The sequence below is a fragment of the Brassica napus genome, chromosome C5, assembly GCF_020379485.1.
Source record: "Brassica napus cultivar Da-Ae chromosome C5, Da-Ae, whole genome shotgun sequence".
Lineage (NCBI taxonomy): Eukaryota > Viridiplantae > Streptophyta > Magnoliopsida > Brassicales > Brassicaceae > Brassica > Brassica napus.
This window is the reverse complement of record NC_063448.1, coordinates 39,104,612-39,165,559: the sequence shown is the minus strand read 5'-3', so window position 1 is coordinate 39,165,559 and position 60,948 is coordinate 39,104,612. Positions and strand designations below refer to the sequence as shown.

At 32.3% G+C, this 60,948-nt stretch overlaps 4 protein-coding genes, 2 long non-coding RNA genes and 1 pseudogene across 9 annotated transcripts; 5 read left to right on the top strand and 2 right to left on the bottom strand.

Moving 5' to 3' along the window:
• Positions 1–14,054: 14,054 nt before the first annotated feature.
• On the bottom strand, positions 14,055–16,297 carry LOC106388248. 3 transcript variants are annotated; one of them, XR_002655039.2, is made up of 4 exons: positions 16,057–16,297; positions 15,545–15,928; positions 15,236–15,340; positions 14,055–14,923 (listed from the first exon to the last, which is right to left on the bottom strand). It is a non-coding gene; the product is annotated as an uncharacterized LOC106388248 (long non-coding RNA). The 3 variants fall into 3 exon arrangements; XR_002655038.2 differs by lacking the exon at positions 16,057–16,297 and having other exon boundaries at positions 15,545–16,045; XR_002655040.2 differs by lacking the exon at positions 16,057–16,297 and having other exon boundaries at positions 15,236–15,291; positions 15,545–16,045.
• Positions 16,298–18,114: 1,817 nt separating this feature from the next.
• LOC106388246 (linoleate 9S-lipoxygenase 5) lies at positions 18,115–23,546 on the top strand. The gene is made up of 9 exons (XM_013828273.3): positions 18,115–18,513; positions 18,630–18,928; positions 20,327–20,570; positions 20,659–20,997; positions 21,106–21,191; positions 21,303–21,410; positions 21,496–21,800; positions 21,897–22,160; positions 22,549–23,546. The coding sequence occupies exons 1-9, from the start codon at positions 18,264–18,266 to the stop codon at positions 23,315–23,317; spliced, it is 2,664 nt and encodes an 887-aa protein (XP_013683727.1). The 5' UTR covers positions 18,115–18,263; the 3' UTR covers positions 23,318–23,546.
• Positions 23,547–32,148: 8,602 nt separating this feature from the next.
• Positions 32,149–34,859, top strand: LOC125587725 (annotated as a pseudogene).
• Positions 33,674–34,492, top strand: LOC106383987 (glutathione S-transferase T3-like). The gene has a single exon (XM_013824025.2). It carries the CDS (start codon positions 33,674–33,676, stop codon positions 34,490–34,492), a length of 819 nt encoding a protein of 272 aa, XP_013679479.2.
• A 628-nt stretch (positions 34,860–35,487) lies between the features above and the next one.
• On the top strand, positions 35,488–37,976 carry LOC106383986. The gene is made up of 2 exons (XM_048757466.1): positions 35,488–36,049; positions 37,945–37,976. The coding sequence occupies exons 1-2, from the start codon at positions 35,488–35,490 to the stop codon at positions 37,974–37,976; spliced, it is 594 nt and encodes a 197-aa protein (XP_048613423.1).
• Positions 37,977–39,153: 1,177 nt separating this feature from the next.
• On the bottom strand, positions 39,154–43,785 carry LOC106388245. The gene is made up of 7 exons (XM_013828272.3): positions 43,099–43,785; positions 42,892–43,009; positions 42,717–42,805; positions 42,574–42,620; positions 41,016–41,107; positions 40,171–40,304; positions 39,154–40,020 (listed from the first exon to the last, which is right to left on the bottom strand). Exons 1-7 carry the CDS (start codon positions 43,171–43,173, stop codon positions 39,370–39,372), a joined length of 1,206 nt encoding a protein of 401 aa, XP_013683726.1. The 5' UTR covers positions 43,174–43,785; the 3' UTR covers positions 39,154–39,369.
• Positions 43,786–54,968: 11,183 nt separating this feature from the next.
• Positions 54,969–55,853, top strand: LOC106386638. Of its 2 annotated transcripts, XR_002654816.2 has the most exons (3): positions 54,969–55,146; positions 55,246–55,424; positions 55,528–55,853. It is a non-coding gene; the product is annotated as an uncharacterized LOC106386638 (long non-coding RNA). The 2 variants fall into 2 exon arrangements; XR_007324037.1 differs by having other exon boundaries at positions 54,969–55,424.
• The last annotated feature ends 5,095 nt before the right edge of the window (positions 55,854–60,948 follow it).

Genomic DNA, 60,948 nt, shown 5'->3' with positions numbered 1-60,948 from the left:
ACAATATAAAAAATGGAAAAACTAAATTAAACATATATCTAAAAAATGTATAGTTAAATAAATAATAAGCAAATATACAATATAAAAATATTACATTAAACATTAATTATAATATTACAATAAGTAAATATAAAACATACGAAAAATAAAAAATAAGTAAATATACAATATAAGAAATACAAAAAATACATTAAACATCTATCTTGCAAGTATATAATAAAATAAATAATAAGTAAATATATAATATAAGTAATAGAAGTATTACATTAAACATCTATCGTAAAATTACAATTTGTTATAAAAGCAAAACAGTTAGATAAGTAAATATACAATAAAAAAAAGTAAATATACATTATAAGAAATGAAAAAACTACATTAAATATCTATCTAAAAAATGTATAGTTTTACGTTTTTATTATTTCCAGATATTTTAAAAGTAAATATACAATATAAGTCAAACAAGCATACAATATAAGAAATATAAATATTACTTCAAGCCTCTATCATAATATTATCATTTGATATAAAAGTAAGAAAATTAAAATAAGTAAATATAAGATATAACAAAAAATAAATAATAGGTAAAATACAATTAAGAAATTAAAATCTAAATTAAAAATCTCTGTGAAAAAAATGTTTAGAAAAATAAATAATAAGTAAATATACAATTAAAAAAATAGAAATATTATATTAAACATCTATCATAATATTAAAATAAATAAAAATACAATATAAGGAAAAATACACAATAAGTAAATATACAATAATGGAAATAGATACTAATAAAAGAAACATTTTGAGGCTCCATAGAGGGTTCACATCAGTGAAAGAAAAATAATAAGTTAATATTCAATATAATAAATAGAAATATTAAATTATACATCTATCATAATATTAACGTTTGATATAAAAGTAAGAAAATTATAATAAGTAAATATACAATATATAAAATGGAAAAAATAAATTAAACATATATCTGAAAATGTATAGTTAAATAAATAATAAGTGAATATACAATATAAAAATATTACACTAAACATTTATTATAATATAACAATAAGTAAATATAAAACATAAAAAAATAATAAGTAAATATACAATATAAGAAATACAAAAAATACATTAAACATCTATCTGAAAAATATATTATAAAATGAATAATAAGTAAATATATAATATAAGAAAAAGAAATATTACATTAAACATCTATCATAATATTACAATTTGATATAAAAGAAAAACAATAAGATTAGTAAATATACAATATAAGAAATAGAAACTCTACGTTAAACATCTATTTGAAAAATTCATAGTTTTACATTTTTCTTATTTTCAAATATTTTATAAGTAAACCTACAATATAAGTAAAACAAGCATACAATATAAGAAATACAAATATCACATTAAACCTCTATCATAATACTATTATTTGGTATAAAAGGAAGAAAATTAAAATAAATAAATATACAATATAAGAAAAAATAAACAATAGGTAAAATACAATTAAGAAATTTTATAGTAAAGGTATAGAAAAATCAAAAAATATATCATAATTATACTAATGAAAAGAAAATTCTTATTAATTTTCAAACCTTTGAATCTTAATAAGAACAACAAAAAAAGTAGTGAAGATTAATATTATTTTAAGTTGAGCATAAAAAATATTTTTACAAATATATTAAAATTTAAGATAATATATAATTTATTTTTAGTTGCTTACCTGCCCGTAGGGCGGGTTTAACCCTATTCTATACTAATAAAAAAGATCTTTTGAGACTCAATGGTGTGTCCACACATCAATAAAAACAACTTCTTCCGAAAGATGACACGTGACATCATTACTAAAAATAAAAATAATAAAAAGTAAATATACATATACGAAAAAATAAAAAACAAAAAATATACAATATAAGAAATAAAAATATTATATTGAATAATAATAAGTAAATATACAATATAAGAAAAAATAAATAATAAGTAAATACACAACATAAGAAATAGAAATATTACATTAAACATCTATCATAATATTATCATTTGATATAAGATCAAGAAAATTAGAATAAGTAAATATACAATTAAGAAATGAAAAAATCTAAATTAAATATTTATCTGAAAAATGTATAATAAAATAAATAATAACTAAATACACAATATAAGAAATAAAAATATTATATTAAAACATTTATCGTAATATTAGAATAAGTAAATATAAAATAAAAAGATAAAAAATATATATAGTGTATAAGAAATAAAAATATTACATTAAATATATATTGTAATATTATCATTGATATAAATGCAAGAAATTTAGAATTGATAAATATAAAAAATAAGAAAAAATAAATAGTAAGTAAATATACAATATAATTAATGGAAAACTAAATTAAAAAATATCTGAAAATGTATAGTTAAATAAATAATAAGTAAATATGAAATATAAAAATATTACATTAAACATCTATTATAATATTAGAATAAACAAATATAAAATATAAGAAAATAAAATAATAAGTAAATATACAATATAAGAAATACAAAAAATACAATAAACATCTATCTGAAAAATATGTAATAAAATAAATAATAAGTAAATATATAATAAATAATAAATAAATATATTACGTTAAACATCTATCGTAATATTACAATTTGATATAGAAGAAAAACAATTAGATAAGTAAATATACAATAAAAAAAATATTATAGAATAAATTGGAAAATTACATTAAACATCTATCTGAAAAATATAGTTTTACATTTTTATTATTTTCAAATATTTTTATAAGTAAATATACAATATAGAAAAAACAATGATACAATATAAGAAATAAAAATATTACATTAAACATCTAACATAATATTATCATTTGATATAAAAACAAGAAAACTATAATAAGTATATATACAATATAAGAAAATATAAAAAATAGGTAAAGTTCAATTAAGAAATGAAAAAAAAAAATTAAACATCTCTATGAAAAATGTATAGTAAAATAAATAATAAGTAAATATACAATATAAAAAATAAAAAATATTATATTAAACATCGATCGTAATATTAGAATAAGTAAATATATAATATAAGGGAAAATACACAATAAGTAAATATACAATATCAGAATTGGAAAAACTAAATTAAACATTCATCTGAAAAATATATAGTAAAATAAATAATAAGTAAATATAGAGTATAAGAAATAAAAATATTACATTAAACATCTATCATAATATTAGAATAAAAATAAATAATAAGTAAATATATAATGTAAGAAATATAAAAACTACATTAAACATCTGAAAAACGTATAGTAAAATAAATAATAAGTAAATATACAATATAAGAAATATAAATATTACATTAAACATCTATAAGCAATATTACCATTTGATATAAAAAGAAAAAAAAATAGAATAATTAAATATACAATATAAGAAAAAATAAATAATAAGTAAATATACAATATAAGAAATGGAAAAACTACATTAAACATCTATTTGAAAAATGTATTGTCTTACATTTTTATTATTTACAAATAATTTTATAAGTAAATATATATATATACAATATATGAAGAAGTAAATATACAATATAAGAAATAGAATTGTTACATATTATAATAAGTAAATACAAAATATAATAAAAATAAATAATAAGTAAATATAGTATATAAGAAACAAAAATATTACATTAAATATATATCGTAATATTATCATTGATATAAAAGCAAGAAATTTAGAATCAGTAAATCTACAAAATAAGAAATGATAAACAGTAAGTAAATATACAATATAAAAGGGAAAAACTAAATTAAACATCTATCTGAAAAAATGTATAGTTAAATAAATAATAAGCATATATACAATATAAGAAATATAAATATTACTTTAAACATTTATCGTAATATTACGAATTGATATAAAAGCAAGAAAAATGGAATAAATAAATATAAAATATGGAGAAATTTCCTAAGATAGTTTTTTTAAGTTTTTGTCACAAAATAGCCCTCAATGAGAAAAATAACCAAAAGAAATTTTATTAAAGAGTAAAAATGTATAGTTAAATAAATAATAAACACATATACAATATAAGAAATATAAATATTACATTAAACATCTATCGTAATATTGCGAATTGATATAAAAGCAAGAAAATTAGAATAAATAAATATACAATATGGAGAAATTTCCTAAGATAGTTTTTTTTAAGTTTTTGTCACAAAAATAGCCATCAATGAGAAAAATAACCAAAATTTTTTTTATTAAAGAGTAAAAATATATTTATACTCCAGGGTTAACTAATCTAGACTTATGGTTTAGAGTTAAGGGGTGGGGTTTTGAGGATAGAGTTTCAAATTTTAAAAAATAAAAAATTAAAATGTTCAAAATAAAAAGGAATATTTTGGTCATTTTCTTTATTGAATGTTATTTTGACAAAAATTTAAAAATGACTATTTGAAAGAATTGTCCTACAATATAAGAAAAAATAAATAATAAGTAAATATACAATATAAAAAATATAAAATTATATCAAACATCTATTAGAAAAATGTATAGTTTTTTTTTCTAAGAAAATATGTATTCACATAAACATACAATTCAAAATTTTGTTGTTGTTCAAAATACAACGTCCAAAAGAATAGTTATATAGTTAACGTTTAAAATTCAAAATAGTCATGAGCATATCACGAATTAAGTTCTAGTAAATAAATAAAGTAATAATGCAAACAGCTATAAATCCACACCGCCAGTCCTTATCAAGGTGCATGTGATTCACATTTCACTTTAATCTTCATTTAACTGATAGGCATCAAAAAGGAATTCTCATTTGATTTCAATGCGATGAAGAACTCAAAATAGTCATGAGCATATCGCGAATTAAGTTCTAGTAAATAAATAAAGTAATAATGCAAACAGCTATAAATCCACACCGCCAGTCCTTATCAAGGTGCATGTGATTCACATTTCACTTTAATCTTCATTTAACTGGTAGGCATCAAAAAGGAATTCTCATTTGATTTCAATGCGATGAAGAGCGAGTGCATAAAATTTCCACGATAATTAAAAATCCATATTCCTTTCGTGTCTTTTCAAAGTTGTTATCCATTACTATTAGCTTTCTATGTGTGTGAGCAATGAATACCATCTCTGAAGACAAAAATAAGATCAGCTAAACCATTTTTGTGGGATTTTCTTTATTTATATATTGGAGTATTGGACTTTTCAAACGTGTTGTAGGTGTCTTGATTCCAAACACGGTTAACACGTAAAAGGATAATATTCCCACCTAATTAAGAAGATTAATATTTAATTGATATCTACTTGAAAAAGTAAAGACGATAATCGACGATATTTTAAGATCGGATGAAAATCAGGGAAATTTTCAATAATAATATCACAATATTTATATGTTCTTTTTTTAATGATATAACTAGAAACTTCAAATTCGAATCCTTTAGTAAGGTGATTTCTGTAGATCGATTTTTTTCTTGTGTTCTTATCACTACAAGAAAACACACCGAATTCCGACGGAGGTTCCGACGGACGCCAAGGTCGTCGGACATTTGTGACGGAATACTGACAAATTTCTGACCAAATCCAAAAAACTTAAGTCGTCGGAATTCCGTCGGCCATTTCCGACGGAATTCCGACGAAATATGGTTCGTCGGAACTTTCCGACGACTTTTCGACGACATTCCGATAAAAAATGTAACCGTTGTAGTCGTCGGAAGTTCGTCGGTATATTCCGACGAATTTCCGACGACATTCTGATTAACAGCAAAGTCGTCGGAAGTTCGTCGGAAAATACCGACGGAATTCCGACGAACCATGTGACCGTTGCCGACAAATATATATGACTGTTGTATAGCCGTTTGAGATTGGACAATACCAACGGAATTCCGACGGACTGCTTTACATCCGTCGGAATTCCGTCGGAAAGTCGTCGGAGGTCCGTAAGCAATTTCCTATAAATACAACCCCTCCTCATTCACACTTCATTCTCTCTTCATTCTCTTTAGTCATAACAATTCCGTGAAAATCATGTCTTCAGAAGTTTATTATCGTTCGTGGATGGATAAACCTCATTTGGATCCGAACACCAATTTGCTTACGGAAGAATACGTTCAAGGGATTGGAGAATTCATGAGGCTTGTTCAACAGCAACCGGATGCAAAAAGTGGTATGTTAAGATGTCCATTCTCTTCTTACAATAATAATAAGGTTATAAAAGAATTTGATGTTTAGACTCATTTGTATATGAAAGGGTTTTCACGTAATTATAAAGTTTGGTACCTTCATGGGGAAACTGGTTATGAATATGGTAGTACTAGCGAACCTCAGCCTGTTAGTGAACCTCAGCCTGATATTAGGTTAGAAGAATCTAGAACGGATATAGATTATGGTGTAGGTACTGAGCAGATAGTACATGATCATTATAGAGGGGAAGAACCAAACCCCGAATCTAGGAGATTTTTTGACATGTTGGATGCAGGAAAACAACCTTTGTATCAAAATTGTAGAGATGGTCATTCAGTCTTATCATCTGCAACTAGATTAATGGATATTAAGACAGACTATAATTTGGCTGAAGAATGTATGGATGCGATTACTGATTTTGTCAAAGGTATTCTACCTGAGGATAACCTTGCACCGGGTTCATACTACGAGGTTCAGAAACTTGTTGCAGGTCTTCAACTACCGTATGACGTGATAGATGTATGTATTGACAACTGCATGATCTACTGGAGAGCGGATGAGACACGGAATGTATGCAAATTTTGTGGGAAACCTCGTTATCAGGAGACGAGGGGAAGAGTTTCGATCCCATTCAAAAGAATGTGGTATTTGCCTTTGACGGAAAGATTGAAGAGGTTGTATCAGTGTGAGCGCACAGCAAAAGCAATGAGATGGCATGCAGAGCATTCCACAAATGGTGAGATTAGACATCCTTCAGATGCAAAGGCTTGGAAACATTTCCAGTCAACATATCCAGAATTCGCGGAAGAGAGAAGAAATGTTTATCTTGGATTATCTACTGATGGTTTCAGCCCATTTGGAAAGCATGGAAGGCAGTATTCTCTATGGCCAGTTATTGTGACACCGTACAACTTACGGCCGAGCTTGTGCATGCGACGAGAGTTTTTGTTTCTCTCAATTCTCGTCCCCGGGCCAGATCATCCTAAAAGATCACTAGATGTGTTTCTTCAACCACTAATATACGAGTTGCAACAACTATGGGCACATGGTTTTGAGACATACGATGTTTCGCGCAAAGAAAACTTTCAGATGCGGGCAGTACTTATGTGGACAATAAGTGACTTTCCAGCATATGGTATGTTATCTGGATGGACAACACATGGGAAGCTATCATGTCCATATTGTCAAGATGACACAGATGCTTTCCAACTAAAGAACGGAAGGAAAACGTGTTGGTTTGACTGTCACAGACGATTTCTACCACCTGATCATCCATACCGCAGGAGTAAGACTTCGTTTACGAAGAACAAGCAGGTGTTTGATGGTCCACCTGAGGAAGTTAGTGGGAAAGATTTGTTGAAGCAGTTTAGGTATTTTGATTCAGAAAGGACGCCAGATGTAGGTGGACATGAAAACATTCGAGTCAATGCGGTTGGAGAGCTACATAACTGGCACAAAAAGAGTATTTTTTGGGATCTGCCATATTGGGAGAATCATCTATTGCGGCATAATTTAGATGTCATGCATATTGAGAATAACTTCTTCGATAATCTGATGAACACAGTCCTTAACATCCAAGGTAAAACGAAGGATAATTTGAAGTCAAGGTTGGATTTAGTCGATATTTGTGATCGTTCTGAACTTCACGTTGATGAGAACGGTACGGCCCCTTTTCCCATTTATCGGCTGGATGGTGCTAGAAAAGAAGAGTTCTTTGATTGGATTACAGATAAAGTGAAATTTCCTGACGGATATGCATCAAATTTGGGGAACTGCGTTGATAGAAGCGAATGAAAGTTTACAGGCTTGAAGAGTCATGATTGTCATGTAATTATGCAGCGCCTCCTTCCGTTTGCTTTTTCAGCATTATTGCCACGTAATGTTCATGAAACAATTGCAGGTATATTATATTTTTAAAATTTAATTTATTTTTATATTTAACAATTATGCTTATAAAAACTTAATACTTACGAAAATTATGTCTTTTATCTATGTAGGGATTAGTGTTTTCTTCCGCGACTTATGCAGCAGAGTAGTGACTGAAGAGGGTATTAATAATTTGAAGACAAACGCACCAGTCAGCATGTGCAACCTTGAGAAGATATTTCCTCCATCATTCTTTGATGTAATGGAACATCTTGCTATTCATCTCGCAAGAGAATTGAAACTTGGTGGTCCTGTGCAGTACAGATGGATGTATATTTTTGAGCGTTATATGCATCATCTGAAGAAGATGGTCAAAAATCAAAGCAGGGTGGAAGGATCTATAGTGGCACAGGTGATCAATGAAGAAACTGCAATCTTTGCTGAAAATTATTTTCCACCAGAAGTGCATACAAAACACCGAAGACCTGCTCGGCATGATGATAGAGGGGAGAGAGCAACATATCATGTTACTGTCCCAAGCATGTTCAAGGAAATAGGACGACTTAGTGGAAAATTCACGAAGCGGAGACTTACGGACACTGAGCACGCTCATTTGCAAACATATTTGCTCACCGTCGGAATATACTGACGGACACATTCCGTCGGAATTTAAATTTGCCCGGGAGAACCAAACCGCTTGAAAATTTTCGCGAATTGGCATTTGGTATATTTTAATTATACCGACGGAATACCGACGAACCCGTGTCCGTCGGAATCGTCTGATATAATAACCCTCCTCCTTCTTTCTTCGTAATCTCCGCATCTCTCTCTCTCAATTCCTCTCTCCACCGGCGATTCACCGGCGATTCCTCCCCCAAAACCAGCGATTCATCCCTCTACACCGGCGATTCCTCCCCCAAACCCTAAATCATGTAAGAATCATCCCAAACCTTCTTTAATCTCAATTGTTTAGGGTTTTGGATGTTAGATCTCGGATTTTAGGTTGTTTGATTGATAGTTTAGGATATATAAGTTAGGATTGTTGTTTGGATTGTTGTTTTATTTTTTTTTGGAACATTTTTTGAGTTTTAAAAACGTTTTTTGATTTTTAAAAACGTTTTTTGATTTTTAAAAACGTTTTTTGATTTTTTTAAACGTTTTTTTTTTATTTTTAAAAACGTTTTTCAAGTTTCCAGTAATGAAATATATATAATAAAACGTTTTTAAATTTTTTTAAAAATATTTAACAACATTTTTCTATATTTATAAATTTTTTATAATTTTGTATACATATATATATGTAAATCATGTATAATAAAAATTTTAAAATTTTTTCTAATTTTTTATAAGTTTCCACTAATAAACTATGTATAATAAAACATTTTTTTTTAAAAATATAAATATTTAACAACATTTTTCTTCATTTATAAATTTTTAACAACATTTTTCTATATTTATAAATTTTTTATAATTTTGTATACATATATATATATGTAAATCATGTATAATAAAAATTTTAAAATTTTTTAAAATTTTTTATAAGTTTCCACTAATAAACTATGTATAATAAAACGTTTTTTTTTTTTAAATATAAATATTTAACAACATTTTTCTTCATTTATAAATTTTTAACAACATTTTTTTATATTTATAAATTTTTAATAATTTTGTATACATATATATATATATAAAAGGTTTAATAGTTTTTTTTAAAACGTTTATAAAACCTTTTGTAAATATATAAATGAAAACATTAAAAATAGAAATGATTTGAGAATATGTTTGATGTATTAATTTTTTTTTTTAGGGCCGAGGATGAAGCCCGCCCCGCAGCCCGTCTTCGACGTAGTTCGGTGAGCAGTTCCCATGCATCGGGATCGTCTCATGACTCGGTTCCCGCATATATTTCCGCTCCAGCTCCCTCTGCCCCTCACGCTGCCCCTCACGCTGCTGCTCAACAGGATCCGGGGGTCATGCCGGTTCATCTATTGGTTCAACAACCAGGTCGAGAGCATCTCCCGTTTCTCCAACCCAACCCACGACGAGGCCATAGCACTTGGTTAGTATTTTTTTTATTTGTACCGTTATATTTTTTCCTTTAATTAACTTGCTAACTTGTATTTTTTTTAACAGGTTCACCAAGTCGAAAAATGGCATTAGCCGGAGCATCAACCAGATGATGTACTCCATGCTCCGTTTTGGATATCCAAAGTGGAGTGTGATCCCTAACGACGAACGAGAGTTGTGGTTTCGTCAGTTTGCGGTATAGTAACTCTTCATTTTTTTAAGTTTTTACATTTTTTTAAATATATTTACTTATTAAATTGTGTTTGTTTTGTAGCAAGAGTTCAACTGGCACTCCGATCTTACGGAAACAGTCCGTAAGAAATTCAACGAGAAGGCCATGGACTCTTACACAAAGCAGATAAACGCGTGGAAGACAGTTTGGCAGAAGAACAAGAAGCCACGGTTCATCAACGGGACGGTGTGGGAGCAGTTGATAGGTCATTGGGAGAAGGAAGAAACTGCAGAGACGTCTTCTAGGAACTCCAGGAACCGGAAGAGCGATCGTGGCGGGAAAGGTATGTATGTGCACAACCTCGGCGCTTGCTCTATGTCTACTAAGGAGGATGAACTTGTAAGTTTTTTTATTATTATTTATCTTTATATTTTTTAAATAAATATTTTATATATTTCTTGGCTAATAATGGCGGTTTTTTTAGATCGAAGCAAATGACGGTAATCCCGTTGATCGTCTCCAACTCATTAAGGTGGCTCACACTAACAAGACGACGGGTCAAATTCAGGACCCCGTGATCAAAGGTGTAGTTGATTTGGTGGAAGCTGAAATAGTTGCCCAATCTCAGCCTCTCTGATGACGGCGAATCCACGGGAGCTTCAACCAACCTGTCTCTATTGCAAATAAATGAGATGGTTGAAAAGGTAATTTTTTTTATTAATATATTTTTTTTATAATGTCGATTACTTACTTGTCCCTATTTACTTACTTTAAATATTTTTGTAGGCGGTTCCTAAAAGGAAAGGAGGCCGTTTAGTTGGGTTGGCCCGTCGTGCTTCTTCGTATCCGGCATCTTCTTCGCAAGCTCCGTATGCCGATCCCATGATTCTCGAGGAGCTACATGACAAAGATGAACGGATTGGGGCATTGGAGGAGCAGAACACCACTATCCTTTCGGAGAATGCCACTATCCGTTCGGAGAATGCCACTATCCTTGCTGAGTTGGCATCCCAGAAGAAGTTCAACACCGAGATTATGCAGAAGCTAGATCGTTTGATGTCTTCGAGTTCATCTTAGTTTATTTCGGCTTTTTAAAACTTTCGGAATGTTTTTTTTTTCTATTTCGGTTTGTATGAATTTTAAACTTTATGAATGTTTTTTTCCTATTTCGGTTTTTATGAATTTAAATTTTATAATATTATTAGTTTTAAATTTCTGATTTTTTAAATTTATTAATATCGAAAAATATATAAAAATGCAAAATTATTTTTTTTTTTTAAAATGGGTATATACCGACGGACAGTGGTCGTCGGAATATACCGACGGACATATATCCGTCGGAATTTACCGACGAACCCCATTTCCGTCGGAATATACCGACGAACGAGGTTCGTCGGTATATTCCGACGACCGTTGTCCGTCGGTAAATTCTGACGCCTAAAGTTTGTCGGAATACACCGAGGAACACTCTACGTCGGAATTGTCCGAGAAACGTTCTCCGTCGGTACGTAGTTTTTCCGATGAACTCTGGTCTCGTGTATCCGCATCGTAATATCGTCGGAAGTTCGTCAGAATGACGTTTCTCGGTATTCGTCAGAAAGTCGTCGGAAATTCTGACGAAATTCCGACGAATTTTTTTTGTTCCGACGAAACGATACCGACGGACGGGTTCGTCGGAAATTCGTCGGAATCAGTCTATTCCGACGAATTTCCGACGATTTCCGCCATCAGAATCTCCCTGTTTTCTTGTAGTGTATGAGTTTAGTTTTATTTGGTCATGCTTTACAGATTACAACTGGGTTTATTGTTACATGCATCTTGATTAGTGAATTATTAGAAAAACAAAACAAACGTGAACGTATAAGCAAAAGAAACAAATAACTAATGGTCTATACCTATTTTAATTGGTTCAAAAGAATATTTCGTATACGTATATCCACACATATCAAATATACTAGATAATGTGAAAGTAATTATGGATGAGAATCCTTTGAAACTAAAGTATAAGGGTAGTTCATAGCTTGATTCACGATGGCTACAAGTAGGATAGTCAGCTATTCATGTGCCAATATATTTCCATAACTCTACTAGGGTCGGCCCGCCCTACGGGCGGGATGTACTTTAGTTGTGATCTAGGTTATTAAGTTTGTACGATTTTTTGGTTTGTGTTTCAGATTTGCATTTGCAAAAGATGTATATGATAATAATTTTTGTTTTTTGGAAATTTTTATGTGAAGAGGAATTATACGTGGTAAGATATATTTTACTTTAATACGTTTCTTTTAGTATAAGTTATTTAATTTTCTACTTTTTTTATTGTCGGGTTTTTACATACAGTAAAACCTCTATAAATTAATAATGTTAGGACTTTGAAATTTTATTGATTTATAGATATATCAATTTAAAAAAGTTTCTTTATTTAAATTTCTTATTTTAAGATATATTTATTCTAAGATAAGAAAAATATTTGATTTTAGTGAATAGACATTAATTGTTATTTTTTAAATTTTGAAATTTATATTAATTTTATTATATTATTTGGTGCATATAATATATATTGAATAGAACTTAAATGTGTTTTAGATATAATATTACTAAATCTCATCAAAAATATATTAGGTGTTAAGAAACTATAAAGATAATTCTATTGTGAATATAAAACAAACAATATAATAATAAGTTTTTACTTATATAAAATATATATACATATAAATTAATATTAATTTATAATTTTAATGGGACCATACATTTACATAGAATTTTATAAAAAAAATATTATCTTATTATTTTATCGATTTGTGTCAAATTTTAAACCGGTCCAATTTGGGACCGAAAAAATTTATTAATTTATAGAGATTATTATCGAGTATTAATTTATAGAGGTTATATTGTAGTTTCTTTCAGTGAACTATCGCAAATATATATTTTTATTTTCATTTATGGTTGAGATTTTTATTTTAGTATTTTAGTTTTCATATTTATTTGAATATAAACCTTACATTTTATGTTCACAGTATTTACAAAGCATAAACTTATTTTACCATTAAATCTAATTTAATGGATATTTTGTATATGTTTAATTTATTCTCAATTTGTGAAACATTAATTCACTATTTTTCTATAAAGAATTTCACTACTGTTTCATTATTATTGTTTTTGTGAGTACCTACTTATTTCACTTATAAATTCATGAAAATGTAATATTTTATTTTACTTTTGATATTATTTTTACTTTGATTTTGAAAGTAAGTCGAATGTAATTTTTAAAACCCTAATCGAATGGATTTAACACAAATCATTATTTATGTTATATTTATTTCTTGAATTTAGTTGTATGTTATTTTATTAATTTTTATTTAAAATGATAATTATATGATCCTAAAAAGGTATTTGCTAATTCATTATAACACATGTTATATGTATCCCTGATTCAACTCTGATTTTATAGGCGTTTCCTGAGTCAGCCGTTCAGTTTTTCTTCTTCCACCACTCACATGCTAGCTGTGAAAAAAATGTTTCACTATCTTGTTTTCGAGCAGTGTGTGTCAGAGTTTTTAAAATAATGCGACTTTTTGCAGTTGGCACTGATGTATTATAATTTGCTTTCCTGATTACAGATGCAACTAAATTGACCAGACTGGAATGTGATTGATGCTGCAAAGTGAAAATTTATATGAGCCGAGTAATATTTTAACTTTATATGAGCCTGAGTAATATTCTACATTTTCTCAGAATAATTACGTTGTTGTAATGATAGCAAATAAAAAATCGACCATAGATTGATTTTGGACACCTTCCACCAAATAAAAAAGTAAACACTACAACAATTAAAGATACATTCCGATGAAAAAAATAAAGATACATTCCACCAAAAGGCAAATCACAAAAATGATCATGAGACTTACAAACTTAGTAATAACATATATAAGATGACCGAAACAAAAAAAAAATTCCACAAAATAAACTAATACTAAAAAGCCTAAATTATAATGCCAAGACATACCTTTTATAGTCTTTCATCTTGGTGATTCACAAAGAAAATTCTTAAGTAATACACAAATGTAGATCCCATAACTTCATTATCATCATCATTGTCATAACGTATGCTTTTTTATATCAGCCTTAGCTTTGTTTCTACTTTCTTCTTATCCTGCCATTTGAAGTATCTATGTGTGTTTGATATAAGAAAGTTCACATCCATGTAAAGTAAGCTAAAGATTCCTCACTTATTCACAAACAGTTTGGCTCTGTTTTATTTGTTTCATCAGAGTGTTGATTGAAACATGAACTATTTTCCAGCGGAGACAACTTCCAACAGTAACAAAGCATTAGGAAAAATATCCAAGAACTGAAACGTAAACTAAATCAAAAAGAAAAAATAATATTCATTACCTTGACAAAGTACGTTTGAGAAGTAGACAGCCTCTTGCAAGACATTCTCTGCTAATTACCAAGAAATTATCCTAGCTACTGTGACAACTACTGGAGCTTCCATTGCTACCATTACTAATGTTGTTGCAGCCTTCAGAAGTAGTGAGTTCTTAATCCCTGTAGACACTGATGCAATGTTCCAAACTTCTTTCATAGCCCTCACTTTCAATGTCGCCACTCCTCTAAACACTGCACCAAATACCCAAACATTAACTTAGATCTTCATAAAGCTCCAATTTTGAGCTATAAACTGTTCTTACATATTCTACATCAAAATGAGAACTTTAGCAATGTCGATTACATTGTCAGTATTAAGCATGTCTCACATCAAATCAAAAGACTTGAATTTCTTCATCAAAGTTATAGCTTCTAGTGACCATAATTCTCAAGGAATGAAGCCTTCCCTTTTTTGTAGGTGTAGATACATAATATGTCACAGGAAAACTTTATTACAGACTCTGTAATTGATTGGATTCTTAATTGATTAGAAATACAAATTACCTGGAAAAATGTTCAAACAGATAGAAGTGGCTTCTCTCCAACTCAACTTTTTGTTGCTTCACCAAAAGTTTGAACACAAACAATTATCATCCTCAGAAAAGCGAGCTAGTCAAAAATAGAAAACAATTTGGAAATCAAGAAATTGTCTTTATGCACAGAACTGAGTGGGATCTTTTTCACGTTCAAAAAACAGGTTAATCACCATTAGAACTTCAATAAATGAAAACAGAAGAGCAAAGTTCCAAAAAACCTTCGAGAAAAATAACAAAAGTAATGAGCTTGGATGATTCTCAAGAAATGAGGCCTTACCTTTTTTATAGGTGTAGTAGATACACGGCTTGGAAGATGATTGTAAGGGGAATAATGGTGATCTATTTATACTCGCAGGTACGCCAACTCTGAACCAGAGCAAGCATGACAAAGAAAATGTCTACTGAAACACTCCTGTAAAGCTATTGTTATGATCGCCACCACTCTCGTAATTGACGCTGCTGCTTTCTCCCTCTGTGTCGTCACTACCGTTAGTCTTGGTCCCGCTTGCTCTACTACTCTCCATATCAGCTTCAGGGGATTTTAAGGCATCAATGTTTTCAAGATTCATATACGCCGAGAAGAGATCATCCATGGCTTCTCCCTCTCCTGATTCCTTCTTGACGAAAGGAGTAGTGGTCTTTGACCAATCAGCAGATTCCCCTTCAGGAAGATAAGCAGAATCTAATTAATAAAGGATTAAACATGAAGAAGATATAACTGGAAGCGTTTCAATGTTACAGATGAAGATCAGAAAGTCACAGGAGGAAGAAGAAAAAAGAGAGACGTACCGTAAAATCCTTTCTGCGTGTAAACACACAATTAGGGTTCAATCTGTTGGGCTATTGGGCTGTCTCGAAAACCACAGCGACCAGAGATAAACGAAAAAGCCCAAAACCACATGAGAGTTAATGAAACGGTGCGGATTCGAAAAAGGACAGGTGTCACGACGATAGAAGGCTAATTAGTGACGTGCTGTCCTTGTTGGCAGCACAGGAGTGAAGCATACATCTTTATATATATATAGATATTGTTAGCAAATGGTGCCATTGTCAACGGTATAAGAATATGAAAAAATCTAAATATATGCACACTCTCATATATAACTATTTCATTTGAATCAGATGATCCCTCATCGTGATCCCCAGATGATCTTTCATCGTGATCCCCAGATAATGATATTCAACCAAGACGTGGTTTATAAGTTTATAACTTTATAATAATATTATGCCCTTTTTCAAAAAAAAAACTTTATAATAATATTATTATTGTGTCACTTTTTTCTTCGGTCCAAGCCCGAGGCCTCCTTGGTTTAAAATAACAGTGAGCAAGGCTTGATTCATGATTTTATTGACTGAGTAACTAAGCTGAAAACCACCACAGTACAATGCTCCCATTCCTTACAACCCTTGTTCAAAGTCCTTGAAATGTATGTTATTGATTTAAAGTAGCGGGTATATTTTTTGTTTTACATTTTTTAGAAATTTAATTTTTATATTTGTGTGTATTTTAGTCATATTTATGTCTTTTGTATAATATTTCTTTTAAATAATTAATAAATTTTTTTAATAATTGTATTAAAATAGTTGGACCACACCTATATCAATAGGTCAAAAGATTTAAAAGCAATAATAATATTTTTAGCCGACAAAAGAGTCAAATGAGCTCAATATTTTTACAAATTAAACAATATCTTTTTCTTTTTCATAATATTTTTTAAGAAAATAATTCTATTTTAAAATTATAACCAAATCGTAAGAGAAGATTTGGGTGGCTATTTCATTATCTGCCAGGCTCTCTCCCAAATATAAAAGTTTTTCATCACGTCGAGTTTTGAAGAAAGTAGGTAAACAAGTCAATATGAACAAAGAAAATACTTTTGTAAAGGCCTTGACTTAGAGAAAAGGACATCCAACCTTCACAGGTAAGTCATAAGTGGTAATACTTAATAGGATTATTTTCCTCTATTATAGAAAAGGTGTGCTGATATTAAGGAGAGGAAATTGCGATGTTATTTCGCCCTAGAGGATCATGATGTTCTAAATTATGTATGATACTTATATGTGTATACATGCATTCAAAAATTGATTCCAACATCATTAGTTATATACAATATATACGCGTGTTTCTCATTTGTAATTATTGTATCTTACTATCTTGTTATCTTACTAAATTAGAGTAAAGGGAAAAGCCATGTCAATTCTAAAATATTTGGAGTTTAATATAAAACAAAATTCGCAACCGTATATACATGAAAACTAAAAATGGCTAAGACTTCAAATGTTTTTAAAATAATTATTTCTAAAAAACTAATTATTATTTATAAACTTTGTATTTTACGTACATATAATTTTTTGTTTATATTTATTCTTTACAATAATAAAAATAGACTTTAAACAAATTTGATTTCAATTAATTACTATATCCATTTTTTAAAAATTGATGTTTTTGAAATTTTATGTTATTTAAAACTAGATGAAGTTTATTTTAATACAAATTCATAAATTTTATGTTTTATAATCATGTAATCTTTTGTTTTATTATTGGTCAAAATATGTATAGATCAAGAACTAATGATATTTTTGTTTAAAATGGTAAAAATAAATGTTCTTAAGTTATGTGTTTAATTCTAAAAGTTATAATAAAAATGGAAAGAATATTAATTTAAACAAAAGTATATTCACACGAAATCTACAGTTAATTTAAAGCTATGTTTTATCTCAAAAAACGAAACACTGACGTTGCCAATATTATTGCTTGTAATTGTTTTATTCTGAAACTAATACTGCTTGTTATTTAGATCTAGTATAAATACAAATATGATATTCGCATCAGATTTGTGTTATATATATACTCTTATAAATATATGCGTAAGAGATGAAAAAGAACATTCTATAATCACACATCTCTCTCTTCATTCTCCAAGCATAGAATTTATCTCTCTCTCTCTCCCTTTTCTTCATTCTCACTCAGAGAAAATTCTGCAATATATAACGCCATGATCCACACTGACATCGCAGAGATCTTATGCGTGAAGCCCAAGACGAAAAAAAGGACAAAGACGATGGAGGAAGACGTCAAGAAGAAGAAGACCAAGAAGACGATGAAGATACAAGGAGAAGTTGTTGTCATGAAGAAGAACCTTCTCGACTTCAAAGACGCCATGGCTTCTTTTCTCGATCGAGTTCATGAGCTTCTTGGTCGTCGCGTATCTCTCCAGCTCGTCAGCTCTCTCCAACCCGACCCTGGTATTTCATCAGATCCACCTCGTTCTACTAAAGTCTGCATCTTTCACTAAAGAAACAGAGGATACTCTGTTTTATTTTAAAGATAGTAATGTTTTTTGTGTTATAATATAAATCAGCCAATGAGAAGAGAGGAAGACTTGGAAAAGCAGCACATCTGGAAAAATGGGTGACAAAAATAAAAACGTCTGTAACCGCGGAGGAAACTGCGTTTGCGGTGACGTTTGATTGGGACGAGTCAATGGGACCACCGGCTGCGTTTGTGATCAAGAACCACCACCATAGCCAATTCTACCTTAAATCCCTCACTCTCCGCAATTTCCCTGGCGGTGAAGGTGGTCCGATACACTTCGTTTGCAATTCTTGGATCTATCCAAGCCATCGGTACCGCTCTGACCGCGTTTTCTTCTCTAACAAGGTAAACGCTATTAACGAATGGAGATTAGTAGTAGTTATAATTTTTTTACTTGTACACAGAAGATTGATGTTTTAGTTTTAGTTAATGTATTTTATTTAAAACTAAAACATAAATTAAAACCTAAAAATATGAGTGGTAAAACTTTATTAGAAAGCAAATAAAAATAACAAAAACTAATAAATAAAATATGTATTAAATTTTTATTAATAGGTGTGTAAATCTTAAGCATCAATTTTTTAAAAAATTAGAGGGGGTATGTAACGCACCAATTTGACCGAGATACTATTTTTTTAATATCCTACTTGGCATTTTATGTAATGCTTTATAACTAATCTGGATTGATCTGATTGTCCATGTGCATAAAAGTTGTCAAAAGTAATCTTTGACCCCAGGTCATTCTTAATCTTTCACTTTTGAGATTGTAGTTTGTTTTGGTTTTGTTATTGTCTGGATAGGCAGAGGGGAGTAAGTAATAGAGAAAAAGACAAAAATAGCACTAAATCAAGTTTATGTTCCCAAACTAGCATTCAAGGTCAAAAGTCACAAAAATAGTACTTAATGTTTTATCAAAAGTCACAAACTTAGGGTTTAGAGTTAAAGGGTGGGGTTTAGGATTTATGGTTTAGGGTTTAGGATTTAGGGTTTAGAGTTTAGGGTTTAGGGTTTAGATTTTAGGGTTTAAGGTTTAAGGTTTAGGGTTTAGGGTTTAGGGTTTAGATTTTAGGGTTTAGGGTTTAGAGTTTAGGGTTTAGGGTTTATGGTTTAGGGTTTAGGGTTTAGAGTTGAGAAATGAGGTTTTGGTGATAAGATTTCAAATTTGGAAAAATAAAAAAATTAAAATTTTCAAAGGATAAACTTAGAAAGGTGCTATTTTGGTCATTTTAGTTTTTGAGTGCTATTTTTGTGATATAAACTTAGAAAAGTGCTATTTTGGAGATTTGCCCTAAGTAATACTTTCATTTATTAATGGGTACTGATTAATGGTTACTATATAGTACAGGAAACATATTCGTAATCCACATGACATGATCTTTATAAATGTTTATTATAGAGGATTGGAATATTCGTGTGCGTGTTTAACACATCGTACCAAAGAATAAAACCGGACCTTGCTGTCTTCTCTTTACACAAGTCGCATTCCCTTTATTACGATTATTTTTATAATTTAGAGAATCATTCTATAACTTGATAGGGACAACTATTAAAAGTTAGATTTATCATTATTAATTTTTACAACAACGTTAATTTATTAAACTAGGCATTAGGTTGGACCACCTAACAGTCAAATTCAAAAAGCATAATGCATTAAACATCCTTTAGTACCTAACCCAAATTTCAACAAACGATATTATCTACTCATTTTCAATTCTTTTTTTTTCTTTTACATAAACACAAAAGGCATATCTTCCAAATGAAACACCAGAGCTACTCAAAGAGCTAAGAAAGGAAGAGCTAAAGAATCTAAGAGACAACGAGAAAGGAGGAGAACTCAAAGAATGGGACAGAGTTTACGACTACGCTTATTACAACGACTTAGGTGCACCCGACAAAGGTTCTGACTCAGCCCGTCCGGTTCTCGGCGGTTCACCTGACTTTCCTTATCCTCGCCGCGGCAAAACCGGTCGTAAACCCACCAAATCCGGTTAGTAACCTCAACATTTAAAAACCATCACATATATTGCAAAACTCAATGGGTTACTTGATATACACGTCACCGTTTTTTTTATCAGACTCTAAGTCCGAGAGTAGGCTGGCATTACTAAACCTGAACATCTACGTGCCGAGGGACGAGCGGTTTAGCCATGTTAAGTTCTCTGATTTCCTCGCGTACGCACTCAAATCGGTGACTCAAGTGCTAGTCCCTGAAATAGCCTCAGTTTGCGACAAGACCATCAACGAGTTTGACTCGTTCGAAGACGTTTTCCACCTCTATGACGGTAGTATTAAACTCGCCAATGGTCACACCATATCTAAGCTACGTGATGTTATCCCATGGGAGATGTTTCGTGAGCTTGTTCGCAATGATGGTGAACGGTTCTTGAAGTTTCCTTTGCCTGACGTCCTCAAAGGTAAACCTAAATATATAGTATATTATTAAATAAAGATGCAACTAGAGATTGGATTCAGAGCAAAATTTGTATATAGATTTTGACTAAGTGATACGTTTGTTATTACAGAAAGTAGATCGGCTTGGAGGACTGATGAAGAGTTTGCGAGAGAAATGTTGGCTGGACTCAATCCAGTGGTTATAAGTCGTCTCCAGGTATAACATTCATCAAATCATTCAATTTTTGCTTTCAATTGTATAAAATGGTCGAAGTTATATATTTTATATGATTAGTCATAATGTGATTATACAAAAACAAATTTGCAGGAGTTTCCTCCAAAGAGCAATTTAGACTCTACAAGGTATGGAAACCAACACAGTTCCATACGAGAAGAGCACATAAAACCACACATGAACGGTCTCAGTGTCCAAGAAGTAAGTATAATATACAAATCCTTGCTTAGCAAGTAACAGTTTCTTTATCATATCGTAACTTTTGTTTTTTTGTTATATAAAAAAGGCTTTGGGACAGAACAAGCTATACATATTAGATCATCATGATGCATTGATGCCATACTTGACACGGATAAACTCGACAAACACTAAAACTTATGCGACCCGAACGCTTCTGTTGCTTCAAGAGGACGGAACACTGAAGCCTCTAGCCATAGAGCTGAGTCTTCCTCACGCACAAGGTGAATCACACGGAGCGGTGAGCAAGATTTTCACACCAGCAGAGAAAGGCGTGGAGGGATCGGTTTGGCAGCTTGCTAAGGCTTACGCCGCGGTTAATGATTCCGGTTATCACCAGCTTATAAGCCACTGGTAAGAAGAAAAGAAAAAGACGTTGTTAAAACAATTAGTGTTTGGTTTAATTAGGTAGGACCTAAACATAACCGGTTATTTTCATGTCTTTTTCAGGTTGAAGACGCATGCAGTGATTGAACCGTTCATAATCGCGTCGAATAGGCAACTAAGTGTGATCCATCCGATCTTCAAACTTCTTCATCCTCATTTCCGTGACACGATGAACATCAACGCATTGGCACGACATGTCCTTATAAACTCTGATGGAGTTTTGGAGAGAACGGTGTTCCCTGGTCGTTACGCAATGGAAATGTCTTCTTCAATTTACAAGAATTGGGTTTTCACTGATCAGGCTCTTCCCAAAGATCTCCTCAAGCGGTATGCATATCAAGTCTTTTTCTTTAGAAAATACCCCTATAAATAGCATTAAAACACCTTATTGTTCCAAAATTAACACACAAATAATAAAATATAAATAGCATTAGTTACAAGTTAAAGATACATTTTTATTTTATATTTAGAATAGGTTTAGTGATTATAGTGTTTAGTATTTAAAGGATGGGATTAGAGAATAGGATTTTGAGTACTTTAATCATTTTTATCTTTTAATTAGTGTTAATTTAGTCACTTTTCCCAATTTCAGCTAATTTTTATCGTAATGTTTTTTGTGCTATCTAAGTCATTTTCCCCTTTTCTTTATGTCGACGCACAAGTAACCTTTAAATTTCTTGTGTAACAAGTAACATTAAATCCCCTGTTTTCACAGTGGAGTTGCCGTTGAAAATCCAAGCAGTGAGAACGGGATTGAGCTTCTGATTGAGGACTACCCGTTTGCAGTCGATGGTTTAGAGATATGGTCAGCGATTAAGACGTGGGTGAGAGAGTACTGCACAATTTACTACAAGAATGACAAAGCTGTGCAAAACGATACCGAGATCCAAGAATGGTGGAACGAGCTTCGAACCAAAGGTCACGGCGATTTACAACAAGAGTCATGGTGGCCGTCGATGCAAACCTGCGACGACCTCATCGAAGCCTGCACCATCATCATCTGGGTCGCCTCTGCTCTCCACGCAGCAGTTAACTTCGGGCAATACCCTTACGCTGGCTTTCTCCCAAACCGGCCTACCGTCAGCCGTCGGTTCATGCCGGAACCGGGTACGGAAGAGTACACAGAACTGGAGGAAAACGAGGAGGTGGCGTTTTTAAAGACGATCACGCCGCAGTTACAAACTCTGCTTGGTATCTCCATCATAGAGATTTTGTCTATGCATTCAACGGACGAGATTTACTTAGGGCAGAGAGACTCACCGAACTGGACGGCAGATGAGGAGCCTTTAGAGGCGTTCAAGCGGTTTGGAAAGAGTTTGGAATTGATAGAGAACAATATTATACGAAGAAACAATGATAAGAAGTTCAAGAACCGGACCGGTCCGGTTAACATACCATACACTCTCTTGTACCCGGATACTACGGACTACACGAGAGAGGGTGGACTTACTGGTAAAGGGATTCCAAACAGTGTTTCTATTTAGAGATTAATACTCTTTCTTTATTTTTATTTTCTTAATTTACAATTATGTGTTTGGATTTGCGTCGTTTGTAGACTAATTAATGTTACTATCCATTGTTCATTGTTCATATGTCATTTACCAATCACCTGGTAGCTCAAGGTGATTATATTTCTATTGGTTTTGTGTGCTTGTGGTAATGTACTAATTGGTATGTGGGATTCGTATTTAATATAACAACTTTATAATGTCAGGGTACAAAGTGTAATATACGTTTTTATACAAAAAGGTTTATGTAGTATCATCAAGGAATAAAATCTCACAAGATAAGATATTAAAGCTAAAATCAAAGAATCTATACTAAAGTTCGATAAAGTTTTTTATTTTCGAGGAAAGAACATCAAATGAAGAGGACCATTCTAAGGCACACGTACGAAAAAAAAAAGTAGTTTTTGGTAATCATTTTTAATCGCATTTTGTTTCCAATGATTTTATCGCGTTTGAAATCTGACATGACAACTGTACAATTCAACAATAACAATTATAGACCAAAAGCTGGGTTTGTTTAACGGCCCAAGAAACAAAACCCCTAGAGCATCTCCAATATGTACAACTCCGTCTTTTCCTCCAAAATAGAGTAAAAGTGAAAATAAAGTAAAATTGCTTTAACCCTATTCTATTTCCCACTCCATAATAGAGTGATGAACAAACAAAAAATAGATTATTGTTATGAACCAGATTGTAGATGACTCATAACAAAGAGATTATGATTTATAATCTTTCCATTTATCTATAACGGTGTAATCTCCTATATAAGGAATCTCTATGTTATTAATAAATATAGACTTTTCCATTACTTTTACAACACGTTATCAGCACGAAACTCTAAATCCCTAAGCTAATACTCTATATTATTGCCTAATACGCGAGCTGGAATGGATCGAGTCGCTTCTATCGGGTCGCGGACGTCTTTTGTTGCTTGATCGGGAACGCCTTGATCGACGAACCCTAAACCCCGATCGCGTCTCTTGTTCCCGCATCTGTTCCAGCTCGCGTCCCCGATCAGCTTCAGCCCAAGGCGTTCCTGAACCTAGCTCAGACGTTCGCGACCCGAGAGCAGCTCCAGCACGCGACCTCTTCCTTGTTCGCGACAGCATCAGACAGCTCGCGTCCGACGATCAAGGCGTTCCCGATCAAGCAACAAAAGACGTCCGCGACCCGATAGAAGCGACTCGATCCATTCCAGCTCGCGTCCCGTTCGTGTCCAGCTCGCGGCTCAACTCCTTTGGTGGTCCGATTCAACAATCATCTAAGGTTAAAAGGTAATTCAAAACCTAAGAACCCATAATCGAACATGGATTAATTGATAAAGAATGAAACCCTAAAACCCTAATCTTTATGAATCAAAACCATAGGGTAATAGATCAAAAATCCTAATTGAGTAAATCGAAGCTCTAAAAGTTCGATACCCCAAACCCTAAATCATGTTCCTACATGATTAAAACCCCAAATCGATTTTTACAAGTTAAAATCCTATAAACCCTAACCCTATATCTATAAACCCTAAATAATATAAGTATCATAATTAATTATACTATAATTATCAAATCACATATTAAAACCCTAATCGAATATTTTGAAATCAAAACGGTTTTCGGTTTTGATCATTGAGGTTTTAAATCTGATTGAATCTGATGCTATGTTGCTAGAATTGTTTGACCGTTAAATTGATAGATTTATTTTCTCATCCTGCTTGGTTAATTGTTCATCTGATTTAAAATTGTTTAAACCGACCAGCCTGTTAAAACATTGAATGAATCTGATAGGTTGCTAGCTTGTTTTGCTTATATAATCCGATAGGTTGATAGATTGATTGATGTTTACTTGTTTAAAATCCGAATGATCTGATTGCATAATTCTTGAGGTTTAATATCATCTGCTAGGATTGATAGTTTTGTAATTTGATCTGTTTTAAATAGAAAGCCTAAATAATCTGTATGATAGGTTATATTGATCTGATTTGGATGTCTTTGAGAATTGAGAATCCGTATGCTAGGTTGATAGATTCATGATAAAATCTAATGTCTTGAGGTTTAAGATTGTATGCTAAGTTCGATTTTATTGATTGATCTGATTTGAAATCATGAAACCCTAATTCTAGTCCTAACCTTAATCCACATATCTGAAACTTGAAACCTTAAATTCATTATGCTTATGAGTTCTATTAAATTGATTGATCTGATTATATGTTTTTGAAGTTTGATAAATTCGGATACTAGATAGATTATTTACACACGGTTTATGCTAAATACCAATCAGCCTTGAAACTGATTCATTGAAATTCATGCTTGAAATCTATATTCTAGTATTGCTAAAATCAGCCTTGAAACTGATTGAATGATTAATAAATCTTTTTACTAGTCTTGCTAAAATCCATTGATTGTTAAACCCTAATTGCATGATTAATTGAATCTGTTTTTGCTAGTCTTGATAAACCATAATATTATGAGCACATAGAAATAGTATTGCTGAGACTTGCTAGAAATTGACTGATTGATTAAATGCCTTTAAGATTGATAGTTTCATTGTCCTCACAAGATTGAAATCCGAATTGAGTGATATATGATTTGAGATGTCAAAAATCAACCTGGATTTTGCTGCCCTAAATCTCTCTGGAGATAATTATTCACGGTGGGCATTGGATACAAAGATCATCCTAAAGTCAAAAAGACTTGGTGAATGTATCATAGAAAGCAATAATGCCAATGAAAAAGAATTATACAGGGCAATATTAATTATTAGCCATCATCTTATTAAGAGTCTCAAAGATCAGTATCTGACTATAGAGAATCCTCTAGACCTTTGGACAGAGTTAAAAATCGAGATATGATCACCAAAGAACGGTGTTATTACCAAAGACCCTATTTGATTGGAGGAATCCCAGAATCCAGGACTATAAGTCCATGGATGAGTCTATTACTAGCTCGGAAAAAATAATGGATTACTGATAAAAAATAGTGAATTGAGACCTCCTGGATTAACCTCTTTACCTGATACCAATAAGGCCGCAGAAGAAAAAAGAAAAAAAAAGAAGGTAACCACGTCCAGAATGATAGACCACACGGTCATGGCCGTGGAGGGTGGAAAGAACGTGGCCATGGCCACTATAACACATTTGGCCGTGGGAATCACTATGGGAGAGGCCGTGGGTATCAACCCAATTTGAACCATGGTCAAGGCAGTGGCCGTGGTATATCCTTTAAACCACAAAGCTCGACCAAATCAGTGTGCCATAGATGTGGAATGGGGAACCATTGGGCTAAGATATGAAGGACTCCCAAACATTTTTGTGACCTCTATCAAAGAGAGTCTGAAAGGGAAGAATCCTGAAACCCACTTGGTCTATAAAGATGGTGAAAAAAATTTCGAACATGATCAAGATGATCTTATGGAATATGAGACTTATGATTGCCTAAAAGAATCAAGTTGATAATCTGATTTCGACATCAAACTTGTGTGATTGCTTTGCTTGTATGCTTTCTCTGATTTTTATCTCCTTGAATTTATTTCTATTACATTGTCTGCTTAGATTAAATGAATGAATGATTCTTCTATATGAGTACACTGAAAAATGCCAATATAAGTACTAAAACAGGTATCGCCAGTCTAAAATAAGACTATGGCTAGGCTAATATATTATTGCCTAAGGGTATGCATCTAGAAATCAGTGATGCCTTATATTCACCCGGCTCTAAGAGCAAGAGCAGCCTATTGAGTTTTAAATATATAAGAATGAATGGTTTCCATATTGAAACAATGGGAGAAGGAAACAAAGATTTCCTTCAGATATATGTATAAAATCGCCCAAGGCCATAATAAGTCCTAAAGACTATACCTGCATTCTATACTGACCTAGAGTATGCATAGATTAGTATGATAGAGGCTAAAAACCTTCGAAAATATACACTTTATGGCACGACCAGATTGGCCATCCTGGTCCAAACATGGTGCAAAAATTGATATTCAAAAGGCACACATTAAAAGATAAGAAGAGTTATCCCAAAGAATCTCACTTGTGTAGCATGTACACAAGGGAAACTCATTAGGCCATCACCAGTAAAACGGCTACGAGCCCCCTTTTCATAATAAAGACTATCAGTCTAGATAATACTGGTGAATACATGTCCCAAGCGTTTAAATTATTATGGTATGTCCATGGGGTAAATGTGGATAATTCTGTGATATATGTCCATACCAAGAACGGCTTGGCCGAAATCTTTTAAAACGCAAATAGCTAATTGATAGACCATAACTTATGAGGTCAAAACTCCCATTCACAGCTTGGGCCACACGAAATTTACATACACGTAAGTTAATACGCATCAGGCCATTTAGTGAGCATATATATCCCCTATCACAATTATTAACGGGTCAAGAGCCAGACATACCCCATCATAAAACATTTGGATGTGCTGTCTATGTACTAATTTCTCCACCACAGAGAAATAAGATGGGATCTCAAAAGGAGGATGAGGATATATGTTGGATATAATTCTTCCAAAATATTAAAGTACTTTGAGCCAACTGTGGGTGATTATATTTGAGGCCAGGTACACGGATTATTTTAAGACCAGGAGGAGAAAAATAATAAAGCTGGTAAAAGAATGGTAAAAGAAATAGAATGGAATCAACCATCAATGTCTTGGCAAGATCCTCGGACTAAAGAATGTGAAATAGACGTCCAAAGATTATACATTAAAAAAGCTAGCTAATCAAATGCCAGACACATTTGCTGACCCGAAAAAGAATGACTAAGTCATATATAAACCAACTTGTAAAGCACCAACGAATTTGATATCCAAGAAGAGACACAGTCAAGCTGTTACAGAGTCTAGACAACGTATGAAACGTGGTAGACCAATAGGTTCCAAAAGATAAGAATCATCGGAAACAAAAGAAAGGTGCAGGGAATGATAATCAAAATCCAAATCCGAGGTTACTAAGGAAACCATCCCAAACATGGAAATAAGGCCGGCCGGCTCTAAGGTACATGTACCAAACAATGTAGCTTGGGACGCCAAGCTGTAAAGTATTAAAGGTCCTGATAATAATAAATCTCAATCAATTATATCATGTCTGGAACATAATGGAACCAATAAGGAATGTCGACAGAAGATGATTTATTTGCATACAAGGTAGCACTTGAATTTATGAATATAAGCGAGGATCATGAACCCACGTCAATATAAGAGTGCGCACTCGTAGAACGGATTGGATTGAATGGAAACGTGGGGTTAAATAGTTTAAGGAAGAAAGATATATTTGGCCATATGATTAAGACGCCATATGATGTCAAAACCAGTAGATATAAATGGGTCTTGTGAGGAATAGAAATCGTGAGATATAAAGCTGATGTTGCACAAGGATTCTCACAAAGACCAGTAATAGATTATGAGGAGACATACTCCCATGTGGTGGATGCAACTACTTTTAGATTTCTCATAAGTCTGGCTACATAAGAGAGAAAATTAGACTTGCAGTAAGTTGATGTAGTGACTGCATATTTATATGGTCCACTGGATAATGAAAGTACTAGAGGGTATTGATCTAAAAGTACATCAAGTTCTCGAGAACAATATTGATAATCATCAAAGTATATGATCTGAATATCCTAGGAACCTCTGGATACAATTTCTCAAACAGTTGAATATCTCAAGAAAGATTTTGAGATGAAAGATCTTGGAAAACAAAGTTTTGTTTGGGATTACAGCTTGAGTACATTAACAATGAAATCCTAGTGCATCAAATAGTATATACAGAAAAGGGTACTCAAGAGATTTAATATGAACCAGTCTCACCCATTATCTAGTATATGGGCGTGAGATCACTTGTTTTGGACACTGATCCATTTAGTCCTGAGATGGACGATGCAGAAGTCTTGTTTTAGACACTGATCTGATTGGTCCATAAGAAGGACGATGAAGAAGCCTTTGATTTTGGTTTATTTTATACTAACCAGCCCAAAGAGGGGTTATTTGGTTTTGTTGATTTGTTTTCAGACAGGTTATGTTTTACACATGGTGGTACACGCATATCACAGCAACATCATTCAAGATTTCGTGTGTGTGTATTTGAGGTCGATGACTCAATATGTTCGATCAGATTGTGGCATGACCGATGGTAAAGAAGAACCAACTATCATGTTCGAGGACGAAGCATATTCTGCCCAAGATCTTCATCACCCACGGATTGCCGAAAATTGGAGAGGTCCAAGGGACCTTCAGTAATGTCCAAATCAGGGGGAGTAAAGTGTGTTGTACTCTTTTTCCTTCACCATGGTTTTGTCCCAATTGGGTTTCCTAGTAAAGTTTTAATGAGGCAACATTAAAGCACATTACAAGCTCTAAATGGTTATGACATCCAAGGGGGAGTGTTATGAACCAGATTGTGGATGGCTCATAACCAAGAGATTATGATTTGTAATTTTTCCATTTATCTATGACGGTGTAATCTCCTATATAAGAAACCTCTATGTTATGAATAAAGATAGACTTTTCCATTACTTTTATAACAATTACTCCATTTATGGAGTAAATTTCTTTATGGAGTAAGATATAGAGTTGGGTTGGAGCATTTCTTACTCCATATTCACTTTTACTCCATTTTAGAGGAAAAAATGGAGTAAGGATGGAGATGCCTTTAATCGGCATCCAAACGTATCATTAAGACAATCTCTAATCCACTTCTATTTTCAACTCTATATTTTCCTCTAAAATAGAAAATCTCTATTATAGAAGTGGATTTGCTCCAATTTATGCCTCTATAATAGAGTTTATTTATTTATAGAGGAAAATATAGAAATGTGCTATTTTCACCTTTAAGTATAGAGATAAAAAGTAACATTCCTCTATATTTTCTTATAAAATAGAAGAATTCTATTATAGAGTTATACATTGGAACAAATCCACCTCTATAATAGAAATCTCTATTTTAAGGAAAATACGGAGGCGTACAAAAAAAATTGACAAAGGGCTTATCATTAACAAAGTTTTTAAATTCATTCAACAAAGAATTGCCTTAGTTATCATTTGCATGGATTGTTTCCAAATTATATAATAGATCCGTCTTCCATTTCACAGAGTTTCGTTTTGACCTATTTCACACTAATTAAACAAATTATTGTTTCCACAAATATATTCTTATTCAGTATATCATTAATTAGATGATAACGACTTGAATCCAAAGAAAATTAACTTATATAGAAGGATAAAAACTTTGTCAAAAATTAAACATTGGAACCAAAAAGAGTCTCTTTATAAAACGAGAGAATAAGATATTTAATCTTTGTCCATAATGTTTCTGAGTTTCAAGGCTTATATATATATATATGTGTTCCTTTTTTTTTTTTTGTCAACAACATTACAGACTTATATTGACTCTGTAAACCACGCTGGGAGAGGTTGATCCATGTGAACGACGAAAGACGTTTGTGTCCTGACACTGCGTGCTAGGTTATCCGCCTTTGTATTTTGCGTTCTTGGTACATGAATAATCTCTGATCGTATGAAACTCTCTTTCAGACTCTTGATATCTTCCAAATAACTTGCAAAAGCTGGCCATTCTTCTGGTTCCGAAACCATCTTCACCAATTGAGAACAATCCGTTGCAAACGTAACCTGAAATTGTCGTAAGTTTCTCATACATTCCATAGCCCATAGTAGCGCCTCCATCTCTGCATGTAATGGTGTTATAGTGGCCCGTACATTCCTTGTTCCCATCAGTCTCTCAAATCCTTCTAACGTACTGAACCAACCCTGACCAGAGAAAATATCACTTTCTTTCCATGATCCATCTGTAAAACACCATCGTCTGGGAATTGACAGAAGAGTCGGTACCTGTATCTGAGATCCCCTTTTTTGTTCATTCAAAAGTTGTGCCTCTGCTCAGAGTGTAGATTCCGTTTCTGCCAATTTTAGAGTATCCATAGGATCCATATCCAAATTACTAAAAACCTTATTGTTTCTTCCTTTCCAAATATACCATAGTATCCAAGCAAACTGATGATCCTCCATCTGTGGAACAACCTTCCAAAAAAGATGATCAATATTCGTAAAAAGAGAACTCGTTGGGAAAATGACTGGATTTGTTGGTATCTTTGAAAGAGCCCAAACCTGAAGTGCCAGAGTACATTCGAAAAACACACACGATATATATGTGTTCTAAAAACGCTTATTTATGTGACTCTTTACCACTTGCATCCCATTTTTTTTCTTTAACCTGTTATAACTTATAATAATGCATTTAACATAAAAGAATCAACATATAAACACCCAGATAAAATATGGAGTACTACTGTGGAGCTATAAAATAATTTGGAGCTATAAAATAATTTTGGAGCTATAATTTGGAGCTATAAAATATGGAGTACTACTGTGGAGATAAAATATAAACACCAAGATAAAATATGGAGCTAAGAATCAACTTAGCTCGTTCCATATTTATACTGTTACCATAATTTGTTTAAATGCTAATCACATTTACTTTAAGAACGACACTGACAATTTAATAATAATATTAGACCATGCACAACGGGAGTACACGACGAATCCTTAGCACGAAAACTTAGGTAAAACCGAATATAATAATATTACTTAGGTTAATCGACGTAAGGATTGGTCCGTAGCCAAGGCTTTTAAGAGATTGATCCTTAGCAACGTGTCAACTCCTGAGTGGGACGGGGTCGGTTTGATTTTGGGTTATGTTAAAAAAAAATGGTCATTATCGACGGAGACCGAAAAAAAAGGAGAGCTCGAGGAAAGGCGATATTTTGCGTTTGAAATCGATCGTCTTCACGAAGGTAAATCGAAGCGTAAACCTGTAATTTTGTTCATTTTAGCTTAGTTTTCATGTAGATTCGTCTCATTTTAGTGTTTCGGGGATGGGTTTGAATTGATTTGGGTTTCGATTCAAATTAGGGTTTAAAAAAAATTGGGGTTAAATCGATTTGGGATTTAGATCCAGTATGGGGGTTTGTATAAAGGGTTTTGACAAGATTTCGGTTTCAATCTGAAGCGGATTTGTATCTTATTTCTTAAACGGTTTCGAAATGAAATATGTTTTCAACGAAAGAGGATTTTCTCTTTTTTCTCAAGGGTTTCTCAACCTTTTAGGTTTGATATGTGTTCGCTTTCACTGGGTTCGTAATATTTTAAATTCCACAAGATCCTTGAGCTTTTTTTGATTTCGTTGCTCTAACTATGTTGTTTTAAATTCCAAAAGTTATTGTTGTATTTAACTCTGTTCGTTAATCATTTGTCTCAGGTTAACCAAATGGGACAAGATTACAGCTATTCTCAGCCTTCTTCATCATCAAACTCTATAGACATGAGCTCCCTTCTTGAAGCTGAAGCTAAGATGTACGCGGATGAAGCTGAGAGTCCCTACTACAATGCAGAGCCGGATCAGTTCCCACCTCAACCCGAGGCTGATGATGGAATCCCTACGGCTTGCTACTGTGGTGCTCAGCCTGTTGTCAAATGCTCTTACACACCTAAGGATCCATACCGAAGATACTTCTCGTGCCCCAATGTCGATGATGGGGGCTGCCACATATGGAAATGATGGGATGTGGCTTTAACGGAGGAGCTCAGTGAGGTTCAGAGACATGTCAGACAGCTCAAGGATCAAGCTTTTGAGTGTGACCAGAAGCTGCTTAAGCTACAGAAGACGGTGTGTGAGGTGAAGAAGAAATCAGAGAATACAAATGTGTTTGCATTGGCAGTTTGTGTAATGGTGTCTGAAATAGTATTCATAGGTTTGGCTGCTATGTACCTGAGTGGTAAGTATCTCTCTTGTGCTATTTGCTTGTTTCTTCATGACATTTTTTTAAAACTTAGACTGTTTGATTTAATGTTTATGTAGGAAGAGCTTCGAATAAGTAAACTAGATCAACTAGTAAAGCTCAAGAGTGTCTGTATAATTAAGGTACGATTCCTACTCTCTTTTGTATGAAATGCTTTGTATTGAAATGCTTTAGTATTGATTTGCTTTAGTAATGAATGCAAGTTCATTGCTTTAAAATATTACTGTTAGTATTGATTGTGCTTGCGCATAAATGCAATTTGTTTCGTTTCTACCTTCCTACCGCCTCTGATATGATTGTTTTAAATGTTTTAGTACTTTGCAAATGGGTGTTACTTTGAATTGATTGTTTTAAATGTTTTACGCCTTTCGTTAGCTTTCTACCTTACTAACTGCTCGTTTTTATTGGCCTTAAATGCAACTAGTTTAGCTCAATGTTTAAACTCGTCTACTTAAGTCTCTGTGTTGCTATTAGAGTGACATATACCGATATTTCAAATGGAAAATAATACACCTTATATGAATCTACTGTTTAGTCAAACTCAGACTCCGGTGGACCTTGATTCACCCGAACCTTTATGGTTCTGTAGCCAAGGTCCTAGGGAGTCTGTTGTCCCTCCTGTAGTCGAGCCTGTTGTCGAGTCTGGTGGTGAGTCTGGTCTCAGGAGGAAGTGGTCTCCGATGGAGGATAAGATCCTTATTGGTGCTTGGCTTAACACCAGTAAGGATCCTATCATCAGCAATGAGCAGAAAGCTGGTTCTTTCTGGAGGCGGATTGTAGATTACTACAATGCAAGTCCGCAGCTGGTTGGGACCGTACCGAGAGAGCTAGGTTCCTGCAAGCAGAGGTGGGGGAGGATCAACACAGATGTATCCAAGTTTACAGGATGCTATGATGCGGCTTTGAGAGAGCAGAGAAGTGGCCAAAATGACGATGATGTGATGAAGGCGGCGTTGGAAATTTTCTTCAAAACTACCGAGTCCAAGTTCACCATGGATCACTGCTGGAGGGAGCTGAGACATGACCAAAAGTGGTGCTCTGTCTACGGGCCGAAGGAGGGTGGAAAGGAAAAGCGTAAACAAGTGATTGATGTTGATAGAGAAGAAGAGGAAGTCGGCGAACCAGAAGGTCGACCTCCCGGGGTTAAAGCTGCCAAAGCTGGTATCAAGAAGAAGAAAAGTGGTAGAGAGGAGGAGCTGGGGAAGCTTCAGGGGGTTTTAGAAGTCAAAGAAAAAGTGTATAGGGCTAAGATTCTAGATCGTTTACTCGCGAAGAAGGAGCCTTTAACTGAGATGGAAACAAATCTAAAAATGAAACTAATGTCTGAAATGCTTTGATGTATTAATGTTGGTTAGAGGTAATGTCTAAAAATGAAACTATAATGCATTTGAACTTTACTAACCTTTGTCTTATTTGATGTGTCAGGTTTATCTAAGTAGGCATGTGAAGGAAGTCACGGGTTGAAGTCACGGGTGGAAGTCACGGGTTCTTGTCCCTCACCTAATGTATTATAAGTAGAACGCAATGTAGTCTTTAACTTTCTATCTCGGAGAGGTGTTTTCCTTTAGCCTCTAAACTTGTTTCATGTTGTTCAAAACTTGTGTTTCTCGGAAAGGTTGTAATATTTAGCCACGACTGAACTTGTATTCGGATCCTACTACAAGAACCACTTCTGTTTAGGTAATGAACTTTTTATGTATGAAATGCTTTGTGTCCTCTTGTTCTTACGTTTAACTCATTGATGTTGTGTTGAACTCACTGAAATTTAAGAGTTTAGCTCATGCACTTGTTTAATTGAACTCACTGATATGTTGAACTATACTTACTACTATATAACTATCCTTACTAACTTGAGTAGAATAGAACTTGAATTTGAATTAAGCGACTTGAGTAAAAACATGGCTTAATGTTTCAAGGAAGGCAGGGCTTCTCTGTTCTCTGTGACATCAAGACGGAGAAACATATCACAAGGTTAGCAAAAACATGGCTTAATGGAATTTAAGATGATTAGAAATGAGATTTTATGAAATAATACCATATATGTTTAAAATTTTAACATCTATAACCAAAAAAAAAATTGGAAATAAGATGATTTGAAAATGAGAAATAAGATGATTAGAAATTGGGATTTTATGAAATAATACCATATATGTTTAAAATTTGAACATCTATAACCAAAATAAAAAATGGAAATAAGATGATTAGAAAATAGGAAATAAGATGATTACAAATTGGGATTTTATGCTATAATACCAATAAGTTATTAAAGTCAAAATAAATGATATAAAAAACTAAACTTAATATTTTATTTTTAAAAGGAGGTAAACCTAAAATGTCATCATCATCATCATCCGATGAAATCGATGAAAGATTGGACGAGGTTCTCGATGAAATCGTCGAAGATGCATATAATGACATAGTGGAGGCCCAACCGAATATGCAAAACACACGGGGTTATATTGAACGAGACCGTGAAGGGGGACACACCCGTTTAGTTAATGACTACTTCAGAGAGAATGCGACATACTCGGCACAATTCAGACGACGTTTCCGCATGAATAAGGGTTTATTCATGCGTATTGTCCTTGCCCTCCAGGAGAACTTTGTATTCTTTCAACAAAGACCAGATGCAACCGGGAGGTTAAGTCATTTTCCGCTACAAAAATGTACGGCGGCTATTCGACTGCTTGCTTATGGTACTGGGGCTGACACGGTTGATGAATATCTTCGACTAGCTGAGACCTCAGCACTTTTGTGTTTACATAATTTCACTGACGGAATTATACAGTTATTCGGAGACGAGTATTTACGACGACCCACACCGGATGATCTTCCACGACAACTCGACATTGGAGAGAAACGAGGGTTTCCTGGGATGATCGGGAGCATTGACTGTATGCATTGGGAGTGGAAAAATTGCCTGACCGCTTGGAAAGGACAGTACGCTCGTGGATCAGGAAAACCGACAATTGTCTTAGAGGCTGTAGCTTCCCAAGATCTTTGGATCTGGCACACGTTTTTTGGACCTCCAGGTACCTTAAACGATATTAATGTCCTCGATCGATCTCCTCTTTTTGATGACATTTTAGAAGGTCGAGCTCCGCGGGTAAAGTACATGGTCAACGGACACATGTATAAGTTGGCGTACTACCTCACAGACGGTATATATCCAAAATGGTCAACCTTTATCCAATCTATCTCACTCTCTCAATCACCAAAACAAAAGTTATTTGCTAAACATCAAGAAGCAACCTGAAAAGATGTGGAGCGGGCTTTTGGAGTATTACAAGCGCGATTTGCGATTGTGAAAAACCCGGCTCTTACGTTGGACAAAGCAAAGATAGGGAAGATTATGAGACCGTGTATCATACTACACAACATGATAGTCGAAGATGAACGGGATGGATACATTCGTTATGATATATCTGAATTTGAAGAAGGTGACGTCATGAGAAGTTCACAGGTGGAAACCGAGATTCCTACAATTCTCAATAATATTTTTCCCAGTCGGAATGATGTTCGAGATAGGAGAATACATGACCATCTGAAAAATGATTTAATCGAGCATATTTGGAACAAATTTGGTGACGTTCTATCTTTATGTTTAATTATTGTATTTTTTTTTAATTCCTTGATTATGTTTAATTATTGTATCTTTATGTTTAATTAATGTATCTTTATGTTTAATTAGTGTTTCTTGATTTCTTTATATTTATCATTGTGTAATCTTTCTATTTAATCATGTTTTTATTTAGGATTTTTTCTATCTTTATGTTTAATTATTGTTTTTATTTTTAATTGTTATATTTATATGTTTAATTATTATTTTTTTAATATTATTTCTAGTATTTTATGTTAAGTTATTCTATTTAATCATTCAATATATAAAAAATATATTTCACTAAACAAAAAAAAAATTAATATTTTTTTGTTCCTAAGGATTTCAACTTCGAGTTCACCATTGTACACACATTTTTCACAAGAGTCCTTAACTATTCAAAAAAAAAATAATAATAATTTATTCCTAAAAAGTCCGCAATGGGTATCACCATTGTGGATGCTCTGAAGGCTTCTAGTCTGTTTTCATCAAATATATTACATCATATAAATATTGTTCGATTAGTTGTTCAACGTCACGACCACGCTGTCTTAAAAAAAATGTAAATGTGACAATTGACTTCGAATTCCTACAAAGGTCGCACGTGCATTTTTAGGTTTTGTATTTTCAAGTTGGGATTCTACATGAAGTTAATGATCCTTGGGACCAGAATTCAATCTATACAAAAGGCCCTTTTTATTTTGTTTTCACATTTCCCTCTTCGCTAAAAACTCGCTTTGTCAAAATCAAGTCAATAAATGTTTTCAGTTTAAAAAAAAATCAAGTCAATAAGGCTGAAATAGAATACATTTTGTCTCTTAGATGCTCTAAAAAAAGAAACTCTGTTTTGAAATTTCCAAAACTCTATATTTGAAGTATAAATGTATTTTTCTCCAAAAACAAAACTTCAAACTCAATTTCAAAACTATTTATATTTTATAATATGGACCTTATATTTGTCATAACTAATTTAAATTCATATAACTTTTGTAAATAACTAATACATATATAAACATTTTACAACAATATTAATTAATAAAATATTCTATAAAAAATTAAATAAAAATAACTTAATTAATATTAAACTTCAAAAAAATACCATATTATTCCATAAAATGATTTTCGTAATGCATATATGATCTATTAGTGCATTTTGAAGTAAAAATGGCTCTCCTCATTTTTACTTTGTAGATTACGAGCTAGAAGTTGTTGAAATCGGATGATATTGATACTTGTAATACATAAGATCGGAACAAGAAAGTAAAAGAGAAACATAAAATATTGCTAAAAGACTAATTTTTTTCGATGATATTAATACTCGTGAATATATTCGATATGAACAATAAAGAATTGTACGAAAGAGACATCAAAAACAACAACAACAACCATCTTCAGTTACACAAAAAAAATTGGACAATATTTGAAAATTTTGAAGGTTCCGGATCAAACTTACCTGACTGTTAGTGTTGTTGTAATATTTAAATTTGTGTATAGTTATGTCTTCATGTAATTTAAAAAAAAAAAATTTTTGTTAGTTTCTTTTATATATTATTTTTGTCTAAATCTAGTTTAAAATATTTTAAATCTTATTTTAAAGTTTTATTTAATTTTATTTGTAAAATTTTAAATCTGTAAACAAAAAATAAAATATATATGACATTTTTTTTTTAAGGTTTAAAACAATAAACAAAAAAACATTTATGAATCATAAAAGTGATGTGTGATTGTAGGGATCAAAATGCAAATAAAAATATGAAACTTCAAATTTGAAGTTTTAAATAGTGAAACTTCAAATATAGAGTTTCACTCTTCAAAATTTCAAATTTGAAGTTTTGAAGTTCCTTTTTGGAGAGCAAAAAAATTTCATATTTAAAGTTATAGAGTGTATTTTGGAGATGTTCTTAGTCGGTTACTAATTAGAGTACATATAAATGTAAGCTAATGTAATTTACGAATTTCGAAGGAATTCATAACTAGTACCGATCAATCAAGTCATTTGTAACAGAATATGAGAAATATATTAATTGGTCAAGCTTGGTTAAACAACCAATTATTATTGATGATGAACTCATACTGATACCAGCTTTCCTAGTATAAAAGAGAAGCTGTTGTCAAACATTGACTCATCAAGAAATCTAACAATCTCTTTTCTATCTCTTTTTTCGAGCTTCATTCTTCTTCTTTGATAATTTTCAATTCATAGGGAGTATGGCTAATCAGAGAGTCTAGGTTTCTCTAAAGTCAAGATATGCATGTGTTTTACCATATTTGACTACCATCATAGTTTTGCTAAGCGCTTCATAACCAAATTTCAAATCAGCTTAATATTCATTTATATCATGTATTGACACGGATTAGTGGTCTTGCTGCGTCCAGCTACATATTAATTTGGATATGAAAAACAAAAACGATAGCATGCATTTTATTAGAAAAGAGAGGATGTTAACCATCATTTTGAGATTCTAAAAATAAATAAAAAAAACAAGCTCGTTGAATAATAATACTCCAGTGTAATATGACTGCTACTAGCCTACTCTACGAGAGAGTGGTCGGAACAGATAAATGTAAAACTAGTATATACACTTTGCTCTCCAATCTGGTCTTTGAACGTCATAACTAGAACCGTTGAGATAAAGATACGTGGCGACATCTTCTGTGCGAAGACACGACTGACACAAATCCACGTGGACCCCGCAGTTTAGACCTATAGGCCGTCTCATCGTACGGTCTCCGATAAAACTTCAGATACGGTACGAACGCTTCACGTGATGACTTCTCGCCTCCGCCGACATTTTTCTCCCCGCGAAAGAACATTGCCGGGGACTGAAAAAAAGACGGACGTGGAGTTTTCCGGTGCGGAACCGTTTTCGTCTTCTCCGGCAACGGCGTCGAGGGAAACAAACTCTTTCTGCATGCGGCTGGTTTCGGGTCTCTTAAGCCACGCCCCGCCGGAGACGCGAAAGATAGAGAACGCACGCTGAGAGGAGATACTTTGGAAGCGGTGGAGTCGACGGCGGCGTGAAACGGTGATGTGTCGGTTAAGGAAAGGTACCACGGCTTCATTGAGTTGCGAGTTACGGTGAAGGCGAATCTTGAAGAAGCTGAACCAATCTTAGCCGTTGATTTGATCGACGATGGATCGAAACGTAGGGAAGCTGATCTAAGACATGAGGATGATGACACGTGGCTAATATCTAGCTGCTCGTCGTAGTCTAGAGACGAGATTAACATAGTGACAGTAGATAGCTCCACGAAAGGACGTACACCCTGTCGAGTAGTATGAATTATGAGCTTATCCATCTTAATTATGATCGTTAAATTTGATGAGTTTAACTATTGAATCATTAAATTTAATGAGTTTAATTATAAGAATCGTTAATCTTAGACTTATTATTAGTTATATAATCAATTATTTACCTTCCAAATGTAAGAGAAAAAGGAGGGAGGGTCGATGATAAAGGCCTTGTAAAGTCGGCATGGGTAATTATCTGCGATAATTTTTAGGGTTGCCAAAAGCAGATTTGCAAAAGCAGAGGATGATCTGAAAAAGCCTGTATTAACAAAAACAAAAAAACAAAGAGAATATTAATCAAGTGGCACTAATAATTAATTGTCTAATCAGGTTTGAAAAAAAGTTTAAAGATATTTACAGAGAATAATCTGTACTTCATTTTCCTTCAAAAGAATGAAAATCGTAAAAGGTGAAAATTTTAAAAACTTTTGTGCAGATAAGAAAAGCATAAATCTTTATAAGCGTGATGCAAAACAATATTAGTTATTTTGTTTGTAAACGTATATACTGATTATTTATATTGTAAAAATATTGGTCTTTATAAAAGTATAGTTTTAAAACAACATGGGCAAAAAGTTAGACAATATTTTATAATCAGGCTTGAATGTATTTTTAAATTTTAAGCAATACAATTTTAAACCGGGATATTTTCCTATTTGGTTCGATAAATTACTTAAAAAATAAATTAGAATAAGAGAATCGTGATTAGTCATGATTGCCACACGATTAACGCTTTGTGGGTGGTTTAAGCTGACGTTGACACATAAAAGGGACAATTCGGACATGAAATTAAATGCATAATACATGTCCGAAACCCGGTCCCCGACACGCCTCAATCCAAAATAAGAAAACCAAAACCAAAACAAAACCCAAAATAAGGCGAGTAAATTACGGATTAGTACAGACCCTACTAACGAGCTTGGAAGGTTACTAGAGTCAAAAATGTAAATTCGTAATAACAGTTACTTACTTGCATCGAAGAGTAGAACAACGCTCTGTTCCGCGTTTCTGGACATGCTCGAGATCGCAGTCTCCATCGTGAACGCCACTAAACGCGTAAATCTACAAACCAAGAACACATTAAGTTCAACATAAGAAACATATATATATATATATATATATATATATATCCCCTAGACTATATTTGCGAAGTGATTTATACACATGTCGTCACTACAATCATTCTCGCTGAAAAAAAGATGACATGGCACTTAAAATAGATGACATGGCTTTAAAAAATAGTGACATGGCGTCATATTAATTGTGAGATGTAAAATTTTCTTATACAAATTTAATTTTTTTTTGCAGAGATTTTAAATATGGTAATAAAAATAACTCATATATCATCATTAATGTCAATTTTCCATATAAATATTTATTTATGGTAAACTATTAAATATATTAATAATTCATATATCACAATTAAAATAATTATATATGTATATATGTATATCACATTAATAAAAAATAAACTAAATAAAGTAACACTAATCCAAAAAAAATTTGATAGTTAAATATTTTAAACATTATTTAAATTTATCAGTTTCATCTTCATCATTTAAATTAACAAAAGATTTTTCAGTTTAAGTAAAACAAATAAAGTCTAAAATTTATTAGAATTTATATGTATATGTATATATATAAAATTAGATGGGAATATATATATATTAAAAATAAATAATCATTAAACACAATAATATAATTAAAACTATTTTTTTATAAAATCTAATTTTATCTTCATTAAAATTTAAATAAAATCAAATTTAAATAGTTATACATTACAAAAATATGTTTATGATTTTTTTATAACTATTGAAGTTAAAATATAAATTAATAATGCTGAAATATAAATCAAAATTTTCTTTTTAAATAAAAATCCCCTAGACTATATTTGCGAAGTGATTTGCCACATGTCCTCTTTACAATCAATTTCACAAACAAATATGACATGACTATTAAAATTGATGACATGGCTTCTGGAAAAATATGATATAGATAATTTTATTTAATGTTGATTTATATTTTTGGCAAACTTATTAGAATATGATAATAATTCATATATTACATTTAATATTGATATTGTTTTTGGTAAACGTTTTTAAAAATATGGTAATAGCTCATACATCATCTATAAAATAAATATATTCATATATAATATTTCAAATTTCGAAATATTATTATTTTTGCATAATTATACAATTTGTATTACTAAAGCTTTCAAAAATTTCTACAATTTTTAAAAAATTTAAATATCTAATCGTAAAATCATTAGCTTTTGATAATTATACAATTTTATATCATTTTTATTAGTTTTATAAAAATTGATTTAATATATATCAAATCTATATTAGATATTAGTAAGAAAATAGTAAAATCTATAATATTTAATAAAATTTATTTTTAAATATAAGTTAAATTTAAAAAATGTCTTACTGCACATGGTGCAGGAAAACACCTAGTATATATATATAAGAAAAGCTCACTATATATATATACAAATTAAAATGATCAGAAGATTCAGAACTTACTGTTTCTGGCTACGCAGCTTCTGATAATCATGCTTGAAACGGAACATCTGTATATAAACCTCAACTTTGTGATTATTACTTAACATTAATACTTACGTCAGGTGAAAACAAGTTGGTAGTAAATGGGTTTTGAAAAAAATTACGATAACGGGTCTGGATTCTCCGTCGTGGCCGGCGATGTAAGCTACGCCGTCGGCTAGCTCCGCCGAGAACTCCTCTGCCCCCATTCGCTCTTAATTTATAAAGAACAAAAAAAAAAACACAATAAGAAAAGTGTTTAATGTAATAAAACAAACATGTAAAATCGAAAATATATACCAATATCAAAGTTTTGTCTCCACGAAAGGCATGAAGTTAGCTGCTTCGCAGCTTTTTTGACGTTGTCTCCTTTCCCTTTCAAGAATCTCTCCACGCATTCTCTGTTACAGAACTTCTCCTAAACATATAAAGGTGGAAGCTTTATTCATGAACATACGATAGACATGAAGATATATGTGTTTGTTAAGAGATATTAACTAGACTTACTTGTTTAAGAGTGAGTGGAGTTTGTTTCCTGAGTAAACGAAGAACAGCTTCGGCTTTCTCATCTCTCTTGCCCATTTCTTGATGATAAACGAAACAGAAGATTCGATAAAGAATCAAAAAGATTGTTTTTTTTTTTCTTGGAGAGGAAGGAGAAGAAGCTGACGATGATTGTAAATATGTGTGTGTACCGCAAGTTTCTTTCTTGGAGCAAAACCTTTGTATGTCTCTCTCTATAAAGAGAGAAGAAACAGAGAGAGTAGTATGACGTTGTGTTATGGAAACGGTTTCTGCCAAATCCTTACAAATGTCGGGGGAGTTATTGGCCAATGACGCCGTTATGTCGTTTTGAGGACGTTGATGTGTTACAAACCGTTGGCCGCCAGTGACGGTGTCTAACGCCGTTAAATGGCTCCGCTTGTGTAAATTTTTAACTTTCTCAACCTTACAAAAATTATAAAATGCATGCGCTAGTCAAATGTTTGTTTATTTCCATTTATTAGTACAAATAATTGAGCTCAATCTTTCTCACAAAGAAGGTTTAATCTTTAGAAAATATAGTTTTCTTTTTTACCAAAAATAAAAAATAGTTTTATTATAGTAAATCTCTTGCAGCAAGTTGAGTACTAACCAATTTGTTCAGTGTCTTCTTTCAGAACTTTCTTTTAATTGAATTAAATTTGTATGTTACATGAATTTAGTCGGTTTCTCTAGCCTTGATCCATCATAATGTATGGAGCTCGTAGATTACTAAAATAATAATACATAGATCGTTTGTAGTCAACGTATAACCTAGCTCACGTACTTACAATGATCGACTGTGACGTTAGCCAATTAAATGCTTTTGCCGCAATAACAATTCTGATCAAATGATTCTAAAATGAACCGATATTAGTGATTTAACTGGTTTCTTATCTACAATTACGCACTAATGATTTCTATAACTCGGTAAGAAGAATGACAAAAAATTTCCATTAGAGATATCCACTGCAACTGCAAGGTAACGTTAGTAAACCTGTCATCTACTTTGACATATTGTAGAGACTGTGACTTATAATTATCTTAACATTTAAATTTTCAGTTTTAAAACTGTTTTCGATTCATTCATATTATATAATATATTTTCCAAGTGAGATTATACAGTTCCATACAAGTAGATAATCTATTTAAGTCTTCATCTAGTTGAAAAACGAGAATCCCCTGTATTTCTTTTTTCCAAATTTAAAGAGAAATTTTTGATGTGACTAAATGTTACTATTGTTTTTACTCTTACTCGATTGTAGGTGCAAGGCATAGCCTGCCAGTTCCAAACTCTTGTACCCATGTCCTGTTATTTTTGAACATGCGCATCAGGGGTTCAAAGAAAAAAGGTTGCACGTTTTACGAAAAAAAATATATTAAAATAAACATAAATGAAGATTTTGGCTCGTCCCGTCTCTCCCGAGTGAACCCGGATCGTGACTGTTCAGCGGGCTCCAAGCCACGTGGCGGTCCGTTATTGATCACTTTATTTAATTTCTTTTTAAATCAAACGAAAAAAAAAATAATAATAATAAATTAGTTTTTTGAACCCCAATGAGCGGTTCACCGCTGCCTATGCTCTTAGGTGCCCATCTCTTCGACTCTTCCAGGTTAAATTTCCATCCGGTAAAAATAAAGATAATTTGTTTCTTTTTCTATACTAACATCTTATCTCAATAGGACTCTCAAAAATAATAAACAACAAAAGTAATCTAATAATTTATAAATACAGAATAATAAATAATATAAGAACATTTCAAAATTTGAGATACTCGTATGATTTTATATATTTTTTTTGAAGTTTTGAACTACCGATGTATTATATTTCTTTGTTTATATTATTATTATTATTGCTATTGTTATTTAAAACTCTATTTAAAAATTAGAAATTAAAATGCTCTAACAATTAACCAGGTTAAGTTACAAAACCACCATGTACTATAATACTTTTTGTGGTGGTTCAAAATAAAAAATAAACACTTGCGATCTCACAGAGGAGAAGAACCACCTGGTACGTATTTGCTTTAAAGTTACCCATATCAGTGTTGATTACTACACCATTGTTTTCCCCCACTCAAACGGGTAACTTTTTTAGTTTATTGTATCCGTACAACAGCAATTGAATTTATTAGTTTAAACCTCGCAATGTTTAACTAATAGGTGGCTAGTTTTACTAAACCATTTTTATTAACTCTAAACTCTAGTTTTAATGGTCGAAACCAAAAGACAATTAGTGAGAGTAAATATTCTTGAAGAAAAGAGACCGTTGTCGTCACGGCGGCGACTAGCTCGTATAGAGCATCCCCATTACTAAACTCTGGGCACGAAATCTTAGATTAACCTTTTTCTTTTAATTTTTATATTTTTTTTGCAATATATATATTTTTTTTATTTAAAAAAAAAAATCAATCGCGGACTGTCACGTGTCAGTGGGATCCGCGTACAGTGTTGAACCCGTATCATACCAGCGAGTTCATGAGAGACAATATCATCAAAATATCAGGACCCGCAAATATCATAATAATATTTTTTTTTGGATTCCTTGAGGATTTTGGGTATAAATCCTTGATGGGCATGCTCTTAGAGCATCTCCATTAGTGTATTTGTGGGAGGTTCACACAGACTTCCAAAAAAATAAAAATTAAAATAACGACACGTGGCGATCTGCGATTGGTCCGATTTTTTTTTTAAAATCAAACAAAAAAATTAATAATAAAAAATTATAAATTTGAACCCGGGGGTTCACTAATGGAGAGGCTCTTATGCGGTTTGTAAATTACAGAAATATCCAGTAATATATCATACTATATCCAAGTGGTCAAAGGCAAGGATAATTAAAAAAAAAAAAAAAAAAAAAAAAAAAAAGAGGATAATACAAAAGCGAGTTCACGTGCTCGTTTATAATGCTTTATGTTTAGTGTCCACACCGACAAAGAAAGTCAAAAGACAATTGATGATCTCTTCTCTATTAACTGCATACTAGATTTGTATCCGCACTTATTAATTTTGATGTTTATATATATTTTACATAATTAGAATATATTTTTAAGTTACTTATATATTTATATATTTAAATATTTATATATAATTATTTTAAATATAACAATTTAATAGTTTTCATGCTGTAAGTTAATTGATTATTTCAAATCATCACATATATTTGGTATTTTTATTATATATATTTTAAAATTATTTTTTATTCAATTATTATGATCATGATCCGTAATTCAAAGCGATAGATTTCCTTTATCAATATTTTTTATGTTTATTCATTTAAGATAATATATATATATATATATATAAAATTTTAAGATAAGTTAATTTTATACATGAATTATCTAATTTACTAATGTTAACCCGTTCTACCAACATATTATATTTCTAGCATAAATTTTTAATGTTTGTGAAAATAAAATATTTTAATTTATCAGTTTAAAATATTTTTATTATATTTAGTTAAATACAATGTTTTATTTTAAAATAATAGATATAACTATAAAATAGTAAAATTAGTTAAATATAATGTTTATAAAAGATAACTGAGTATATATATATATATATTAATATATAATAACATTAATTTCATTACTAATTACAAAATTAGTGAAAATATTTATATACAATTTTTGATAATTAAGATACTGTTATAATGTTTTTCAACACATTTGTTAAAAACATTAAATATATATATATTTATATTTTAAATTAAAAGATATCAAATTATATTATGATTTAAGTAGTTAAAAGATTATATATTAGCATTAAGGAAATACATTTAATAAAAAATTTAAATGATGATCCAAATAAAAATATCACACATGAATCAAGTTGAGTTTGTTAACTAATCCAGATTTTTAGGAGTCGATGTTATATTAGGAATAAAATATTATTAATCCATATTATTAGTAATAAATGAATGATAATTGATTTCTAGTGAGAGTCTATTTTTTAAAAAAATCACACATGAATCAAAGTTGTAACTTCTGTTTTAATATATAAGATGTCATTATAAAATGCAACAAGAAATCTTTAAAGAATGTGACGAATAAAATAAGTTTACCTCGACAGCTAGATCTGTTATAATGATCAAAGACGTCTATAAAAATTGATAGTTTCACACTATATAGGTTCTGAAACAAATATAATATTCAGCGTTGACTCTTCCTGATATATGCCATATTTCTTCGTATTGTATTTAATTTTATATTTAAAATATATGCCATATATGCTTTGTTTTTTCTTTTTGAAACTACCCTGTATGCTTTGTGGTCGTTGATAATAATAATAATAGCACGGAACAACAAAGGAGTTGTTAGAAATAGTGACAAAGAGCAACAACGAAGCTATTAGGAATAATGACAAAAAATCAGTATTGTCTATAGCATTCAAACAAGAGAAATTTACACAATGACATACTTTTAGCTTATGTCTTTTCTAGTTGACATACTTCTTGCTTGAGGTGAACTTTGGACTTGCTTTTATGACTTTATTGGACTAAATTGCCCCTGGTTACTAAATTTGAAAGCACGCTAGTCTCGTCCGTTTTTAAAGACTCATTACATAAAGCTATTTTGGCATTAATACGGATAGGTTTATGGAGTTCTAGGCTTCAAGATGGACCATTAGATTGTTTTCTTGTAAGATAGATCCATTGGCTGATGTTTAACATAGTACAAGTAGCATGAAAAGAGAAAAGACGTCTCTGTTCATTAAATGCTTGGTCTCTTTTGTGGTCAGATAGTCCTTTGTGGAATTGAAGTGTGGTCAGGTAAGGCGTGGTCAGTGGCAGCGGAAGGAAAGCTGTGTTTAGGTTAGCTGTGGTTGGTGGCTGTGTGCACTGGCGGTGGCTGTGTGCACTAGCGGTGGCTGTGTGCGTGTGTGGGCATGTGGTCAGCATGAAGTAGCTCACTGGTGGAGGCGTTGATGGGTTGAGTGTTGGGGTCAGGGATCAGAAGGCTTCCGGTGGAGGTTCTGTGGTCAGGGATATGAGTGAGTGAAGTGATTGTGGTCAGCACCGACCGTTTGTTGACCACAAAAATCCAGTTTTGAGCAGATGTTCAATCGTCTCTTCGGGAATCTATATGTGGCAAAGACACGTTCGGGAATTTTGCATCTTGCCGTGTATTGTCGCTGGTAGCTAGGTTAGAAGAAAGGATGAGAGGAAAAAGAAACTGATAGATTAAGTGTTTACAACATCATAAAAGGATTGAAAAGTTGCAGAAAGTAGAAACCTTTCATCGTTTTCGATCAAAGCAAGGTGACGGTCTCTCTAAAAAATTGGAAATCGAGAACAGAGTCGGAGAAGAGTGGTGTTCCAGCCGGAGTTGATAATACTACTTTTTCGTTTTGGGGTTGAGAACGTAAGAGCCGGTGAAATCGTATGAATCTAATAGCCGATTTAGGGTTTGGACATAACTAAGTGCTGTGTATACGATTAGGGGCTTTTTAGTTAGCTTTAGGTTTAGTTAAAAGAGGAGTATTAATATCATTTCATTACTCAGAAGTATACCTTATGTTGAAAGTATGCCAATATGTTAAAAGGGTCGGTAAAAGTATGTTAAAGAGTAATTTTTTCTTCAAACAATGTAGCACTTGATGTACCATATAGCTTTTTGTTGAATAAATTTAACACTCATTAAAAACAAAATCAGCAATAGTGTTTAAGTCATTTTTTGTATCACTAATAGCAGAAGGTTTCAAAGATTTATGGCTGCTTCAAAGTTTTAAATGTTAACTCTAAATTTTCGTTCAATATTTTAAAATTAGATTAATTTGAAGGTGATATACAGTTTAATTCCACTTTTCATACAAATCACATAATTATATTCTAAAATCGTTTATTAGGATGGAAATTTTAACCTACTTTTCAAAATTCAAAATATGAATATATAATTTATTGCATCGATGGTCCTCACTATCCCATATACAATGTGGAAGTGGTGGGGAATGGGGATAATGCAAAGTGATTATGTAATCATGATGCTTAATCATAAGGAGAATTTTGGGTGCATGATGATTGGTTTTAAGAAGTTAACAAAGGTAAGATAACTTAATTTGGGAGAAACAGTAATCCTATTTTTTTCTATATTTAATAAGATTAAAAATGAATATTATGATACTATTTTTACTACAATTTGAAATGATAATTCAAAAATGATTTAATTATAAGCAATAATTTGATGGCGTGATCAATTCTTGGCAAAATTTCTTTTATCAAGTTTCGTCCCAAAACATATGTCCCGATAAAACAAAAAAAACTACCATTGATATTATAATTTTACCGTTTGTTCTTATACTTGATCACACAAACAACGATCACACCGACCATTTCTGCGATTGCACATTCCTTCAATCATGCATCCGTATCCCTAGATTAAAAAAGGAAAGAAAAAACTAACAATTACAAAATATACATATATAAGAGGACACTTTAACAACAAAATATATCAAAAAGCAAAGACATGAAGTTACAAGAAAAAAACGACAGCCAAGTGCCTTGTGGCAAAGTATGCCCATCTCTGCAAAAATTGAGCATGTTGAAATGGGATTCTGGCTCCAACTTGTCACAGTGTAATAAAATGGGCCAGCCGCCGGTGAATCCCCAATTTTTCTTAAGAAACAAAAGCAGAAACAATTTCGAATATATAAGCGAGGTTATATTACTAAGGGTTTTCTTCAAAACGATCCTCGATGTGATTCGTTTTTCAATTTAATCCACGAAATAAAAAGAGAGCGTTACCAAAAATGACACATTGTGTCTTCTCTTTACAATTAAAGACGCATTATGCATTTAAAACACTTTCATGTACGGATCGATATGTTAGAGACGAAAATGTCCCTTTCTTATTTTAGGAAAACAAGGATAAAAGTAATTTAGTTAGAAGAGTTAGTTAGAATTTGCATTAAATGCATAATTTATTTTCATATGAGGTTGGTGTACTGGTTTATTTATAACTAAAGTTTCTTTGTGTAGTCTTCCCATCGAATATTCATTCTTTTCATTTTCTAATAACAACAAATTTATTAACATTTAACTAAATCTATTTTTTTCATACCCCATGACCTTTTGTTCATCATTATTTTATATTTTCAATATATAAATATATAAATATATATACCTAAAAATAAAGTATTTTTATTTTTAGTTTGATATCCATATGTATATATTTTTAATACTTAATTTTTTTAGTTTGATACATATATTAATATTATGGATACTATTTTGGTGGATATATTTTAGTGGACAAGAGTCACGTGAGTATGTTCTCATAAACAAATTTGTTGTAGATGCGTTCTTGTGGACAAGTTCATATAGTTATAGTTATGTAACTATGACTATTTGTGAACATGTTTTGTGGATGAATTCTGGTAATTCAGGTTTGTGGATATAGAAACGAAACGAGTGTCCACATAGGAACTACATAACTGTTATGTCTTTAATTTATTACATAGGGATTTTCCTGCAGGTTGACTGGATGAGCACTACTATCATACACAATGGAGAATGGTTGAGAAGATGCAGATGCAATGTGATTGTCCATATGGAAGGTGGAGACAACGTCGGTGTGGACAACGTCTGTGTGGACATGGTTTATGTGGACAGGTTCTGTGTGGACAGCGATCTATTTTCATGTTCCCTCGACATAGTTTAACCTGTGTGGACATGGTTTATGTGGACATGGTTTAACTAGCAAAAACGTCAATGATTTCAACAAACAAGAACGTGAATATTCAGCTAAAAATAAACAAATAAAAACAACACAAAAACAAACATTTGACGGAAGATTATTAGAATAAGGACAAAATTTACATGAGAGAAGCTTAATCTGCTCATGAGATGATGATAGTTAGCTAACCATCTGTATTCCACCTTACTCAGCTCCTACTCTGCATCTTGTTCCATGTACTCAAAAACCAAAAACACAAAACCAAATCTTAGCCAAAAAACAGGAATGAAAACACAAAGGACAACACAAAGAACAATACAAAAGACTCTGTTTTCCATAATTATTTTTTGCGAGAAAGCTCCTATGCACAATTTAAACTAAAATCTTGAGACCCACAAAAGCCAACCAACAAAATGAAACTGTTAGATGCAAAAAGTTTCAAACTTTACAGTTAACGTACAGAGACTTCTCGTCGCTCCAATTCAATGAAGCCATGAGGAGAGTCTTCTTCTGACTCACACCAAACCAAAATTTCAAATCTTTAGATGTTACCCATGATGAAGACGGAAATGAATTTGGTACATGAGTTCTAAATATGACTTTTTGAATCGAAATCGTAACGATTGATTCTACTACAACACACAATCAAAGCAAACATCGTGTGAGACGATTAACAAATCTGGAGTTTTTCTAGGAATAGAGATTGGCGCAGTGAAACGGTCGCTGAATTCCGAGCTCACCCACGGCGGATCCCGAGCTTGCCCACGATGAATCCAGAGCTCATCCACAACGATTTATGAGCTTATCCACGATTGATTTCATTACAAGCTCTGGTCTCATCATCACACCCATCAATCCTCTCTTGATTTTTTTTTTGAAACTCTCAGTATTAGGGTTTGAGTATTTGAGAAAGTATAATTGAGTTAGGAAAAAAAGATGAACTTGTCAGGTTTGATAATGAGTTACGATAGAAGAGGAATGAGAAGTAAAGTTTGGTCTAGTTAAAGGGTGTTAATGTCTTTAGACACACGAAATGTGTGTAGTAAGTCCAATGTATCTCCAAGTGTAATTGGAAACTCATAAAGTGTCTATAGGAATAAATTTTTCAAATAAAAAACCCACAAATCAATCTATCAGGTGTGCCCGTCAAACCACATTATAAACTCCATGTGTATTGATGACATGACAACCATTTACTTTTTAACTGAAATCAAACTACGTCGTTTTGATACTAAGCATTAAACTAAAAAATTGAATCATAAGGGATCCGAACCTTGTAACACAAAACAAGTTAACTAGCTATTATGCCAATCGGACATATTCATTTATCTAATCAACGAAAGCGTATATATATTCTGTGTTTCTATTAAATCAACACTTTTTTCCATTTTAATATTGTTTTCAACCTCAACGCCATCGCCATCGCCGCTTCTTCTACTCAATTCTCTTAGAGCATGATTATTGGGGGGTTCTTAGAGTGGAGTTTTTATCGGAATATAAGAACCCGTCTCTTAACTTTTAACTAAAAAAATTATGAACCGGCTCTTAAAACTCTTATTTAATAACCAGTTCTTAGTTTTTTTAGTTAAAAGTTAAGAGACGGGTTCTTAAATTCCACTAAGAACCTCATCTTAAGAACCTCCCAATAATCATGCTGTTAACGTCATTGCTGATTCTCTTATTCAATTCTCAAAGAAGAGCACATAACTGATAGAATCACCTTAAATTATTATTAATTGCCGAATCAATTGAAATTTTTTAAGGTTGAGTTGAAAGCCCCAATCCCCTACTTTAAAAATCCTAAATTGCAATATCAGAATCTCAAAGACTTGTTATTTCGGTTGAAAACGACATTGAAATGGAAAAATGTGATGTTTTAATGGAACCTAGAGTATATATATTTTTCGTTTATTAAATAAATGAATACAAGGTTAAGATTTGCGCCTTGCGCATGATGAACATTATATATATAAATTATTTTATGTATTATATATTTTTACATATTCTAAAATAATAAATATATACTGAATAATTAAAAGTCAGTAACTATTACATACATAATTAAATTGGTGCAAACATATAAATCAATTTTATTAATCGAAAAAATAATTTTTTTCTATTTGATAAGATATGTAATTAAATTTAAAAACATACATAGTATATTTTTAATATTAATGTATATTAAATTATGCTTTCTACTCATATGAGATTTTTGATCATTTGTATCTTTAATAGCAAAAATTTTAAATTACTGATAACAAAATTTTCATTGTGGGATTAATAGTTTTAGTAATTTATATTTTAAAAAAAATTAAGTTGTCAATGTTCGTTCAAATATTTTATCAAAAAATTGTTCAAAATAAATTTTGAAACTGAAATATTTATTATATGGTTTATAGTTTAATTTAAAATGATATATATATATATATATATATATATATATATATATTTAATCTTAATAATTAATTAAATTAGAATTTTTACTTATATGATTTTTCAGTCATTTGTAATTTGTCATAACAAAAATTTTAAACCATGGATCATAAAATTTGAATGTAAGACTTTTAACAGTTTTACTACTTTATAGTCATTTTTAAAAATTCAAAATTTAACATATACATAAAAATCTAAATTTTTATTATATGTTTTTTTTGTTAACATTATGTGGTTATGGTGGTTGTTTCGTTTATTTTAATAGTTCAAAATTAAAAAAAATATGATAGAAGCTACATTAATTTTTATCTTTTTTTTTGTCATCGACAATACAGACTCACACTGACTCTGTAAACCAAACCGGGTGATCTGCATCCATGTGAACGACAAAAAGACGGTTGCTTCCTAGCACTTCGTGCTAGACTATCCGCCTTTGAATTTTGGGTCCGTGGTACATAGATAATCTCTGATCGGGTACATTAATTTTTATCAAATCTTTATTATTCAAAATCATTAATTGCCATATATACTTTAGCTACATTAGGCAATTCCGTAACTTTTATTTAAATAAATAATAAAAAAACATTAATAATGAATTTATGGTTAGTTTAATAAAAAACTTATTATATAATTAGATGGACCCAACCTATTTCTCTAATGATTTTAAGAATCATCTTAATGATGACATGTGACTACAAAAAAAAGTTGTAATGTTTCTCAATTAATATATAAGAGATGTCTGATTTACCTAATGGTTAGGTAGCTTGTTAATTTGTTTGATGGTGCAAGGTTCGAATCCTTTAGAATTCAAATTTTTAGTACCAAAACAACGTAATTTTGATTTATTTTAAAAAGTAAACGGTTGCCACATCATCAATACACGAATGGTTTATACTGCGGTTTGACTAGAGCACTTGATGGATTAATTTGTGAGTTTTTGATTTCATAGGTTAAATTGCAAAAAAAAAAAACCATTGAGGTTTTTTTTGCAGAAAATAGTAAAATGGAGCTTTTCATTTGGTTGTGTAGTAAAGTGAAAGTTGGAAAAAGGTTTAATAATGCGATGCCTTGGTAAAATTGAACTCTTGTTTTTCTTTCATATACAAGGTTCTTTGATTAACAAAAAGACCTCAAACCAATCATGGATTCATGGTAGCTTGCCGCTACGTAGGATTCGACCAAAACCAACCAGTCACATTTTGTGCTATGAAAGAAACCCTCTATCCAGGAAAAGAAATGTCGAGAACAGATTTCTACTCCAAAATCTGTCCAAACCTTAGTAAAACTGAAAGCACTCATGCTTAATTTAACGTTGACAGAAAAAAAGAGAGATAATTTAACTTAGTTAGGCCTTTACTGGGCCTGCTTATGGAATTATATATATTCTTGAGAGACACTATAGCGGAACTCAGGCCGGACCCTCACAATCCTATCTATAAAACAGACTTGTCTCTCTCTTCGTGCGCCCACGTCAACAAAATCATAAGGGCTTCTTCTGCCACGTGGCATCAAAAACAAGGTTCTGCGAAAATTCCGTTTCTTCACATTTGTCGGGTCTTTTAAGTTAATAGAAACCTAACCAATTATTTCTGTTAACAATTAACAAAAAAGCCCAAAGTCCTCTTAAGCTTATTAATGTACTTGGCCCAACTCCACCCAATACACGCCATTCTCCTTCTTCGCCGTCTTAGTTTCAACAAATCCCTACATAAGCAACGACGATCTCATTGCTCTACTCTCCTGTAACGTTTTCTTCCTCATTCAATCCTAATCATAAAGTATTGCCATTAACTCTCCGTCAGGCTTTCCCACTACGTCAATCTTAAGATTCTGAGGAATCGAGATATGATGTTCCGTTTCTGTCATGATTTTTGATCCCTCTCTCTTAATGTTACTGCTCTTTGATATTCGTTTGACCCGTGATCCTGATGTAGTTATTTTTTATTTTGCATCTCGATTAATTCTTATATATATCTTTGGTTATGTTTTGGAAATGATCTGATTAATGTGTAACGTTTTTGGTTCTTAGGCTTTTCACAATCGTAAAATACACCAGTCGAGTTTACATGGGTGGTCAAGGCGAAAAACCAAGTTGTAGCAGGAATGATGCATCATCTGACCCAGGAGTGAAGCCATGGTTGATCTTCAAAGAGTTGCAGGAATTCAAGCCCCTACCATTCATCTTTCCGTTCTTGGCTGGAAAAAAGGGTATGGCTATAGTCTATAGACATTACATATATTGTAATGTACGCAAGAAATAAATTAATCTTAGGAAATACTTTGATCATAAAAATTTGGTTTTATGGATCAGATGGCCATGAATCTGGATAGAGGGAAGTTCCAGGAGATGATCAAGAAGTGCAATACGTTTCTTTTGATCATGTCAAGACCATCTAACAAAGATCTAACTCATTGTTCCCTTATGAACTTCACGAGATTGTGCATAGTACTTTAGTACATTTGTAGCGCAAAGTTCTTATCAAGAATAATAGAAGTTTGTTTTGATCAAAAAAGAAAAGAAAAGAAAGAATAATAGAAGTTTGTACGTCACTGAACACCTCTAAACCTCAAGTTGGGAATATGTTCATCTGCTTATTATTTAAATAATTATATTTTTCTTCCGAGTTTAATACCAAATATTTGTCCAAAATCGGTTAATCCGCAAGAAACTAAATATAAAGTTGGAATATTAACAGCAGTGCTGGTAGCAATTGTAAATTTTGTGGATGTTACTGACAAGAGCTTTCTTTGGTGATTGGTCGCTTTTCGCCAACAATTCATATTATAGTTGAAAATACATAAATCATTAAAAGTGAATGGAAGTTACTAACAAAGAAAGAAATGACCTTCCAAGTTCAAAAAGAGGAATTTGATTATCCATCAACACTACAATTGAATATTAAAGATTTGTTTTATCAAAAAATTGGATATATATTTTATATAACTAAAAGTTTATGGAGTGTTTCGAAACCAAGTGGCTTTGCTTCATATACCGAACTTGCCTTTAAGTAACCCAAAAAAAAAACGAAATGGACATTGCTTAAATTTTTTGCCCAAAAAAAAGGTCATTGCTTAAATTTTAACAATCTCACAGATTTCACAATGTTATGTCTTATTTTTAACAGTTTGAAAAAAAACTTGCAGAGGTTCGGCTTCGTGAATTAAACTCATATTCAACCATAAACTGAAACTTAATATTTATTTGCACAATGATTTCTCTTTTTTTTTATGTAAACAATCTGCACAATGATTTCAGTAGAGCATGTATGTGTTTGACATCGTGTTTGCAAGAATTCATCTTAGCAAATACGCTTAGCAACATTAAATGTTCAATGAAAAAATCATGGTCCCAGCTCTTAGGTTACATGTGAGGCTGAAAAATTCAGCATGATTCAAAGTTAAGTAGAGGAGTTAACGAAAAAAAAAAAGGTGAAGGTGTAAGAATAATGAATTTTGTTTTGGTTTCAATAGCTCTTTCCATGGCCCATCATGCATTTTCACAACTTTGCAGGGAAGTCATCGATTGTCTCATGGACTGGCAAATCCTTCTTAACAAGAAATAAGAAAGTTGTGGAATCCAAAGTCATCGTTGCAACTAACATCAACTCCAAATTCATTGGAGGTGAACCCCTTTCCTAATCTCGCTTGGGCAAGAAACTTCAGCGTATCACGAATCCAGATTTGATTTACCAAGTGAGGTGTTGATAAAAACGGTTTCTCACCTTATTGGATTAAAATTTCAATATATGGTTTACAATTCCGTAAATCAATATGTTTTTAAAATATATAGATGGTCTTCACATGTATAATTCAATACTGCTAAATATTTTCTGTAATTTCAATTTATTTTAAAATCCCCAAGCTGGTCACTGAGCTTACGCTATCCTCAGTTGATTGGTCATGAGTAAGGTTACCATCGTCTCATTGAATCTTCTATTCTATCCATAAGAGGCCCTGCTGAGGTATCTGTTGGCATTGTGCCATCTCTAACTTGCATCTTTAATAGAAAATGAAGCAGCAACCTAACAAAGCATGCAATAACCATCTCTCCTTTGGTGTGGTTCTAATATTTCCAGGCTCATGCGATATTTTTGAAGGATATGGACAAGTCTGTAATTGATACGGTGATACGTTCTCCCCTTCTGTTAGTAATATAGATATACTATCTCCAAGGTCTAATTTACTTTGGTCCATTATTATAGACGTATTGAACATGTGCATGAATTAAATCAAAACCTGACTATGAGGGTGGAGGAGACAAACGCGGCCATGGAGCCGTTGGAAAAAATACGGGAGCGAAATAAGAAAGCAACACTGCAACTGGTGGACATAACTGCAGTTACCTTATTTTGCTTTCTTCATGAAGCTTATCTAGCTCTGAGAATACCGACTGTTTTTCTTGGTTGTGGTCGGTGGTACGACACCAACAAGACCTCTAGGTTGTGTAATTTTTCTAAGACGATCTAACGTTGCCTTCATGTCGCGACGTTTTATTAAAACGTCACAAAGTTTGTTCTGCTGCCTCTTTGTTTGTGTTTGTTTTTGGCTATCACCTTTATATGCACGAGTCCTTGACATATTGACGATATTTGTTTCGTTATGTAGGGATCTTTACTCTTTTCGTGCTAAATCCTTTTACTATTTGCGAAAAACCTCTTTTTATTTTATTCGAGCTCAAACGAACTAGATCAAACGGTTATAAGCAATGTTATCTCTATAAGCAAATGATTAAATTCATCTACTTTATTTGATGCATAGTTAATTACTTATTATCTTAGGCTAATACTTCAATTTAAAGCCCCAAAACTATTATGTGCTACACCAATATCAATTATTTCCCAAATTTATGCTCACCACAAAGAAACAAAAACACTTCTTCTTTTTTTTTTGCTAAGAATGTAAATATCATTTCAAAAAAATGAACGTTGAGGTTTCTGTGATTAACAAAAAGGAGTAAACCCTCTAGACTTGATTTAATGGCAAAAATGGTAAAAAAAAACATGAAATCAAAAGCAATTGATATTATAATCGTTCAGCTTGGTAGCGAACATGACTATAATAGCGATACCAACTTGAAGCGCCTGAAATGAGTAAACACAATAGGTCAACTATAAACAAAACACATGTCCACCATGAAAAGATTTCTACAAATTTCAATGAATATCATCGCATTACCACTACAAGAAAACATATTTTTTACTAGGGCAGTATTCGTTGTAAATTCGTCGTAAACGGGGTGTTACGACGAATTAACGTCGAAAGACGTTTCGTTGTTAAACGTCCGTCGTAACGGAGGTTTCGTCGTAAACGACTCGTTACGTTTACGACGAAATATATTCCTCGTAAAGCGCAGGGAAAAGATTCGTCGTAAACGCCACGTAAGACTTCGTCGTAAAGCCCACGTAATTATTTCGATGTAAAGCACACGTAAATACTTTCGTTGTAAATCACTCGTAAACATTTCGATGTAAAATACTCGTAAATATTTCGATGTTAATCATTCGTAAACATTCGATGTAAACTCCATGTAATGTTTACGAGGAGTTTACATCGTTTCTTATTATATTATTATTAATTAGTATATAATAGATTTTAATTTATATTTAATATTCAGAATTTAAAATAATTTAAATTTTAAAACAAATTATGAAATTGGAAAACATATTTTAAAAAGTCATACAATAATATTTAAATTCATAATACAAACAGAAAAAAAAACTACATATTGTCAAAGTAGTTGGTGGGGTTGCTCGGCTGTTGACGGGTTGGATCGGACTCTTGGGGATCTCGTGGTGGCATTCCAAGAGCGGCTCGTCTCTCACTCAACATTCTCTGCATAACCGGGTTTCCCACGGCCATCACGTCTAGCAAATCCTCAAGAGAGTCTAAACGAACCTGCTGGCTATCCATTTGAGCCTTCTGGCTATCCATTTGAGCCTTCATCTGAGCGTCTCTTCATCCCGTCTCGAAGTGTATGACGAAGTTGCCCTTGCAACTTCGTTAACAGAGCCTATACCGACTATCCGTCCCTTCTTTTTTGGAGCCACCTATAAAATCAAAACATATATTAATATAGTTAATTATGTTAAAATATTTAAAATAATGTAAACTAAAATTTTAAGTTACCTCTTCGAAGATTCTGTCGACCTCTTGGGTGGACAATGTGACTGGTAATCCATCGGGAGACTCCTGGGTTAGTTGCGTCTCCCGTTCTTCAATCCGACCAGCCACTGTTTGGAAGAGTTTCTCAGATGCAGGATCCACAAAAACTCCGTCGGATGTGGCGTGAGTCATCTTTGAATAGGTCAGACAGAGAAGGTAAGACTCCCGTCTTCTCGAACTACAAAAAAAAATTAAATTAAATATTATAAATTATATTAATTGAATATTTTAAAATATATATTTAAAAAAAAACTTACAGCTTCTAGACGGACTCCTGCATGAGGTTTTTGTCCGGTTCTGTGAAGCATGGGCAAATGACCATCTTTATCCTTCGTCCTTCGAGAAGCCGAGCACGAATTGACCTTTCTGATCGAAGAGGGGTGCTCCCAATAGGCGATGAGGCCATCCCACACATCCGTCGTGAGCTCAGTGGGCTTTCCCTCATACCCGTAGATCTCCCACTTGTCCTTCCAATCAGAGACTGTGTTGCAGAGGCGTATCTTTGCCTTTGCAACGAATTCCGCCTTCACCCTCTCGGTGATTCCCAAAGACCAATGCCACTTTTGCTGAAACATAAAATTTTTGAAAAATTACAATTAATAATAAATATTAAAAATATATATATATGTTTAAAAGTGAAAATTTAATTAAATTTAAAAATCTTACCGCAAAACATTTAAACCACGTGATCTTAACGTGATTTGGTGTCTTGCTCCAGTTCGGGTATGCCCCGTCGTAGTAACCCTTAATCATCGCCGAAACGCTCCGGCTAACACGGTTGTTAGCCCCAAACCTGAAAAAAAACAATTTAACCGTTACAAAATAAAAATTAATTAAATTTTAAAGTAATAAAAATTAATAACTTACCAATAAGTTCCTCGGGGTCTATCGGGGTCTAGAACATCCAAACCCTCCCGTCCAGGCTGGGCAAGCAAATCCTCCACCGTATATCTCGCGAAGGGAGCATATGAAGGCACACGCAAATCCGGATGAACTGCACCTTCTGGGACAGGCTCAGGTGCAGCCGCTGGAGGAGGAGGTGGAGGCATCTGCGGTGGAAGAGGAGGACTCGAAAAAACTCTCTGAGAAGTCTGAGAGTCTGGAACTGCATCGGAAGACGATGGACCGGAAGAAGATGTACCGGAACCATCGCCAAACAACTGGGCATAAGTAGGTGCTGCTGGTTTCCTTCTAGGAGCCATCTAAAAAAAATTAAATAAATTTAATCAATTATGACGACATAATTAAAAAATTATTCCGTTACCTAACTAATCACCTAAACTATAGGATTCCGTCATCTAACTAATCACCTAAACTAATTATCTAAATAATCACCTAAACTAATTACCTAACTAATTAATAACCTAAACTAACTTAAAAAAAAAAAAAAAAAAAGGAGGGAAGAGAATGTACCTTAGGGAGAGGAGAGGAGTTTGGGAGGAATGGACGAGGCAGCCTCGTCTCGGCGTCCCAATATATAGAAAATGTTTCGTCGTAAACGCGACGTAACATTACGACGAAGTTACCAGGCCCGCGTTTTTTCATTTACGACGAAGTTACCAGGCCCGCG

Bases quoted from the DNA above. Each gene is read 5' to 3' on its own strand.
- LOC106388246 (XM_013828273.3), top strand. From the start codon at position 18,264: ATGATCCACACTGACATCGCAGAGATCTTATGCGTGAAGCCCAAGACG. The intron at 21,801-21,896 runs GTAAGAAGAAAA...TGTCTTTTTCAG, and splicing joins CACCAGCTTATAAGCCACTG to GTTGAAGACGCATGCAGTGA. The intron at 22,161-22,548 runs GTATGCATATCA...CTGTTTTCACAG, and splicing joins CCCAAAGATCTCCTCAAGCG to TGGAGTTGCCGTTGAAAATC.
- LOC106383987 (XM_013824025.2), top strand. From the start codon at position 33,674: ATGAATCTACTGTTTAGTCAAACTCAGACTCCGGTGGACCTTGATTCA.
- LOC106383986 (XM_048757466.1), top strand. From the start codon at position 35,488: ATGTCATCATCATCATCATCCGATGAAATCGATGAAAGATTGGACGAG. The intron at 36,050-37,944 runs GTATGCATTGGG...TTTACTTTGTAG, and splicing joins GATGATCGGGAGCATTGACT to ATTACGAGCTAGAAGTTGTT.
- LOC106388245 (XM_013828272.3), bottom strand. From the start codon at position 43,173: ATGGGCAAGAGAGATGAGAAAGCCGAAGCTGTTCTTCGTTTACTCAGG. The intron at 42,806-42,891 runs GTATATATTTTC...TTATAAATTAAG, and splicing joins GAGACAAAACTTTGATATTG to AGCGAATGGGGGCAGAGGAG. The intron at 40,305-41,015 runs GTAAGTAACTGT...TTGTTAATACAG, and splicing joins TGTTCTACTCTTCGATGCAA to GCTTTTTCAGATCATCCTCT.